This window comes from Poeciliopsis prolifica, unplaced genomic scaffold (genome assembly GCF_027474105.1).
Source record: "Poeciliopsis prolifica strain line A6 unplaced genomic scaffold, Auburn_PproV2 SCAFFOLD002, whole genome shotgun sequence".
Taxonomy (NCBI): Eukaryota; Metazoa; Chordata; class Actinopteri; order Cyprinodontiformes; family Poeciliidae; genus Poeciliopsis; species Poeciliopsis prolifica.
In genome coordinates, this window is record NW_026562377.1 from 3,416,486 (window position 1) to 3,476,397 (window position 59,912).

The 59,912-nt window shown below is 37.7% G+C and overlaps 4 protein-coding genes across 9 annotated transcripts; 3 read left to right on the top strand and 1 right to left on the bottom strand.

Annotated features, from left to right (window-relative positions):
• Positions 1–6,747: 6,747 nt before the first annotated feature.
• si:ch211-262h13.5 (uncharacterized protein LOC571127 homolog) lies at positions 6,748–12,212 on the top strand. Its single transcript, XM_055050769.1, has 7 exons — positions 6,748–7,047; positions 7,626–7,736; positions 8,315–8,402; positions 8,947–9,113; positions 9,602–9,709; positions 10,763–10,849; positions 11,451–12,212. Exons 1-7 carry the CDS (start codon positions 6,820–6,822, stop codon positions 11,934–11,936), a joined length of 1,275 nt encoding a protein of 424 aa, XP_054906744.1. The 5' UTR covers positions 6,748–6,819; the 3' UTR covers positions 11,937–12,212.
• A 73-nt stretch (positions 12,213–12,285) lies between these two features.
• Positions 12,286–29,453, top strand: LOC129373034 (G-protein-signaling modulator 2-like). Of its 3 annotated transcripts, XM_055050740.1 has the most exons (16): positions 12,286–13,127; positions 13,217–13,258; positions 20,855–21,076; positions 21,210–21,345; positions 21,591–21,730; positions 22,632–22,755; positions 23,200–23,315; positions 24,929–25,084; positions 25,547–25,655; positions 25,796–25,958; positions 26,097–26,188; positions 26,268–26,444; positions 26,864–27,023; positions 27,478–27,663; positions 27,754–27,869; positions 28,618–29,453. In XM_055050740.1, exons 1-16 carry the CDS (start codon positions 13,120–13,122, stop codon positions 28,783–28,785), a joined length of 2,115 nt encoding a protein of 704 aa, XP_054906715.1. In that variant the 5' UTR covers positions 12,286–13,119; the 3' UTR covers positions 28,786–29,453. The 3 variants fall into 3 exon arrangements, 2 of the variants coding, with proteins under 2 accessions (XP_054906715.1, XP_054906706.1); XR_008607308.1 differs by lacking the exons at positions 12,286–13,127; positions 13,217–13,258 and adding an exon at positions 17,921–18,253 and having other exon boundaries at positions 26,864–26,946; positions 28,618–28,732; XM_055050731.1 differs by lacking the exons at positions 12,286–13,127; positions 13,217–13,258 and adding an exon at positions 17,924–18,253.
• mcoln3b (mucolipin TRP cation channel 3b) lies at positions 29,376–37,003 on the bottom strand. The gene is made up of 14 exons (XM_055050758.1): positions 36,895–37,003; positions 35,439–35,707; positions 35,202–35,369; positions 34,743–34,896; positions 33,560–33,635; positions 33,368–33,464; positions 33,087–33,186; positions 32,885–32,997; positions 32,317–32,466; positions 32,115–32,216; positions 30,580–30,702; positions 30,275–30,481; positions 30,023–30,153; positions 29,376–29,721 (listed from the first exon to the last, which is right to left on the bottom strand). The coding sequence occupies exons 2-14, from the start codon at positions 35,652–35,654 to the stop codon at positions 29,682–29,684; spliced, it is 1,677 nt and encodes a 558-aa protein (XP_054906733.1). The 5' UTR covers positions 35,655–35,707; positions 36,895–37,003; the 3' UTR covers positions 29,376–29,681.
• A 140-nt stretch (positions 37,004–37,143) lies between these two features.
• On the top strand, positions 37,144–53,423 carry dnai3 (dynein axonemal intermediate chain 3). 4 transcript variants are annotated; one of them, XM_055045102.1, is made up of 23 exons: positions 37,144–37,200; positions 37,926–38,030; positions 38,198–38,233; positions 40,664–40,848; positions 41,114–41,218; positions 41,466–41,573; positions 41,672–41,868; positions 42,011–42,127; positions 42,261–42,457; positions 42,572–42,678; positions 43,855–43,944; positions 44,140–44,229; positions 45,124–45,240; positions 45,907–45,980; positions 46,152–46,305; positions 46,444–46,522; positions 48,370–48,491; positions 48,598–48,658; positions 49,001–49,131; positions 49,870–50,077; positions 50,616–50,707; positions 51,617–51,739; positions 52,832–53,423. In XM_055045102.1, the coding sequence occupies exons 2-23, from the start codon at positions 37,970–37,972 to the stop codon at positions 52,976–52,978; spliced, it is 2,601 nt and encodes an 866-aa protein (XP_054901077.1). In that variant the 5' UTR covers positions 37,144–37,200; positions 37,926–37,969; the 3' UTR covers positions 52,979–53,423. The 4 variants fall into 4 exon arrangements, with proteins under 4 accessions (XP_054901077.1, XP_054901068.1, XP_054901083.1 ...); XM_055045093.1 differs by having other exon boundaries at positions 37,159–37,293; XM_055045108.1 differs by having other exon boundaries at positions 37,159–37,293; positions 37,944–38,030.
• Positions 53,424–59,912: the final 6,489 nt, after the last annotated feature.

The window sequence follows — 59,912 nt, forward strand, 5'->3', positions numbered from 1 at the left end:
AGCATGCATGTGGTGACAGTGGACAAAAATATCCAGTACAATCTGCTGTGACCAACATGGGGCTTGAAAAGCTGACACTCAATAAACAAATAAACACTAATCCAGGAATACTTCCTGGAGAACATTGAGAATTATTGGCAGCAGTGATTTTTTTCCATATTTGTTGATGCAAACACAGATGTATCTCAGTAAATCCAAAAAGTAATTAAAATGTTTGTGTATTTCAGTCATCAATACAAAAAGTTAAACTAAGGAATAGATTCATTACAGACACAGAGTTAAATGTCCATTCTCTACTTCAGTGGTCGTGGAAATCTGCATAAGTCGGGTAGAATCAAGCAAAGAAAACATTAAATATTAGGAGATTTCAGAAGAACTCCTAAAATTGTGATGAGAACTGTCCAATGCATCTTTAAAAAGTGGAATGGTGGTGGGAACCATTTTGTGGTCGGGAAAAAAAGCCCCATGAATAACTATGATCAAAACTGATGCACCACTGGATGGAAACACATTATGTGACTTTGCAGAAACGAATAAATTAACACAATGCCACAGCAAATAAAGTTAAAGGTGGTTTAAAAAATATTAGAGTGTATAATCTATTTCTTAAGTGGCTTTTTTGACCAGGTGGTGTATAAAGCGAGTTTCTCACTCAATAGTCACATTTAAAGAAGTATAAAACTCACTTTCACTCTAATCAGAATTGACTTTTGGATCACTGTGGTGACAAATGCAGCTGTCAGATTTGCATTACAAGAGCTTATTCTTTGACCAGTTCCAGTGAAATGTCTTCGGATGGACACAAAGTCCAGATCTTCAAACACAGAATGAGTCAGAAGCAGCTTCCAGAGGGAAAATCTAAACTAATTAGCAGGAACCACGTCCCTGTTCTTCGTTCTTTCTTTTCAAATGTCATCACGTCTTAAAGCAGAATGTAATTATTAAGATTAAAAACACATGAAAGAAAAGCAGAGACAGCGACTGGAAGTCATCTGAAACGCAAGAGGAAAGACAAATTGTTAATGAAAGCATACAAGATAAAGATGAAGAAAATGATTCAGCTCAGATAAAAGCTTGAAGAGCTTCTGTGATTTTGCTCTAATTACCTGTTTAAATCTCTTTGAAATGGACAAGGCAATGATAATGTCACATTCTGACCAAAATAGTGTGTTTTTTATTGTAAATGTGCTGTTAAATTTTTTTTTTTAATCTGTCACCTGAATAAATATTAAGAGGTGCTCCTTAAAAACAGAAGCAATCTATGAGTGTGTCAGCTAAAATCATCTAACAGTGAAAACACTGATTTAACATAAAAGAAAGTTTTTGGTGTCTGTATATTTTCATTCTTGGGAGCCAGACCTTTTTTTTTTAATCAAAACTTTGTATTTTATGATAGTCCAACTACGTCCTGTCATCTTCTTCCTCTTGGTTTGTACCAGTGGCAACATCTGGTTATTGATCATGTGACTCATGTGATATGAAAAAGTGCTTCTATTGCAGTTTTACAAAATAAACCAATTTTGATGTCACCAAAAAAAAAAAAAACACCTCATCCTTGTGCCGAAACCTTTTTATTAAAATAAAAGAGCTATTTTTTTTTTCAAAACTGGTGTTTCAATTGAGCAAAGTTATTTTCAAAATGTAAAACAATTATTTGGTCAATGGAAACACAGTTGTTATTGCAGTTTTTTTTTTTTTTTTGCGCTCCATTTCCCTGGTTGACTTTTTTTTTTAACTGTGAAAGAATCCATGTGTTAACATAACACTTCAATGCAACTTCCTTTAGCAGTATGTTTGACTCCATCAGAATGGAAGTCACCCCCTCATCACTTCTGTTCTATTTTCTTCTTGTTGTCTCCCCTCCCAACCCGGGCGCGTCGCAGTACAAAGTGAAAGGCGGCGGCGGCCCCCTCATATCTGAGCCTGGGCATCGCTGCAGCGTGGCATCTCAGCTCAGCGAGCAGAAGGGGGGAGATTATTCTGTGCTCACATCAAAGGAGGTTTGTCTAACTTGGGTCTGGCGTTGTGCTGGTAGAGCAGGCCCTCGGTGCAGCCTCTCTGTTCTTATCTCTCCCCCACAGACTCTCCCCGCTTTCTGCTGCAGAACAGCTGGCTCCCGGTAACACTGACGCATGAATTTGTGGTTCTGTAGAGTCAGGCGCGCACACAAACACCAGTTCCCGTTCCCCTTGTATGAAAACGCACAAAGACACACAACACTGAGGCAGCTCTTTTTTCTTCTCCTTCTTCTCTTCTTCTGGTATTAGTAGAATTTGTTCTGCTGAGCCAGTATCTCGGCTTCCCTTCTCCAGCCTCTACAGAGAGGTGAACCTGGTTCAGTGAATATGTGAAATGGATTAAGGAAAACGGATTATCACGGGACAGATGCATGGAAAGAGAACTTGCTACATGTGAATATGATGTTCAGTGTGTATTGTGTGCATTAAAAGCCTAATTTATTGGGGTCAAGTAAACAACAGTTAACTCTCACTCAATCCAATTTATTTTATTTTTAGTAACTAATTTTATCATTTGAAGTAGGAGAGATGGTTCTCTAGTATTTATTCATCTCATAGCAGCATATTTCTCCCTTACAAACTTCATCGTGTTCACACTCTACACAGAACACAGCCACCGTGAAAACACACCCTCACAATATAGGGCAATTTAAAAGGTCAATTTAGACTGTGAAAACCCACACATCACCTCACTGATCCCAAGCAAGACTAAAATGAGAAATCCTGTTTGCTTTGAGAAAATACAGCTAGTTTTTGTTCTTGTTGCTTATTGTTAAATCATGCAAATATGATAGCAAAAGAGTGAAAGCAGTAGAGTTTCATGTAAAACTGGCATTCAGTCAACAGTAATTGTTTTTGATATTTCCATCTTGACTATAAGAATCTCAGTGAAAATATTTAAAAGAAACATTTTTGAGTTTGCTATAAATAATCGAGAAATGTGGTGGGAATGTGGAATTGACATTAAGTGTTAATGTCGATGTTTATTTATTTCTAAACAAAGCTAACAGATGTAACAGTATAGATGAAACCACATAAAATATTTTAGCTGAAAAAGGCATTCAGGGCTTTTCTTTGGGGTAACCTCTTTCCCATCACCCTAATGTTTAGCTCCCTCTGCAGATTCTTTCATGTTTAACTCAGGACTCATCCTGGACCTGTGCAAAACGCTGCTGCGACTTCCAGTCCAAAGAAACATCTTGATCAAATTAAAACCAGTGGATCTCCTCTTAATTCAGTATTTTTCTGTGAAACGTAAAACACAGATTAGGAAGCTGAAATATCAAGACTCGATGCTATTTAACATGCATATGGCTGGGTTTGAAAAGCAGCCAATCCGGGAGAGCCATTCATTCTCTTTAGTGCTGATTGGCTGTACCACTAAGCAGAGCAGAAACAAGGAAGACTGTGGATGTTAGCTTCTTTGGTAATGTTGAAACAGTTTCCACTGTGTGCATTGATGCATGTTAAGGTATACTTTGTGATTGAATTATTAAATGTGCTGTTCGTTGAGTTATTAAATATGGTAGTAATAATAATGACCCAAAAGATGTTTTACTTTGTAAGAAAAAAATGTAAAATGTAAAGAAGCGAAACAAAAATAAGACTTGCTCACACCCTTTGTAAAAGACACGCAGCTTAATACTAATATGCAAGAACACAATTTACTATTTATTTTAGACAACGGCTCAAAAGAAGGACTTCACATCTGGATCATCCTCACACAGTTCACCTTAATCCTTAATCATCATATTCTAATGTTGCTCTGATTCTCTTTATATTCCCCCTTCAAACCCAGATTACCCCGCGCTTCACAGTATTATAAATGCAACCTGTGTCGATCTACTGACTCGTTAAAAACACAGCACACGCTTAAGATGTCGGTGCTGCTGCAAAGGGTTCTTGTTTTGTAGAGATTGCACACACAGCAAAATTTCTGACACCTATGTGAAGATGTGCATTTTGCAACAATGCACCACAGAAGAGTCAGGAAAGCATTTTTTTCAAAGCTTAAAGTTTATGGAGTCAAACAGAAAGTTACATGTGAACGGGTTAAGCATCCTTCTCATAGCTAATAGATTTTCAGTCAAATTTCTGCACTTCCTCTCATCTCGTCTCAAAACTGTGATGAATTAAACGTGTGTGTGGGAGAGGATGACGAAGAGAGAGACTGTGTTTGTGTTTGCCAGTCTGCTCTGAGTCTGAGCTGCTGTTACAGACATTATCCGATCTGTCAAAAATGGTGGAAATAAAATCTGACTGGTTCCAAAGTGTGAACCCCACCCACAACAGCCTGCTTCCCATTTTATGTTGAATTTCTGAAAAACAACGAACATGTCTGATGATAAAACAGAATTTACATTTTGAATTATTTCAAAATTGTTTTTTATAAATAGATTTTTCTTTTCAAATAAATACTTGCTTAGAACAATAAATACAATAAATGTTTATCACAGAGCAGTAAGTTCAATTGAAATATATATTTTTTTGTGTTTATTTCTGTTTTAAGACACTTAAGTTAATTTAGAGTGACAAGATATAAGAAAGACTCAAACAGGGATTCATTTAGTGTCAGGATGTTGGTCAATGTTTAACTCGGTTCTGCAGGTTGGAACAGAACTCAGAATATCATAGCAAGTGCACAGTGACTCCTACTGGTGCACTGATGACATTACAGCCTCTAAAACTGGAGCACAGTTCAAATCGTCTTGGTTCCTGGACAAACTACCAGCCTGAGTGAATCATTTTTATTGTCTGTAACCAAAATATCTTATCAATGAAATGAATTTCATTTGAAGTTAAATTCCTAATCTTCCAAGTAACTTTTGATGTGTTAAAAAAACAAAAACAAATTGCCTGTTAAGGATTACAGAAAGAAATGTCTCTTAATTCAAATCTGTCTACTTACTGTTAAAGTATTAGATGATCACTAATGTAAATAAACAAGCAAATGCAATTAACTGAGCAAGCTTATTACTGTAATTCTAAGCAGGACAATTAATTTATACGACATACAATTTTGATGACAGAGAAATTGTTTAGTGCTAATCGCTAATCGAAAACTAAGCTGATTAAAAAGTATCTGTTTATTTCTCAGGTGTAAAAGGGAATATTGCTTTTGATATTCAGGTTTGGAGTTTTATGACTTAATTTTAATTTTGAGAAAGATAAAGATGGGAGTGAGAGACTGGCAGGCTGCCAGGGAATTAACCCACATAGAAAATGATGAAAACACAAAAAGGGTTTCAAGGGTTTGCTCAAACTGCATTATTTTAAGATACAAATAATGGAATGTATTTAGCTGATAAATGAAAACATAAATACATAAATACTCATCTAGATTTCCAAAGATGGTCACATCCTGCAGTTTGCCAGGATCTGAAGCATATATTTAATAAATTTCCTGTTTTCCTCACTTTTTACATGTTTTAGATAATAAATAAACAAATGTCATAAAATTAATATTGCTAAATGTTAAAATATTGATTTTAAATGGAAAATAGCATTCAAACTAAAATTCTATTTTTTTAGATGATGAATTATTTGCTATTAGCCAGATTTTCGTCAAGATGATTGATTTTAGCAGCCGCATTGAATCTTGTTGCCAGATCTGTACATTCAATAAGTCCTTTCAACCTGTCTGACAACATGAAGAAAATCTGAAAATCTAAAAGTAACACAGAAATTCAAGAAAGGAATTCATGATTGTATTTGAGATCAAACAAGAAACAACTTCACTCACATCCTTCAGTCTGAAAAGAGTTACAACAGCAGCTTTAAAGATTTGGGTTCTTGTGAATCAGAGCGAGAGACATTATCCACAGATGGAGAAAAATAAACAGTGGTGAAATTTCCCAGGTGGGGCGTGTCTACTAAGAGCAATCCAAAAATGCACCAACTACTAATCCAGGACATTACAAAACAACTGCAGGTTTACCTTTTCACAGCAAGAGAGAGTGAGAAACCTAGTTTCCAAAAAAAAAAAAACTTTTGATAATCAAATGATTTTTGGAGAAATATCCAGTGCATGTAAAGAAAATGCAGATTTTCAGAGAAAAGTGATCATCCCAGCAGTGCTGTGGTGGTCTGAGGCTGAAGTGCTGCTTGGGCAATTCGCTGTAATTGACGGAAAGCCCTAAAAGACATTTTCTTGTCATCAATTAATTTCCTTTAGCTCAAACAAAACTTAAACGACTTTGTTTTGGTCAAAATAAAGTCAGCACTCTAATGTAATTAAAATGCTGTGGAATGATCTGAGATAAGAAATTCAGGGTGGAAACCCTCTCATTGGCTAAATTGCCATATTTTTTTTTTTTATAAAGAGCAGAGATCCAACAAACCAGACTCATTGCAGTTATTACAAATTCTTTTTATAAGTTGTTTCCACCTGGGCTAGAACAGGAACAAACTTCAAGGCACAATCATGTCTTTGCATGGAGACACAATTGTCTGGAAAGTTAAAAAAAACAAAACATCAAATATTGTATAATATCAAAACTTGATGATCTGAGCTCAGTGAAACAAAATAAGAGATCAAAAGCATTTTCACTGTCCTTTAATTGCAAATTGAGCTATCAGTGACAGTATTGACCTTTCCTCCATCCGTGCACCAGAGGTTAAGAGCACCACTTAGATATTCATTCACATATATCAGCCCCTCTGTTCTCAAACAAACATTGTCCTTGGCTTCCTTTCAGCGTTCTGTTTTTAATTCCAAAAGTCACTTTCTGGCTGGAAGACAAACACAGAAGAACAAACTTCAGTTCAGAACCGTTAGCTTTCCGTCCGTTCGTCTGCGGCCATGGACATCTGCAAATTTTTGCTGCTAATATCGCTCGTGTCTCTTCACTCTTTCCATGTGAACGGGGAGGGCTTTCTGCTGATGCCCATCGAGCTCGCTCCAGTTCCCTGTAACGACAAAGCTGTGGAGAAGCTTTCTCGCCTGGCTGTCACTTACATCAACGAGGATCGCACCGAAGGCTACAAGTTTGCCCTCAACCGCATCGCCAATGTCTACCTGCACGCTCAGGTCAGGCCAGCAAAAGCTTCAACAATTAGTGAGAAATTCTTCAGCTACTCACAAAAACTATTATAGTATAAATATGTCCAATTTGCTTTTGCAGCAGTTTTGCTGCTATGAGCTGAATGAAAGAAGCAGTAATGGGAAATCTGTAGCCAAAAACAACAAGAAATATTTGCTGTTTATGCTTTGCTGTAATTGGTTTCCTCTGACGAATCTCACTTTTAATATTTGTTCAAATAAAATCCCTTTGAAGCCTAATAAAAGATGGTCAGTAGGACTGGAGTAACCATTAATAAAGTCCAGGTCATTTCAGTTCACACCTCCCTCTGCAAAGCGGTTTTATGAACTTTATGCTCTGCTGCTAAAGTCTAAGACCTAACTGTGAAATCGATCAGGTTTTAACAGATATTATTTAACCTTCTAACCTAAAAGTAATCATTTATTTTCAGGGCTATGGCCAAAATCAATATCATATATGAGAGTTTCCATCTATGTGAACTATACTCTCAGCGTTTGCCAGCTGTTACAGTGATCAGAAAAAGACAGTGGCTCATGTAATCTGTGACTTGTGTTGTGAATAACAGGGTCCAGGAGGGAATGTGTATTACCTGGACCTGGATGTCCTGGAGACCAAATGTCACATCGGCAGTCCAAAACCGTGGAAGCGTTGTGACGTCAGACCCTTCATGGAAACAGTAGGACACACAAACACATGGACACTTTGTTCAAATACAAATGTTTGCATTTGTGCGATACATCTCATGTTTTTGGACTCCTGCTTGAAATATCTTGTGTCTGCTTGTTCTGCTAAGCAGCTCATAGCTTGATTTTACTCAAGCTAAAAGCTCATGTTTAGGAGGCTTGATGCTCCCTTTGTGTTCCTTTTTCTTTTGGGTTATTTTGAGCTGCTTTAGATGTGTTCCTGCATTTTGTCATTCAATTTGCACTTAGCATCCTTTAGTTTATTTTAGTGCTATTCCTCACAAATTATATTGTGTTTTGGTTTTGTGAAACCATCTTTTTGCGTAATAAATCCTTTTTAAATTTCACTTGTTTCTCTGGACACTTTATGTTACCTTCCCCTGTCCCCTTAGACCTTTGGCTCATAACAACCACGAGTGACAAGGGAACTTTAAACTTAATTGGCTTGAGTCATGAAGACATTTGTTCTGCTTTGAGGCCACTCGAAGTTAATTTTTGGAGATATTAAACATTCAAAGCATTTATGACTGAGTGATTAAACCAGAGAGCTTGTCTTTCTGATTTCTTTCAGCAAATCTCGGGTAACTGCAACACCACCATTCTGCACACACCAGAGGGCTACTCCTACCTCTACAGCTATGACTGCACTCTTGTGCCAGGTAAAGATTTTTATCATTAAATACAATGAGCATAATACAGTAACATATCAACATATTTAAAAAATTAAATACATAGCTTTGTTGTGCGAAGGACGGCTGCTCTTTGTACCATATAAACTGAGTTGCTAAAGCTTCAGCTAGTGTTAAAATATATATATATAAAATTGTAATTACTCAGTACAAACCCGATAGAAATTGGAGCTACAGTTAATATACTGGTGTAAATATTGCTTTTTCTTATTTTCCTTACATATTTATTCTGACATTTAAAGATATAACCATTAAGAAAAATATCAACTTGCAGACAAAAGAAGATTGTGCCAAATGTTTGTCTTTCTATATCAACTGTGGTCAAAACATAATCTGATAATTTAATCAATTTCAATTATTGTCCTTATTTATTTATTTTTTTATTTTAATTTCACAATTTTTTTCTGTAAGCTCTAGCTTGTGTTTTAACCCACATCTGCATAGATCAATAAACTGTATTGTTAGATCTACTAGTTGTGCACAAAATCACTCAGGCCAGCTCTTATCGCTGCAGATCCGCCAGAGAAGCTACAGCAGACTTGTCCAACTTGTCCCGTCCTGCTCTCCGTAGACAGCCCAGTGGCCATGGACACTGCAGGGATCACTCTGGAGGCCTATAAGAGGCAGTCCACTCTGGGCGCTGGGCTGGGTGTGAAACGGGTCACCAGAGCTGCGGTTCAGGTACCGCAGTGGTTAATGCTGGCAGGAAACGAGTCTCTGCTCCTCAATTCATTGCTCAACAATGTATTGGATGTTAGTTTTATGGGGAAACTACACTGAAGATTAATCTTTGGGTGTGTTTGGGCAGACATTATTGGGCAGGTTTTAGCTTCTTTGGGCCAGTTGGAAACCATTACCACTCAGCAATAACTATAATGCAATGGAAGCACAAGGCTTCAAAGTATCAATGAAGATTTTTTTATGCCTTCATGGCTTGTCCAGTTTATGTTTGGGGAACAAATACAGAACAAAATAGTTTATTTGAAAACTAAATCTTTGTATATTGCCTCTCCTGGTAAATGGTGGTGCAGCTGTGGGATGAAAACTAAAGGGTTATTATGGCCAATGATGGCCATTACTGGACATTTCACATAAAAATAAAAGGGCTCTACGGCTGCCAGAACTTGTGAATGTATTTGTGCAGTTTGTCACATCATTTTATTACACAGAATGTGCCAAAGAAAGCAGTGTTTGTGGAGTACACAGTCCAGCAGTGTCCAGAGGGATTTACAGAGAGAGGGACCTGCCAGCGACTGACTCTCAAATCAGACACACAGGTACTTCAGCAGGCTTTAACCCGCTCAAACGTCAAAGGGTCCAACCATTAGTAATGTCTGTGACTACTGTATATTATTTTTATGCTTTATTGGCTGTCGCACTTTCTTTTTTTTTTTCTTTTTTTTTACAATCCTCAGAGATGATCCTGGTGGAAAATATTAACTATATTACAGTAAGATTGTTCTTCAACTTAGAAATGTACTATTGTGTATGTCTGAGTGCACAAACAAAGTCAAATAAATTAGTATGTAAACTTGCACTGTGAATGTGGAACAGTCTAAACTTTAATTTGGGTACATGTAGTAATAACTCCCCCATTAAAAATAACTTTAAAAAAAACACTTAAACTGGAAATTATTATTAAATAAAAACAACTGAATCATTTTTACTTGATAGTTTAGTTTAGATTTTTTTTAAATAAAATATTTGTTATGCAATGCTTCCTAGTACATATTTGTCATGACTCTGATTCCCAACAGTCTCCAAAAATAGAAAAACAACACAACATGCTTTTCAACTCATGCAGATACAATAAAATATATTTTTCTTGTTTCTGAATGAGTTAGATCCTTTTTAGAAAACTGTCATTTTTCTCAGTGTGAAATTATTAGGTGAGCAAAACAAGGTGCTGTTACTCCTAGCAAAAACTTCTACAACCTCAGTCTAAAATTAAAAATAATAATAAATAAGAGAACTAACACACAACAAGGAGACACCCAACAAAGAATGAATTTGCTGTGTTCTATGAATAGATTAAAGAAAGTTCTTCCAGAGAGTAAATAATGCCATCAACCCTCCTAACATTTTGAAGGTAATTAATGTTGCCAAAGCTTCAGTTTGCATCTCATTTGTTGTCACCTGAGCAGTTCCTGTTCTCTTTTAACATGACAAGTTATTCTCTATTTTTAAGCTTTGCGTCATTAAAAGGCTTCAGTGTAGGATTTTTTTTCTTACTTCAAAACTTTGACAGGATTTAGAATTATGCTGAAACTCTATATACATATTTGAACAACTACTAAAACCATGCGTTGTCTTTTTTCCCCTTTCCTCAGACGGCAGGTTTCTGTACAGGATCCGTGTACGGAGATGTGAGCAAACACCCGGATGTCCAGGTGTCCTGTGAGATGTATAAGATACAGGTACAGTAGCAAAAACCTCAATGTTCTATTGTTTTGTTGTATTTTACACCACATTACAGAAGTCATTTCCATTGGAAACAACATCAAACAAAATCAGTAATCGGCATGATTAACATGAAGAGAAAGCATAAATAGAAAAATCTATTGACATTTTTCAACAAAATGTATTCGTTTGAAATTAAATTTATATTGAATAGTTATTTTACAAACAAAATGGCAATAGAAATATTTAAAAAACCATGTGATATGAAATTATGTAGAAATTTAACGCATCAAAACTTCAACATTCAGATTACAAATGACCAAAATGGCCACAAAGATGTATGAATAACTTGTTCAAAAATCCATAAAGTATGGTGAATTTTAAACAAAACTGGGAAATATCAAACATTATGTTTCTCAGGGGACTTATAAATGACGATTGTTCAAGGGTCATGTAAGCCTGATTCAAATGATTTATTTAACAGATTTTTTTCTGTTAAAAAAAAAAATCTGTTTTTTAACAGCAGTTTGTGTGACTATTCAGTGAACCTTATTACCTGCATGTCTGAACAAGCTGGTAATAAGGTAATTGAGTGGAATGTTATCTGTTTCTCTGCAGAACGTGGACATGGTCCAACCGGTAAAACCTCAGGTTCACGACCTCCCCACAGACACCATGATCCCAACCTTTCCACCTCTGCCTGATGACACTTTCATCGACCTGCAGCCCATTCCCTCTGAACCTCCGACTCCGGATGTCGCTCAGCCAGCTCTGATTGACCCCACAGCTATGCCCTCTCTTCCTACAGATCCCCCAGTTGTGGTTAACCCCTCCGTCCTTCTCTCTTCTTCCAGTGAGTCTTCTGAGAGAATAGTAAGCCAACAGCAGCACAGAGGGACTCTGGATTCATCCTCTGAGGAAATTGGAGTCCCGGTGGCCCGGCGTCCAGCGTTTAACTTCCGCTACCCGAGGCGTAAGCGTGACAAGCGGCAGAGCTTGACGGAGACCTCTCCCTCACACAGTCCGGTGTTCCTGTCTGATTTCCCCAGCGGGTCATCTCCTTTCCGATCCTGTCCTGGTCCAGCTCGATATGCCACAGCGTAACCAGTCCTTCGTTGCTCAGAAATCCATTTACTCATGTATGATTTACCCACTGAGAGTCTGAACCGATAAACTGCTCCAATCCCCGTCACTGGAGGCATGTAATAATTTGTGCTAATGAGAGGAAAGCATTTTTTTCTCTGCGGCCTTCAAGTGACCTCTTTTCTGTACTGTTGCTCCCAAAGCAGCTCAAACATGAATTAAAAATGGCTACTCACATTTTAAGAAATTGTAATAAATAGTAAACTACTTGAAGATAATACAGAAGTTTGGATTTATTCTCTCTTTGTTTTCAGTTATTTTGTTCATCTAAAAATTGTTTTAGACCTTAATATTTCAAATATTTAGCTTGATTTCTGCAAACCTATGCAAATATTTACTTTATTATTAATAAAGTAAGAATCCCATTTTGAAAACATTTATGTTCAGTAATGCAATTGATGTAAATATAAGAATATTTGTTGGATTTAATGTCACTTATTCTTTCCCTGTGACATAATTACAACATATGCCTATATGTTTTACAGGTGACCGTGACAACCTTCACAAGTCAAAATAGCATTTTGTGTAGCAATAACATTGAATAATAATAAAAAAAAAACATTTTAAGTACCTCACAAAGCATCGTATGAAAACTGCAATAAAGAAGATGGCAGAGGGACTAAAGGACTAAACCCATCCATAACCAAAGTTGGAAACGGTCTAGAAAACTTAAAATTAACATGATAGATCGTTAATGTCTCAGAAATGAAATAAAATACTTAACAAGATAAAGTACAACATTTATAGCATGTTTTGTTTCAGAAATGGAACCACGAAATGGAAACGCCTGGGTATTTAAGGCGGGCTGGGAATTTGCAAACAGACCAGAAATAATGAAAGCAATAGTGACTTTGAACAGCAGATGGCGGAAGTGAGCATTAAAATGTATCTAGGAACAGAACGTGTAGTTTCCAGCTAATCACTTCTGCAATGAAGGACGTCTTAGTGGAAATGTTCTCATCTCACTCCTCCCCGTCAGCGTCACTCCTAAATCATAAACGTGTGGTCGCTGGATGAGCAATAACAGAACTTCCCACAGCTCTTGAAGGCAGCAGCCGTCGTGTCCTAATTAAAGTCAGATTGTAAGAGCGAGGAGGGGCCTCTGCTTCTGCTTCCAGGGACCCTGCAGCAGTCTGCCTCCCAGATGGACGAGTGAGTAGTTGGACCACTGTAAACAGCCTTTAGAAAATCCAAAATAACTTCCTCAGAACGTTTCTGACTCGAGTTATCTGTTTTTTAAGCTGGAGACATTCCTGTGGGATCTTCGCGGATCTCCCTTTTAAGTAGGTGAAACTTTTTCAGTGTCTTGTTCCTCGGTTGTCGTTGTTTGTTTATTTTGTTCCCTGTGAAAGGTTTGGCTGTTCTTAAGACATTTCTCTTCACGTCTCAGGGAGCAGCTGCATGTCGCGGCATGTATGGAAAAGAAAGAAAAAAAAAATCTCCCACTAATTCCGAGTTTTCTAGGACATTATTTCCCAAACAGTCACCGCCACAAAGTCTGTGATTCATAACTCTGAACAGGGGGAAACAGCTTTACAAGTTTCTCCTTATTGTCGTTTTTTTTTAAACCCCTTAAACATCACAATGTCATTAAGGTTAAGTTATTTTGATTTAATTACAGTTTCGACTTCCTTCTCTTTTACTCCCATCCTCTCCAAACTAGGACTGGTTTAAAGTCTCTAATGATGGTTTCTCATCAGTGTTTTTTTTCTAAAAGTCAAAATAGTTAGCACCCTAAACAGCACCATCTAATTGAAGAGAGCCCTGTTGGGCGTATTCACACTGAAATAGTTATGGTGTGGAGAATGCCACATTAGGCCTTTTATTAAGTATCAAAACTATGTAACTGAATGAAGTTTGGATGCCTAAGAAAGGACTTCACTTGGGCAGATCTTTACATTTTGCTCTTTTTAGTTGTTAGATAATTAAAGGGCTCTTAAAATAGAGTTACAATAACAGCAATCTGACAGTTTTTGAAGAACTACAATAATGCTATGTGATGAAACTGTCAATTGTTTGGTATTTTCATTAACTTTAATGTATTTTATTGGGCTAGGCCCACACAAAGCAGCCCATATTTGTCAAGTGGAAGGAAAACAATGGTTTTCAATTAGGCATTTATTTTTATAGACAAATTTGTTAAGTTTTCCACTGTAGTTGTACATGTAAGTGTTTTAGATTGTGATAGAGTGTGATATTTTTGCAACGTGAGGCGGGAGTTGATTTTTAAGCCAGATAATGACAACATACAACTGTTTAAGTCAAAGAATATTTATGTTTTAGAATGGCCCAGTTTTAATCCAGACTTCAATGAAATTCAGAAAATTCATATTCTCCATCAAATCCAATTGAGCGTAATGTTGTGCTTCAGAAATTTTGCTTTGTGTTTTCCATCTACGTAGCTCCATCCACATTATGTTTGACATCTATCCCTGTCCAAGTTGCAGAAAAGCATCCCTGCCTCATGATGCTGCCACCACCATGTTTCACCATGGATAGCTTATGTGATTGTTGATTACCCCAACATAACGTTGCATGACATATATTGTCAGTTGTGTTTGTAGCATGACATAAATGTGAAACAGTTGTAGGGACATTTTGACTTGTATTTAAAGCATGAGGAAGAAGCTAAAAGAGATATAAAGCAGGTAGCAGTTTGTTGTTGGATGCTTACATTTCTGCGTGCCAGTTGTATCTTGAATTAATTTTTCTCAGGGTAGATTTAAATTGCCGTCTTATCCTTATTTCTTCTTTTGAACCATGTTTATTGAAAATAGGTCATCCTATTGCTTAAACTTGGCTTCATCATTAGGCATTTGAATGACTCCAGCAGAAACTGCTCTGTAGTTTAAACCCCTTCAGAGTGATGCTAACAAAGAAGGAAAAGCATGCAGTCAGCTCTTTGAGTGAAAAGGCTTCAGCTGGTAAGTGAGGTCAGAGGATAAGCAGAGTCATTGAACAGGGAGGTGTAGCAGTGCAAACAGTATATCTCAGTGCAGTGGTATGTGCACTGTTTTGATATGGTCTGTGGAATTTTGCAGACATTGCAATAATCCTTCCTCTGACGTCTCAACGGTATTGAGAGGAGTAGTAGGTGGGATGGTTTTCCTGTAACATCAGTCCTTAGTCTTGCAGGTGAGCGTTATTTTAATTTGCAGTGAAGAGAAGCAAAACCTGAATCCAGCAAAAAAAAAAAAAAAAAACCCTGTTTAATTTCTTGGTATTAATAAAGCTTTTTAATACCAAGTACATGCATTGATTTAAGTGCATTTTCAGTTTTTATCTTGAGCTTGTGGATTGATTTCGGGTTAATTATTCTCAATAATGTGAGCTTTTCAACCGCAGACATTTGACTTAAGTGTCAGGCAGTGTGTGTGTGTGTAGGTGTGTGTGTGTGTTTTTCTTCTTCCTCTTTCTCAGAAGCTCTGGTTTCAAGATCTATGTGACAGAGATAGTGTGACGTAGAATCCACAGATAGCAGTGTTCAGTGTTTCCTGGTGGATGTCACCAGTGTGTGCTGATTCGGGTTGCTTAAAAAAAGGCTTGTATTCCTTCAGTGTTAGTGGTTGACAGGAATTCCTGAAGTGGAATTCCTGTGTTTACGTTGGTTCCCATCAGGACTGCTGGCTGGTCATGTCTTGCTTCATTTCTCTGCAACATGTAAAGGACAGGGAATTTTTACATCATCTCCGTCAGAGGTAGGATTTATGTTTTTTCGTCTAAATAATGGAATGACCCTCTGCTTTCTGATCATGGGAAAAAAATATAATTTTCTTCACATTGAAAATCTTCATAAATTCAAGGAAAACGTAACTTGAAATAAGTTCTTGTTAAAAGAAATTAAATATGTGAAGAATTATTTATATTTATTATTTTTTTTATTAATCAAAAGTCAAAATTACAGAATTAACTCAGGTAAAAAATAACATGAAGATGTTTAATCTTATATTAATGCAGAGTCTTGGGGATATCATAATATGTTTCTATAATATATAGATTCTAATGAACTTTGTTCTATTCACATCCTTGAAGCTTTGGGTTCCTCAATATTAGAAGTTTGTTTTTCAATTAAACCCGTCTGTGTGTGTAAGATGACTCCTTACTGGCTGCCTGATTAAATATTTTGAGTGGACTACAGGAGGTCTTTACTGGCTTCCTTGTAAATATTTCATGAGATGCAGCACCTGATTGCAGTATATGTTACTCTAAAATCTCTTTGGGACTGATATTCAAAATTATGTGATCTCTTAGCAGCAGGGAATTTTACTTTTTAAATTGTAAAATATCCAAAGACTGGTAATAATTTGTGTCTTACCTAAACAAAATTAATCTTGGTAATGTAATTCAGACTTTGATATTGATTCATTACATAGAAATACACATTTCAAGTGTTAATTTGTGTTAATTTTGATTATTTAGTCTAACAAAAATCAGTAACATTATATAATTCCCTGAATGTTGTAATAGAAACGGAAATGTTATGGTTTCGCCATAATGTTGGCACACAGTCATGGGGAAGACTGCTGATTTAAGCAGACAGTTACTTGTATCACAAGGAGCGATAAACACAGAAGATCATTTCTAAAGAAGCAGCTTTAGTGTGCTGCAAGCATTTAGTGGAAGGGAAAAGTGGTACAAAAAGGTGCATAAGCAAGAAAAATAGCTCTGTCCATTGTGTTTTGGTCTTAAAAAATTCAAGCATCTCATGCTTCTATGTGCTGTCAAGCTTTATGAAGACTGATTTTGCTTTCAGCAGGACTTGGCACATTTCCACATTAACAAAACTACCAATATCTGTTTTGACTGGTATTGCTGAGTCAGACCACTTGATTAGCCTACCAACTCAACAGACCTACATTCCACAGACTGTGGGATATTACTAATAGGAAGAGGAGAAACATCACATAGTTAATAATAGTTTTTGCAGATATGTGAAGGTACTCTCTGTGCATAGAAAGATACATTGCGTCATCTTGTAGTCATTGAAACCAATGCCTACAAGTCCTGTCAAGTCTGTGAACCATCACCTTCTTTATCCTCTGAATGAATTCCTTTCTCTGTGTCTGGTTGTAAGTACCTGAATGTTCCTCCAGTGATGCAACGTCATAACTGGACGCTGATCCACTTACAACTGCGGAGTTTCTGTGCAGCTTGCATAAAGCATAACAGTCATACATTTTTCATACATTGTCAAGGCTGGAAATGCAATCAGCATTTGAACAGTTGTACTAAAAGCAGCACTTTGGTCTCCAACCTTAATTTTATAAGTCTAAATTAATTCCATCTTATCTAATTTTGTGTTATTTGGAATTCTGTCCTGATTTGCAGAATGATTTGCCTGGCTTAAGGTCAACTGGAGTGGTGCTTTAGCGTCACATGGCTTGGGACAGATCTTATGGGAGAACTACTGGTGAGGCAACATATTGTTGCTCGCCCCAGAGGGCGCATCAGTCCAGACTTCTTAATTAGTTCAGACAAGTGGATTTCATTGGATTGTCAGCAGTTGAGTTGCTGTTTGTGTCAGATGGGCATTTATCTTAACTTGCATTTAGTTGTTTTACTTTTGTGTCCCTTATACTGGCCTAAGAAGTTGCTGCTAAACCATGGAGGCAAAAGCAAATTATGATGCTGGAAAAAAGGTTAAGTTTAACAGTGAAATATCATTTATTTCAGCTAAATCTGCTTCAGATTTTATCAAGCCAACAGCATTTGGTTTCTATAGAGCAAGTCCACATGGCAAAAATTACTACTCAAATCTGGACTAGTTGGAAGTGACGTATATGATCAGGTGACCTATAGAATCCAGTTTTTTCTTTTTCTTTCTTTTTTAAGGCTTCAGAAACTTCCACTAAATCAAGCATGGCAGCAGAGCCTGTTGCTCTCACTTTAAATCATTTCAGCCCGGTAACGACATAAGGTTAATCTATGTTCACCCAAGCCAGAGGTCTGCGACTCTGGCACTGGGCTGTTAAGGTCGATGCGAAGCCTGAGCGGATTAAGTCCTTTGTTTTGCTGTGACAACCACTTGGCAGTGTGCACACAGAGAGACCAGCAGATCCAAGGAGGATTTATTTATTTATTTTTTGCTATTCACTTAGTAAAATTAGCACCCAGCGGTGCTACACTTTGTCTGTATGCGTTATGTGTATGTGCAAAAAGGAAAAAGGGAAGGTTGTTATGAAGAAAGGGCGACATTTGCTCCACAAGGTTGTCAAGAAGCTTGAAATGTCCGTCGTGTCAACCTGCCTGGAGTGCATCAGCATGGGGAGAGGAAAAGGGTATGTGGACCTGGGTGTTGCTCATGAATGAATATGAATTTTTCTGTTAGTCTGTCTGGATTCGGTCATTTTGTAAAATCATTGCAGATTCATTTTGCTCTTGCGTTTTTATTTTTTGTATAGCGCAAAGCAAAATTTGAGTCGTTGAGGAAGAACTCTGTAAAATTTGATTATTTTAATCTAGAAATTGAATTTTTTTTTGTCAAATTCAACTGTCTAACTTCTTTTCTAAGAATTTATCTTAAATTTACTTTTACATTTTTTAAGCATTCCAATAATTTTAGAGTCCAGATTTAAAGTAGAAGGAAATGTAATCAATGTTAAACATAATCTTGTAAAGTCAAATGTCATTGTCTTTAGTGAAATATTTGTTAATCCAACATGTATTTTAAATAGCAAAAATTCAAATGGTTCCTTCTTTACACAGTACTATTATTGTAATTCAAATTGTGCTGTTTATCTTTTCCTGACTCTGACTCATCTGCTTTTGCTCTGCAGAGGACTGAATCCTCTGCAGGCATTCATGACTGGATCTGCTTGACGATGTTATGAAGTAATCTTTGGGACTTACTCATCTTTTCAGTTTTGCACCACGGTGTCATTGATAACATGTTTACGTCTTCTGAGTAGTTTGTGTTGGCTTCTGTGTGTGTGTCATCTTGGTGAAATAGGATCTTCCTGTTGGTCAGAGTAAAACAAACAGGTTAAAGCATCCTGGCGATGTTTACATGTCTGTGTGAAGCTTGTCAGAGGGTTGCAACAATGCCAGATGTGATCAGAAAGGTTTGTAGGTTAGTAGTTGAGAGTGAATGCAAAGTTTCAGGTTAACTAAGTATACTTCTAATCTTGTACAGCAGATTGGATTTCATGAAGGCTTGTGTGGAATCAGTTTATATCCAAAGTGGAGAAGGTAAAAACAGGGAGATCGTTAGCAAAGCCCCTTTCATTCTGAAGACCCACGTCAGATACTTTGTTTTTTAATCTGTTGGTTTTTAAAATGAATTAAAGCTTACTTTGGATTGGTGTTTGGTTTCCTCTGCTGTTCGAAGACCTGCGGTGATTAAGCCAATTAATCCGAATCAAAGCTCCGTATGTCAGCTGGGCAAGTCGAAACTCGACAGGAGAAAGGGAAGCAATGCAGCGGATACTTTGGCTGAATTCACACACAAACTGAGCGGACAGGGTTTCTTTCAGGATTGTGAAAGTTTGTGTTTTCTGTCACCATAAAATCATTATCTGCTTTGATACTTCTGTTTGGACAACTTGATTTTTGCTCCTTCCCAAAGGTAGTGTGAGTAGGGTTGGGAAACTTTCATATGACATCAGGCCAATTAGGGTTAAGGTTAACAAACGGTAGATGTATCATATGATCAGAGGAATGCACTCATTAGAAAAATATTGTGGTTCCAACTGCACTACTTATGTAAACCAAAACTTATTCATGCCCCAGGCTGATTTACAGTAGGAAAGAGAAGTATTTAATACACCACCAGTTCAGGTTTTCCTTTTTACTAAGAAAGGTCTGTAATTTTCTCAGACAGAATATTAAAAATTATTTTTTTTAAATAATTATTTAGCATCTGATTGCATAAAATAAAAAATTGATACAGATTAAAATTTGGTACCAAAACATTTGTTCATCATTGAAGAGATCAGATGTTTCCTGTGGTTCTTGGCCAGGATTTTCACCCAATCCTCCACACAGATCTTCACCAGATCTTTCTGGTTTTGGAGCTGCTGCTGGGGAACGCGGAGTTTCAGTTCCCTCTAAAGATTTCCTGTTGGGCTAAGCCACGCCGCAACCGAGGAAGCAACTTCATAGTAGCAAGGTTCACTTGTAATGTTGCTCTGTATTAAAAAAAAAAGAAGTAGTAACCAGAATGCACTCACTTACCAACTCATTCATCTTATTCACAGCTCTATTCAAACGAGGAATCAATCACAAACTGAGAATACTTTTACTTTATTGCCAGGTTTAATCTAAATAAATCTTTTTTTATTAAAAACAAAACATCCAGATGTTTTTTGATGATGTGAAAATATTGATTAAAGCTACATTATTGTCAGGATCATGGAGTTCTTTTTCAAAAACTCTATTTTTTCAATCTTTTTAAAATTCCCTTTTGTTTTTTTTGTTTTTTGTTCATTGGGTTGTATAGTTTCTGGTCCTCGGTCCTCCAGTTGTATATCCGGTTGACGCCTACAAAAAGAGCAAAAGCAGGTTCAAAAATAGCCCTCTGCTTCCCAGACACATCTGAATTTACTTTGTGTTTATGGTTAAAATATAAGGTACACATTTTCATTCTGGGTAACTCAGACATTTTTACAGCTTTGTGGTCATGACAGACAGAAAATGTTTTATCTTATTTTGGATTTACAGCTTGTGTGTTTCTGTAGTTAAATGTTCAAACTGTGAGGTTTTCCTTTGGGAGAAATCATTCAAAAGGCCAAAATATTTCTGTTTCAGTCATTGAACATAACATAGTTTTGTCACAAATTTAGTCTGTGATACATTAGGTTGCTAAATCTGGACTGCTCTTGAACAGTTTGATCAGTTTTCAGATTATTATTTTTATTTGTTGTGTTTTTTTGTTTTTGCAGGATGGAGTCCTCTTGCCTGGATCTGGCTCTCGAAGGCGAGCGACTCTGTAAGGCGGGTAACTATCGTGCAGGTGTCTCCTTTTTCGAATCTGCCATCCAAATTGGAACAGAGGATCTACAAATTCTCAGCGCCATCTATAGCCAACTGGGGAATGCTTACTTTCACCTCCAAGAATACAATAAAGCCCTGGAGTATCATCGACATGACCTCACTCTAACCAGGTAAAACCTTTGTATGATTTGACGTTTTTTTTTAAATATGATGTTTGGCACTTTTAAGCATCTAGTTTTGATTGCATTTTCTGTGATATTCCCTAACTAATTTTCCTGTTTTCCTTTTTATTTGTCATCCCAGAACAATTGGGGATGAACTTGGAGAAGCTAAAGCCAGTGGAAATCTTGGAAACACTTTAAAGGTTTTACGACGTTATAATGAAGCTCTGGTTTGTTGCCAAAGACATTTGGATATCACAAGAGCTGTGTTTGATAAGGTGTGTTGTATTTTTGAAGTTTTAAAAAGTAATGCGTGCTTATAGGCATAAAGTAGAAAGAAAGAAGGAAGAGTTATGAGAAAGCATTGTTTTCTTGTTGATCTGCCAGTGCAGAAATCTCTGGACCAACTTTCACAGAGTCTGGACACAAACAAGAAAATCTGATGTCTGTGTATTTTAAGTATATAATTACAGCTATAGTCTGTGTGGTTTCTGACTGTTAAAATCTGCTGTTGGTGGTGTAGGTTGGGCAAGCCCGAGCTCTGTATAATTTCGGAAACATTTACCATGCCAAGGGCAAGAGCATCTGCTGGAGTGGGTCGGAGCCAGGAGAGTTTCCAGAGGAGGCGAGAATCGCCTTTAGGAAAGCTGCACAGTTCTATGAGTGAGTTGCTATTCATATGTGTTGTTGCACAAGACTCTGATGAGGTGGTTGTCATAAACTCTACAGTTTGGAATTTGTTTTGCTTAAATTGTTTGAGTGTTAGCCTTTAGTTTTGAATTTTATACAATAACTAAGATGCTTCTTTGTTGTATTGTTTTAAATGAGGTTATAAATGTCGAAAATCACATGATTAAGGTTGTGAAATTCTTCCATATCCTAGTTACATTTTGTTCAGACAGGGAGTGTTGTTCAGACACTGTGCTTTTTTTATGTACTGATGATGATCCAGTTAAAATAGACTGCCATACCACCTTGCATAAAAACTACGTTATCTAATGAGTCCATACGGCTGAGAACCACAGCATCCATGTTTAATTGCATGAGGAGGGAAAACATGCTTTGTTGTTACTTATTGCCATTGTGTGGTTCCAGTTAAAAGCAGCACATTTCCAGATAAAATAGTCGATTAATTTTCCTACCAAGAATTTGTCTGTTCTAATCATATAAAAACAAAAACCTTGCTTTCCACTGTTTTCCGGATTAATTATCCACTACTTTTGGATAAATAGTCCAATTATTCAAAACAAATGGATATTTGGACTATGGGAAAATTGAAAGCTGTGCTGTTGATTTAGGATTTATCTTCATGTGCAAAAAAATATGTTTGAATTTTCCCCAGTGTGTTTGGTTAAGGAAGAGTTGACCTGCAAGTTGTTCTTGCAGCTTTAAAATCTTATCTGGTATGTTTATTTCTTCAGACAGTGATCTTGTTTTGTAATTTCCCCTATTACTGGTATTAAAGACACAACCAACGTTAAATTCCACATGAAAGATGTGCTGTAAAACAACCTTTTTTGTGCATGTAAAATTTTTGTTGGTGACTTTTTTTCTTTAAATATAGAGCCAATTTGTCGCTGGTGAATGAGTTGGGTGATCGTGCAGCTCAAGGTCGTACCTATGGAAATCTGGGGAACACCTACTATCTCCTGGGTGACTTTGAAAGAGCTGTCACTGCTCATGAAAAGGTTGGCTTTTGCTCATTGTTCAGATTAATATTACACTCCTATGGAGCTAAATGTGGGTCATAAAGTTGATTAGAAAGAAAATAAGTGCAACTAATAAAATGAAGATGAAAAATCATTTTGAAACTAAATAGTTGGAAACTGGAAAAACAACAAAACAGGTAAAACAAGATAAAAAAACAAAACAAAAAAAAAACTCAAACTGAAAATGAATATCTGAAACTGAAAGAAATATTTTCAAACAAGAAAAAAAGATGTGAAACTAAAATATGATTGAAGGTTTTTTTTCTTATTTATTTTTATCTTTACAGCCTCAATTTAGCTCCATACTTTCCTCAATTTGGTTATATTTTATTGACAAAGAAAGCATCCTAACACACATCAGGATCTGGTTAAACCTGACTTCGGAACAGTAATTTGCACCCTAATGTTTGTTCTGCTTTCCAGCGGCTTCTTATTGCCAAAGAGTTTGGCGATAAATCTGCAGAGCGGAGGGCTCACTGCAACCTCGGGAACGCATACATATTCCTGGGCCAGTTTGAAATGGCTGCTAATCACTACAAGTGAGTAAAACTTGGCTTTAGGGTCATTTTCACCTCATAGCAGGAAGAGGAAGTTTGTGTGTTTCTGTACAGGCAGAGTATCACAAAAATGAACCTTTTTTGCAGAAATTCAGAAAGGGAATTCGATTGATTTCTAAATAGTGATGTATTTCAACCTCACTATCAATATTTCAATTCTATCAATTTACCGATGGCTAATGAAAAATCTAAATGAAATGTCTCAGAAAATGCAAATATTGCCCAAAAAGATTATTTAAAACAAAAATAAAAACAAAAAGATTTTTACTTTTTTTTTTCTGTTTACATTTTGGCTTTCTGAAAAGTATAACAATATACTGTACGGTATATGTACTTGATAGTTTTGCCAGAGCTTCTTTTGCATATGTTTGGACATCAGTGTGACATGGCATGAATGTGATCAGAGTGTTGCACTGCAGAAGTGCTGAGGAAGCCCAGGTTGCTTTAATGGCTACAACTTTGCTGCATCGTTGATTCTAGTGTCATTCATTTTCCTCTTCGCAATACTCGTTAGATTTTCTGTGGGGTTCAGGTCAAACAGTTTCTGTCTAATCAAGCACAGCGTCATTAAAACCGGGTAGAGATATTTCTGACTGTGTGGGAAGATACCACACCGTCTGATTTCCTTCCGAGAAAGGAAATCACCTTTTCCATAAAGCTGTCAGCAGAGGCAAGAGGAGGAAACGTCACAACGAACCTGTAGCATCTTGAATTCTTATGACTCCTCTCTCGCTACTGACTCTGGAACTTACATCATCCATCCATTATCTATTACGCACAAAATCTCTTTGGACTTAGGGAGGAAGCCAGAGCGCACGGAAAGAACCTTCTAACAGGAAATTTAAATTTCTAAACTTAGCTTTAATAAGCCACAAGAATATGAAGAAAATGGAAAACAAGACAATTGTGAAAATTTTACCAAACTGAAAAGTAAGCCAATAGAAGCAGCAACAACACAGAGCAAAGAGAACCAGGATTAATGCATCATAATAATCCCCTGGACATTCAAACAGGAGGGGCAGGTTGAGGGGCAGGATGAGCATCATTGGCAGGAGGTTTTGCTTCTGCTACGCAGGTATGGAAATGATCGGCTCAGTTCTGCAAATCAAACTACTGACCCATTGCATGCGACACCCTCTCCAGAACTCCGCCATGACGGACGTCAAAACAACCGATGCAATCCTTTAATACCAGGCTAAAAGCAAACATCTTTAACATAATATCACTTTTATTTTATTTTCACAATAAAATGTTGATTTAAATTTATTCCGGACAGAAGGATGGATCACTGAGCAATACTCTAGTGCTTTTTCTTTGAGTTAGCAGTGGTTTAAGATGAATCCTGTAACTGTTTTATCTCGTTATGTGTGTATGGAGGTGCTTGAGAAATTGTCTCTGCCTCCAATCCTAGTTTTTTTTACATTTCTGCAAATCTCTTTCATGTGAATTTTTTGACAATCTTCTCAAGGCTGTTATTGTAGGGAAGTGCTTGGAAACAGTTAACAGAGAGAATGAAAATGCTGTCACCGATCCCTCTCCTGCGCCCACTCTTGTCCTCCTTTGACCTTGTTTCTCCGTGTCTCTCTGGCCCTCAGGAAGACTCTGCAGCTGGCCCGACTGTTTAAGGACAAAGCAGTGGAGGCTCAGGCATGCTACAGCCTGGGCAACACCTACACACTGCTGCAAGACTATGAGAGAGCCATAGACTTTCACCTCAAACATCTGGTCATCGCTCAGGATCTTAATGACCGGTACGACTTGCTTACTGCTCACTTTCCTTTGACTTTTTTAATGGTGATTAAGGTGGTTCTTAAACTGGGAGCATTTTTGTAGCATTGCAATGAGCACCTGCAAGACTAAAGTGGAAACAGGCTGATGTGAAATTGACTTTTAAAGGTTTTAATGGTGTGCATGTATCACAATGTACACAAACGTACTCTATGTATTTTAAATATTTCTTAAAGTACAAGTTTCTGTAGGAAACCAGTCCTCAATTTGTAATGTTAGAATAAAGATGTAAAGGATATAAATGTGCTTTTAAAGGTTCTGGAAAAAGATCCCTGCAATGTGACTACATTCAGGCAAAATCTGTGAATTTAGTTTGCGCTGCAAAACCTGTACACAAGTTTTAGATTGTTTTTTATGATTAGGAGTACTTGTTTTCGCACAGTCGGTTGTACTTGCTAAGCCGGTTTTCCTCTGTGTCCCTGCAGAGTGGGAGAAGGAAGAGCGTACTGGAGCTTAGGAAATGCCCACACCGCCCTGGGGAATCATGAGCGCGCTATGTTCTTTGCTGAAAAACATCTGGAAATTGCCAAAGAGGTGTGTGTGTGCTTATACTTCACCTCCCATTTCATAGTTGCATGCCTGTATTGATGTGGCATCATCTCCATCTAGTGGTTGTAAAGTAAACTGCAGGAAATGTTTTTATCAGCAGCAGTTTATTGGAACTTGTTTTGCAGACTGGAGATAAGGGCAGCGAGATGACCGCCAGGATGAACTTATCCGACTTGCGGATCGTTGTCAACCTGAAGGCAAACTCCGGCCTGACTCACATGTTCAGCAACAGCAACACCAACAGCTCTGGTGTGGCAGACAACATTCAGGGTTACATCAACCTGCCAGGTAGCATTGAGCTTTTTATCATTTTTAAACATCCAAATGCTTTCAGCTGCATTTTCTAGCAGGGAATTTGCCAGGAATGTTGTTGATGCTGTGAAAATTAAAATTTACTAGGAGTTTACGCTTTCTTTCTCGCTTTAGGATGCAAGTCATCTTTGAGGAGAAAAGAGAGTTCAGAAAACGTGGACCGCAGTCAGAGTCCTGTTAAAACTGAAAAAGTCGAGCCACATCAGGTATGAAAAAGACAGATGATTAACTTAAGCAATTTGTATTGATAAATATGTTTTTAAAACGTCATCTTTGTGTATCCAGGACTGGGATGAGCATCTGTTCTCCAGCCCCTCAAAAAACAACACAATCATGGCATCTACCAAGCATTTTTTCTTCCACCGCCTGAGAAGCAAGAAGTATAAGGACAGCAAAACTAAAGAGCATTTGGAAAACTTCAGCGAGCACCCGGCCTCCGAGGAGGACTCGCCTCTGTCTAAGGTATTTCTCAGATGAAGAAATACATCATGACTCAAATTTCTAGAACCCTTCACTTGGTTTCAGTAATTTAGACCAAATTCTGTGACAAAGCTTCACATTTCTGAGATCATCTGCTTCTTTTAGGGTTAATAAAAGGAAGTAATGTGACAGTGTGGGATGATCCTTTCTGACTCACATCCAGTATGTCTTACAGAACTTTTAACTGCCTTGTTGTTGAAATATGTCATACAAATAAAGTTGAATTTGATTTAATACAAAAATTAAAATGAATTGACCCAGATTTCACTAACACACACTAGTCAAAAGAAATCTATTTTCAGATTCAGCGCTTAGTAGACCATCTGATTATTTTTTTTCTTCTAAATGTATTTATTCTTTTCCCAATAGTTACTAAATCTCTTTTTGTCCCAACACCATAGTCAACGCCACACGATACCATCGGGGAGGACACCTTTTTCGACCTCCTCTCCCGTTTCCAGGGAAATCGAATGGATGACCAAAGGTGTACACTGGATGGCTTGAACAGTTCCTCTGCCCAACCCTCCCCTACCTCTTCCTTACCTGTAGCTGAGGAGAAATGTGAGTGTGTCCTGTGTTTTCTGAAGTCTTCACACCATATGTGAGAACATTTATATCCTGATTGATCTCATGCACAACAAAGAAAACTGAGAGTAATTTTTCCTGTTGCATTTTCTCACTAAATGTAAGAGATGTGTTTTATGCAAAGCTTTCCAGAGAAAGCATTGCAACTTCAGCTCATATGGTATGAATGCAACGTGTCAATAGTTCAGTGTTGTGCTTGTTGATTCCTGTGTTTCATGCTCCACCCAAAGTCTTTTTGCTTTAATCATAAACTGAGGACAGTGGCACACTTTATATTGTTTGACTCTGTAAGTTAATCAGTATTTTGGGTGAAATATTATTAATTGAGATATTTGTTGTAGATTAAGTCATCCTGCTTTTCCGCCTCAGTCGCACAGTGTCATCCAGGCAGTTAGTGTTTACTTACCTGCCACAGTTTTTATGTTTTTAGGTATTTCAAAACACGAAACTCCATCACAGGATCCTGGTCATTTCCTGGAGCTGCTGGCCAGCTCCCAGGCCCATCGTCTGGACGACCAGCGAGTCAGCCTCAACCAGTTGCCTGGCTTGCGACTCAGCACCTGCAACCCGCCTCATACGCCCTCCACTTCCAGCAAAGACCAAGCCCAGTCTCAAGGTGATGGAAATGAGAGACTAGGTGCGTTTTTAGTGAAGCTTTCTGGTGACATTTTTCACTTTATGATCACGGTTTTTGTTGTCCCTGCAGTCCTAATCTCCAGTGCAGACACGCCTCGCGCACCCTCCCTGTACAACCATCTTGAGGACAGCGCTGACGGGCCAGAGGGAGATGAGGTCTTCTTCGACATGCTTGTGAAGTGCCAGGTAAAGAGAGACATGGGAGGTGGTGGATAGATTCAGTGTTATGTCACTCATCTCTTGCAAATGGAATATCTCCTTATTTTTTATGCCAAATGAGGCAAATGATTAATAATTATATAGATGCGAGTCACTGATTGGTAAATTTAAAACTTTTAATGTGAAGGAATATATGTTCAGATGCAACTTCAATGAATTTCTAGCTTTGCAGTAAGCTATTGTTTTTATATAAGCATCCCACAAATGTAATATAAAATTGAAATAAATGCTTATATTAATAAAATAAGGAATTACTTGTCAGGCTTTTTAAATGCCTCCTGCTAGTTTGATCCACTTCCTGAGGTGGTTTATCCTCTTAAATGGAGACTGGTTGAAATAAAAATGTTTGTTACCTCAGTTTTTTTATATGTAACACTCAGAGAACTAACTAGCACTCACTGCATTCCCATTTACACGACATCTAATGGTAACAATATGTTTTTGTTACCTCTAGTTTGTGCTTGAAAGCCGGTTTCTCAATATATTATTCATTTTAAGTTTTAAATATTTGAAAGAAGCTTAACCCCTGATGTTTTCAAAGTGCTTTGAATCAGTTGAGGAGAAACTTTTCTATTTTGTGGTCATCAAAATAATCTCCAGTTTTACAAAGATTTGAATCATGTTCAAGTCATTTTGAACCTGATTTAGGTTCCGTCACTTTTTTTTTTCAACCCAGCTGTTGTCTTTTAGTAAACCGCTGATGTTGACTCTTTAGGGCTCCAGGCTGAACGATCAGCGGTGCCCTGCTCCAACTTCGAAAGCTAAGGGCCCAACTGTCCCAAACGAGGACTTCTTCAGTCTCATCCTGCGCTCCCAGTCCAACCGGATGGAAGAGCAGCGGGTCGCCGCTCCACCCACAGTCTCTCAGAGCAAACCGGGCTGACGACGGGCAGAGATCCCATGAAGTGGCTCAACTCATGCCTCTTGTCATGACAACATTCCTGGAAGTTGGTTTGCACGACATCAATCTCATGAAGGAATCAAGATTTCAGAAATGGCTGAAAGGAAACGGATTGTTTTTTTTGTTTTTTTTTTAAGTATTTGTTTTTAGGTGGCCTTTATTTTGAGTCAAACTGGCTGCTTTAATCAGCTGAACCTCCTGGTGATTCTGGAGGATTTACACCAAAACAATTCATTGAGACGCCACAGACTAAATGAAAATATAATCTATTTTATATTTACAGACAGAATATTTTGTGAGCCTTCAGTTTTTGACAGCATACTTGAAAGGAGCATGGCCCATCTCACACATTCTCCAGTTTGATTTGAGGCGGCTGCCCTCGGATCGGACCAGTGGCTCAAACTGGAGGAAAATGGGAGGCCAGAATGCTGTGACGCTGCTGGCCAGTGGAGCCATTTACAGCACATCACTTTATGATTTTCAGTTTCACTGTCAAAGATTGCATGAGTTGTCGTATTACTACAAAATGAATGAATTTTATATATTGTAACAAACTTACAGGTTAACCAGTGTAACGATGGGGAAAAAAATGGATTTAATACAGATTCTTTCTCCTCACAACGGAGAAATAAAATCTTATTCAATTTACATTTCAGCATCACTGATTCATTTTTCTGGGATTTCTCCAGTTACATAGTTACTGTACAAGCATTACATTATTTATATCTACAATATCACTATATTTTCTATTTACAAGATGTTTTCAGGTTTGTGTACATTTTGACCTCAGATAAGGGTTTATCTTTCTCCAGTTTTTTTTAATAAGTTTATTTAACTTGATTCCAGGAATCCCTAAAGTACAAAATACTCAGAAACTGCTATGCCTCTGATGTCTGCCTCTCTTGGTGAGTGTTGCATCTGGAATGAAAAAAAAAAAAATCTTATAAAAGTTGTTTCTGATGAGTGATTTAAAGAAGTGCTTTTATCTGGAAGTTGACTCCTATTTATATTTGTCAAAAATTATATCAACCTTACAGAGAATATATAAATCTACAATCAAACATCCATCTCCCATTCCTTTATATATATATTATATATTATATATATATATATATATATTATATATATATATATATATATATATATATATAATGATATGTGGGGGTTGGATATTTCTGAAATCCATATTAAAAGAACAGATGTAGATATGTGATCTTACCTGTTGATGCAGCAGTTAAAGATGCAACTCCTGTTGTTTTCAAGTCTATAAACTCCAGAATTTGGCAGATCTTTACATACGAAGAGAAATTTCTGCAGCTCTGATATTGGGACTCCATTCTCCTGCTGCTGCTAAACGAAGGAAACCAAAACAAGGGGGCAGACTTCAGTGTCAGAATGGCTTTTATGGTTTAAAGATACTAACGGCATTAATTATTAACACTGCAAACGGTGCGCTTGTTGCTCCCTGTACCTTGACTGTGTCGTATGTGTCGGTGATTATTGTGATGAAAAGACTGAGGATCATGTAGATGAAGAGCGACACAAAGGTATAGAGGTAAACTCTGCTGAAAACCCACACCAGGCCGCTCTTCTGCTCCATCTCTTTGAATGTGGGGAACATGTCGTCTCCGTTGATCAACGAGAACAAACACTCCGACACAGTGTTTAATGTCCGGAACTAAACAACAGTCACAGTTTTCCAGGGCAGAATGAAAAGCTGTCAAATACATTAGATTCTGTTTAAAGTAATCCAAATGCACGACAGTGTGTGCTTACCTTTTCGTGATATGGGCCGATCACGATCCAGCCACAAAAGCAGTAGCTTATGTATATTATTCCAGCACAACAGATGAAACGGATAACATTCGGGAAAGCTGCCCGGAGCGTCACGATGAGAATCTAAAAGGAGGCAAAAAAAATTATTTTAAACCTAAAATAACTGAATTTTCTAAATTTATTCTTTTTCAAAACAGAGTTGCAGCAAATCTTGCCGAGTACATGTTCATGTAAGAATGACAAATACTCTTGGCTGCTTTTGGTTATATTTTGAATATAAAAGTCTTAATATTCCTCTTCAAGAAGACGTATTTACATGAACTGGCAGAAGCAGAAGTCTTTCACACTCCAGTGAAAGTGTCAAATGAAATCATAAAAAGCTCATTTCAATCAGAACCAATAGATTTTAAATAGATTCAGTACATAATGATGTGACACAGCAGATTTTCTTTTTCCTGGGATACAAATCTTCACTGTAACCTCTTTAAATACATCTGGTCTGAATCTCATTCATGGTACCGAAAATATAAACGTTGACACAAGTTTATTAATGTGTTTCACTGTACGTAATAATTAATAGATCTTTTCTTTGAGAACTGAACTGTTTCATAATGCAGTGACTGTAAACCTTTTAACTTTTTGAATATTTTTGCAGATAATGCTAACATATCTTCATTCTGCTGCTCTTTTAATCAAAAACTATGTTTAAACAGATGTCAAAGTATTTCTTGCAGTTAAAAAAATCCTCTAAGTATGAATCAGTAAAAGTATAAATGAGGCGTAATTAATGTGGGACATATATAAATGAACTGGATCCATCAGCTGCTGATGTATTTATTGTATTCAAAAGAATGCATTCATTTTTTTTCTATCAAACAATCAAATCAGAGCAAAACCTTCAGTCACTTCTATATCGGTCACTTCTGAAAGGTTTGCAATGTAATAAACTAGAGTTGTCTGTCAACACAGACTTGGTTGCTGAATGCCAGCAGTATAAATTCTTAATTCCAGATGACAAATTAGCACACACATCTATTGAACACACACTTACCGTACAAACAGACCACTCCTCACACACCCACACACACAAATTCACACATAAATGCACATAATCCAGACGGCCAACACCCGTCATTTCATTATGCAGCGTGCAACTTTGATGTCTGAGACAACCCTGATTTAATAAAGTCAATGATGTAATCAGGACACCACATGTAGGCAACCAGCCTCTTCAGACACGGCCTGGACTACAGAAACAGGAAAAATAAAGACTGACTGCATAATGTAAGGCTTTTGACCTTATTATTAAACAGGAGAAGTAAATATTCAACAATGCTGCTGCAAAATAGCCTCACAATTAAACCATGCACTTGATAAGCTATTTATCAAAAACTAATATTTTTATTATTAATAACATTTTAAGAAGTGATCAGTGCAGAAGTGACTATAATTTTGGCCCAATTTCACTGTAATTGTTGTTTTATTGATATACTTCCTTAAAGTAGACAATGGATAGATTAGACTTGGATACGTACGTTATACTTCTTGAAGTAGCCCATGTAACGGATGACACCGATCCAAACAAACATGGTGCCGGTGCCCAGGAAGATGCTGCACACATCGTAGCTTGTGAAGACCTGGAAGAAAAGTAGAATAGTTAAGCTTAACTAAAATTCTGGTTGGTCTGATGATAATGCAGAAACCTAATCATGAAGTTTCTAAAGAAGTCTTCATTACCTTCGACTCGATCGCTATCTTAAGAATGGAGCCTATGATAGTCAGCGTGTCGCTGACGATGATCAGGATGTACCAGCCGTTCACAAACTCCAGTTTGTCCGACCACGGCACGTCTCTACCAGAGTGTGTTGTGCAATGACGGCTGTACTCCTGTTTACAAAAAAAAAAAGGTTTTTTTTGTTATATACTAAGCTCTATGAGAAAACCAGCAATAACGTTCATTGACAGGCTATTTGTAAATGCATTGAAACTAAAACATGAAACACAAAGAAGTCTGTAAAGCTGAGAAATAATAGATCAATCCCAGCTGGTTACATTAGAACCAGGCAGCTCCAAAGGAATAAAGTTATCTTTCATTCCTTTGGAAGTTTTAAGTGAAACAAGTATGAACACAAAGTCGCATTCCTGTTTATGCTGACAGAACCAGAACCATAAATCCCAAATCAATAAAACTATCAGAGGTGATCTCTCAGCACAGTTTTACTTTAGTATTTTAAGTAAACTTTCACAAAACAAAATAATCGTCGACGTACATTTGAATTTATTGAGAAAAATGTATTTTACTCACAAACATGAGCAGAATCCCTTTGATCACTGAGCGCGTGCAGAGCACAAAGGAGGTGATGCAGGTTATGACGATGAGGCAGTCAAACATCACAGTCTGGTATATCTTTCTTGCAGCTAAAGGAATGAAATGAAAATAAAAAGTCTTTTAGTCTCAGATTAAAGAAAACCCACAGACTAGTGTGCGCTCAGCCTGGTGACCTTACAGGCTCCAATGACTTTCCAGTCTTTGCATTCGTTGATTTCCACATCCATTTCCAGGTTGACTTTCATTCTGCCACTGTGAGCTTGATTGTCAAACGTAATCTGTCAGCAGATGTTTCACAGTGAGAAGAAGCATTTTTTCTAAAATCACAATTTTTAATTAAATCCAGGAAGGAAGCAACATTATTAAACTCTTTCTTGGTATTATTAAAGATATAGTTAAGTATTTTTTGTAGTATTTCCAATGCCAACTATTTCTATTTAAAAAAAACAAAAAACATACAATGACAGTGAAGTCGTAGCAGTCAGGCAGCTCTCGATATCTCACAGTTTGCAGATTAATGGCCTTGACATCAAACGTGATCTTCACCAGGAGCAGCCTGGGAGAGAGAGGAAGATGAAAAATAACCTGCATAATTCAAGGGAACCAAAGTATGTTTTATTTATTTAAGAGACACAAACATTTATCACCAACCTTTTAAAATGCAGTTCAAAGTTTTGATGCATGTCACGTAGCGGTACAGGAATGACTGGATAGATTTTAAAGCATTCTGATACAGAGGGAGAACAAACATCATCAGGGTTCTTTATGAAAGCGATTCTCTACATTATAGAACAATTCTACTCGGATGCATTCATCATGTTAGCTTTGTTTTTCTTTCTGTCTGCCAAGCCGTCTTGACCTGGGTGTAGCTTTAAAGCTTAAGCAGATCAGGTTGTACTGGATTCTTTTCTCGTTTGCTTCCTCAATCTCATGTGGTTCCAGTTGATAAGCTTTCTGTTTGACAGTTTCATGTTGTCTGGATTTACAAAGCAACCACTCAGATTGTTGAATTAGACGTATTCTTTTGAAAAAAATTCCTCCCAGTGTAAAGAAGATCTTTTTCAGAACTTCTTTACACTGTTTAATAAGAAACCTCCTGTTACACATTCCTCAGGGTAATTCCTCAGTTTTATGTTCTGAGATGTTTGATGTCTGCTGTTTAGGATTTTTGGATCAGCTTAATTAATATAGTTAAGTGAGAGAAACTTGCATCACAAGTTACTTCTGCAACCAAATAAGGCTGCTTACTGTGCATAACCAGAGCTGACATTCTCAAAAAAGGCAAGGCTACTTATTAAATGCTTTGAGATTAAATAGAGCTTCTCTGAAATGACGAGCCAAGTATCTATTCCTCTTTTAGGAAGTGCACTTTATTCTGGCCTGCGAAACAAAAAGCTTCTGACGAGGCAAAATTGTGTAGCAGGAACTGTCTGCATTTCCAGAAACCACAAAAAGTTGTGCAAAACATCTTCCGTTTTGTGCTTGGATTAGTTGTTAGTAGAGACACTGTCTCTGCAGAACAGCATCTTGTTTAAGATGAGTCATGGAGAAATGCTTTCATATTTTACATGGAAGGAAAACCATAATGTTGTTTTGTTTTAGAAAGCAGCTGCATCAATATTTTCATAAAGCTTGTCAGAATGTATCTAAAACTCCCTCAATGTGTTCAAGTGTGGTGGCTGTTGATGCACTGATATCCGCCAGAGGTGATAATCTCTAGAAAGTGCTTTGCTGTACAATTCTCGCAGCACAGTAGTTATCCTTCTTTCTTTTTGAGCCAGTTCCTCACCAGTCATGAAGTTTAGTGTACGTCATAAACAATAACAACGTTTACCCGTGTCCACGTGAGCATCAATTTCAATGGTTTCACTTCCAGGGTAGATGCTGCCATTCCTGTAGAAGTCTTGACAGAGATGCAGTGGGTTGTAGGAAGAGCCATTTTTCTCATATTCATGATTCCCAACAGTGTTGTTGTGCAGAAGTCCGTACTGTGAATGGGCAATTGTAAAGCATTCATATTAGTGTGATGACGGTTGGGAGGATAACAAAGTATGGTGGAGAAGAAACTCAGTATCTTTCATAAACCAAGTTATTTGGCAAAACAGCACAATCATGATCAATGAAAAACTAAAGGGAGGTGAACAAAGTCCAGTCCTGTGGTGACATACAATCTGCAGGCTTTCATGTTATATAAGACTCTAGAGTGGTAAAAGTCCATCAATAATTAACAACAGCACAAAAGCAAAAATACTGGTGATGTCACATGAATTTTCATTCAAGTAATATCTTTCACCTGAGTAATAATGTAGTTGATGTGATCATAAACATCAGCTTGTCTGTAAACGGCGTAGGTCTCCATTCCTCCGTCAACATAATCTTTGAGGAAAAGGTGCTTGAAGGTCAGCAGATTTTCTTCCTTGAAAGTAACGACCATCTGATTGCTCAGGCCAAATAAGACCAGCTGCAAAGACCAAAAATCATTTCAGATGAAGTGTCATTCTTCTGATTGCATCTGATTGCATCTACAAACCTGCAAGGTAATTATGGCAATTTTGACGATCTGCAGCGTGAGTTTCCAAGGTTTCCGTCCCCGCGCGTGGTATTTCTCACACGGATTCATGAAGTAGTACTTGATCTTCCTTCGGAGGCATTCAGTTCTCTCCTCCACGCTCTGACACTGGTGGTCTTCCCACGAAATGGGACAGTTCGTCTCATAGACATCATAAGTCTCCCTGGACTCTTCCATGTCTGAATTTACTCTGATTTTTTCCCCCCTGGAAGGGCAGTAGACTGCAGCGCCTAAAAATGGTGATCAAATAAGCAAGACGCAATAAGCCTATGTAGAGCAGACAATAACAAAAATGTGAAGCAAAATGTCAGCTCAGGTAATAAACAAAGTGAAACAGAAAACAGTTTTAGAGCTGCACAATATGCTGAATCAGAAGCATCATCAAAATGTTTATAAGTTAAACTCCCAAACAACTCCTTGGAATATTTCAGGTTAAATTTCTTGAAACTCTCAAGGCCAATATGTAGACAAATTTGTCCAGGTAGTTGAAGTTTTAATGCATTTTATGCCCATAAGTAAGTTAGACTGAAAAAATAAAAATAGAGTGCTAAAAATGTGGGTTAATAACAACCAATATCATTACATTACTACCATATGCATCAATAATATCAGAATTTCATTGTTCTAATATTGTGTAGCCCGAACTGCAAGAAAGACTTGTAATCAGACTCCAGACATAAAGAGTTTTACTTTTGGATGAGTGACATCAACAATGTTCTTGATCAAACAAATCCAAAAGAAGCCACTTTTGCTATTTCTAACAGGAATGCATGGTAGTGGCAGTGTCATGCAGGATATGTGATTCAAATCAAAATGAGATTTATTGCAAGCCTTAAATCCACAAAATTTGCAAACTCTAATCATGTCACTTCTGAATGAAAACATTTGGAGGAATTGAATGTGTTTAGGCGTATGACGTCAGATATGCCTACTTTTTCTAATGTTAACAATGTTTCTTTCACCTCTTCAATGTGCGAAATCATAATGGAGTACAGTGAAGCTCGCTGTTGTGGTGGCACAAAATGAGAAGAGGTTAAAGTAAAGGATCTGAATACTTTCGCAAGGCGCTTTACCCTGGAAATAACCAGGAAATAAGTTCGCTTCTGACGAGAAGAGTAAAGAATTGATTTGACAAAACTTGGCGTATTATCACCCCGTTGTTCTAAGTATCTGTGATTCTCCCATAAGGGATGAACGAGGGACGTGAGATCAGGTGCGTCTGAACATGAATGATTCATGAATGATTCATGAATGATTCATGAATCATTCATGAATCATTCATTCCAGTTTCCAGATATCTGGGCCGATTCTGCCGCTAATGCGCCGTTTTCTCGTTTAGAAATAAGCGTCCAAGAAAAAGAAAAAAAAAAGGATACGTGTAATATTCCCAAACATAAGTAATAAACCTTTTACTTACTAATGTTTCCTGAAGCACCGATTGCAGTTCACACGAACTTCATTAAGCTTCGTTCAAACAGAAACAATCATCTTACAGGGAAACCCGGTTTGGTGTCGGACTCATGACTACAGATGATTTATCTCCAGTGATTATAAATTCAAGCTTGCCCAGGTAAATCTATAACAGTGCCTTGACGTCACTGTAAAGCCGGGACTTGATTGGCTCGTGCAGCACTCGGTCAACGCGTTTCTCCGCCCTCTTTTGTAACCCTTGGCAACCAAACAGTCCACAACTGACGAGCAGGAGTTCAATACAAAACCAGCGGTGAGAGTTATTTATTCTGAATCTCTGTTTTCATCACCAGCATCAGCAGCTGAAGGAAGTTTATTCTCGGTAATTTGCTGCAGTCGCATCCTGGTGAGCACAGCGGTTCAATACTTTGTCTCAAGCTGCAGGTGCTTTTGTTAGGTTGCAAATGTTTGTGAGCAAAGAGCAGTTATAAATCCGTATCTATTAAAAGTAGCTCATCGGAGTTGATTTTAAACACGATAAAGAGTTGAACACTACACACAGAATCCCGACAGAAGAATTAAGATTTTTATAAATCGCTTCATAAAAGCTTTTTCCTGGTTTTAGGATACAAATTTTTAATACCTCGCTTTCCAAGAACCGCCTCTGACTCCTTATTTAAGTTTTATTTCTTAGAAAGAGCATGTATTCATTTATTGACTGTTTATTATTCAAGGCCAAAAGCAACTAATAAAAATATATTAACGTACTATTGAGCATAATATTGTTTTGTCAACCCTCTGAAAATATTTATTTTACAGTTTATTCTACAGTTTTCTAACCAATAAGGAACCTTGATGTACTTTATTCCTGCATTGATTTAATTGAAACTTAAACTCATTGCAATTCATGTATTCTCCACAAGATGTCAGCGTATACACTGATTTTGTTCATAATCCTGCTGACTGAAGTCAAGTTCCAGTCATAAATAGACAGTGATTTTCAAAATGGTTGATTGAATCTCTGCCTCTTTTGGATAGATGTCATTTTATCCTCAGTGAACCTGTTGATCCAAAGAAGGAGAATGGCTCCTAAGGCAAAGAAAAGATCACAAAGTAAAGGAAAAGGAAAAGGGAAAGGGAAAGGTGAGAGTTTAATTTGATGATGATGATATTGAATATCTGCTTAAAGATTGCTATTATTCATGTTATAAGGCACTAAATCAGAAGATATTATGTAATATTATTGAATATGACAATATGTATATTTACTCTTTTAAAATTTCTAATGGGAGGAATTATTTTTATTTAAGGCAAGTCCAGTCGGCCTTCTACACGTGCAAGTTCAGGTAAGATAACTTTGGTACGCTTGTAATTTTTGCAGCAAAATAAAAAACCAGATGTAATTTTATTACTTCTGTATTGAAGTTTGGAAAACGCATTTGCTATTAAGCTCACAAAACATTTGTTGTCTTTTATATTTATAAAACAATTGATCTCTTGACACATCTGATAGTTTAGTCTTGCATTCATCCTTTTTAATTCCCTAAATAAATCATCAACTGTTTTCTTTATTATATTTCGATTTTCTGCTTTTCCTTGAAATCAGTTTTTAGCAAATTCCATTTCTTTCTCAGAAACAGATCTATACTGATTTGCTTTTTAAAACTTTCACACATTTGCAAGAGTAAAGTTAGCCAAGCCTTAACTTTACTCTTGTACTTAACCTAAACCCGAGTCAATTCAGTGGTTAATCTTACATGTGCTAACTTTTAAAGATCTGATCAGCTACAATAAAGGCCTTCCCACACAGTTATGTTTTGTTTACTCCAAGCAATGTCCCTTGTAAAAGCAACCAAAGCCCTTGAACTTTATCTGTTGCTATTATCATCCTTTTTTTCAGCCGCAACAGAGAAGATTGGAAGGATGGATGGAAAAATTCTCGAAAAAAAATATAAAGCTACAAATCAATTAACAAAAGGGCTGGTCAATAAAGATAGAAAGAAGCCACAGTTTAATATTTTTCTGTTCCTGCCATTGTCACAATTATGAACTTCGATTTTCAAGTTGTGCCCCATAAAATCCCAATAATACAGTTAAAGATTGTAATGTGACAAAGTTTAAGAAAATGTCATTAATAAGAATACATTTCCAACAACACACCCTTGGTCACTTAAACACAATAGAAATGCTTAGATTCAGGTTCTAATTCCCGAGAAACATAGAGATTGATGTAAATGCAGTGTGTGCTGGCAAGCCTTTTGTGAATTAAGCAAGAAAAGAAAGGCCTAATTTAGAATCATTTTCAGCAGCAGACAACAAATGCAATTTAATTGTATGTATTCTTGGGGTGAAAGGAACATTGTACATCATACATTTTTTTTTCTCATAAACAAACATTCTCTGTGAACACAAATACCATGGCTGTCACATATCTTTCTGAAATTAGGGGTGTGAGTTTCCACTACAATGATTTGGCATGAAGCCTGAGTGGTGTGAGTGGAAGAGGCCGACACACCCAGCTGGGAAGTGGTTACTCTAGCTTTACTTCAGCATTCCCCCATCCTCTCAGCAACCTTGTGGAAAGACTTTGAAGAGAGAGGGACCGCAAGGAGGAGGAAAACTGTTATTATGCAGAGTCCTGTTTACTTTTGTGCTCCCTTGACTGAGACACAGCTGAGATATGGAGGAGTATACTGAGACATCTAAAGTGTGAAATAAAAACAATCACAACAGCTAAAAAAGACTTCCAGTAGTCATTCAACAGTATTTTAACATAAGGTAACAGTGTTATTACAGGTGACAGTGTTTCGCAGTAATAGCTGGATAAGTCAGCTAATTACAATGGTTGCTTGCTGGCCTGTGATGTTTGGGGAAGGGCAAGTGCACAATATGTGGATTTGATATGAAACATGAGAGAAAATTGTTCCTTTGTGTATTTTACACAATGAGAACAAATGCTCTATTTGCTTTTAATCTCCATATTTTACTGTCATTTTCTTTCACTTCTTATTTATAATTTCTGACTTATCTGTCATGTTGCTGTGACTTAGTAAGGACCCATAAGACATTTGAACTAACATGCTCCAAAGTTTGTTCTTCTTTACCACTGCAGGCTTTCAGGGTTTCGGAGCTGAATCTTGTTTGTATGAAATTTTAAAGTTGACCATCATCACCACTTAATAAATAAAACCAGAGCCCTTGTGTTTTTTAGGTCTAACTCTCCATGTGGGTGGTTCTGATTTCTGTGGAGGAAAGACTTCCTCAACACATAAAACCTGTGAAAACAAAGAAACACAGCTCATTCATTTGGGTTTTGTTTAGCACTCTTTTAGAATAAGCAGGTCAGGGAATCGTTCTTACTTTCTCCAGACAATGGCTCATTTTGGAGAAGTGTGTAGACTAGGCTCACACCATTCTGTACGTTGTTTCCACAGAACACAAATTTTGGTAAATGCTCAAGAAAAGGATAAAGGAAACTCAAGCCCTCAACATTGTAATTCCAATTTAACCCATTACATGTAATCTGAACCAAGAGATCATATGAGTGTTTGTTTTCAATATCAAGTTCACAATGCAAAAAATAAGGCACAGAAATTACATTTTTGAAATATATATATTTGTGAAAATGTATCTGAATATTAGATGTGCTCAGTTTATATGCTTTATATCCTCTCACTTGGATTGTTTTCAATTGTTTTATTACAGGTTTGTGAACAACAACAAACTTTCAAGAGAATGAGATTTAAAAAAGACGATTCTGTAATTTTCTCCTCCAGATTACCCAGAGGATATCTTCCCCCTGGTCCTGACGTCTGCCACCCAGGAGCTCTTCAGCTGCCGTATTGATGAAGACGTCACAGAGAAGAACCCTTACAAACTGCTCAAGAAAGACGACATCATAAGCGACATGAAGAAAAGAGCTGCAATTTCTGATTTCAGCCCAGCAAAACAAAAAGTTCTTGTAAGATTCTTCCAGATAAAGCTGCTATGACAATACATGGATCATAAAACAAGGGTTGTGTGGGCAAAGGAGCTGGTTGGAGCTCGCTCATATTTTGCCAGAATCCCTTTTAGCACATTTCTCTTATTAGTTGCTAGCGCCTCCTCAGGGGCTGATGCCAACTCAACAGGCGTGATTATCTTTTTCATGTTTAGAATCTAACTCCTGCACTTCATTGATGTCTTTGCACGTCTTAGTGTGAACTTGGTCTCATTGTTCTGAACAGGAATACCCAGAGGAAGAGATGTTGTTGGTTTTTGATTCAAACCTCACTTACGGCCAGTGCTTCTACTTGGTTCTGTTACCAGAAAGCAAGGAACGAATACTGAAGGTGAGCATGCAGGGTTTTTTTTATTATTATTATTTTCATTACATGTTCAAAAATTTCAATGTTTGGCTTTCTATAACAAAAATATTTCATATACGATATATTTTTGGCGCATTATGTAATTTAGCATAAAACTCTTAAGAACTTCAACTTTAATTTCCAAAACCTTGTCACTCAAAATCTACTACTACAGAACGAGTTAATAAATTTTATAAAACATTTGTTTTCTCATTCTGTCTCTGTCATCCAGACCCCAGAGGTTGAAGAGCAGCTTGAGGCTGACAAAAGACCAAGAGTTTGGATTTCTCTTGGTAGCGATAAGGAAATAGAAGAACCTATCAAGGAGACGAGAGAAAAGGCATACCACAATAATAAAAAACACATATGCAGAGTAAAGTTAAATGAAATACATTTGCTGCTGCTATTCTATTTATTTTGTCTTCTTGTCCTCATCAGCTGAGGCTCAAATTAAGAGTGGACCGGGCAGCTCAATCGAAGGTCTGCTTTTCAGACCGCGACTATGCAGAGTCAAAGGATAGCCACTTGGAGTGTACTTCTTATGAAGACAGTAAATTCAAGATCAAGAAACTGCTGACTGATTGTGCAGTGCAGGCTATCCCCATGCTACACACCAGCAGTTGCCAGACAATGAGGTACAGTGTGATGAACCTTGGTGCTTAAAACAGATTTAATCAGCACAAAAAGACTGATGGGTTCTGGCCTTTGAGTCGGAAACAAATTGAAAGAAGTCTACCTGGAACAACAACATATTTCTTATCAACTTATGCTTTGCAGGATGGTTCCAAAGGACACCTTCACACAGTATGAACCAAGAGAGTTCAGCACTGAGGAAAAGGAAATAATTCTAAAAAAACACGACCTGATAGATTTTTGTAACATACAGATTCCCAGGTAAAAAAAAAATGGTTTTGATTGGTTGTTTTCCCGTCCAATCAGACTCAACCAACTAGACTCCCACCCATTACAGTGACATTGCATACAATTGCCTATCAGCACAGTCAGTTGTATTGCTTTTTGTTTTTAGGATGTTGTTTGCCCTGCAGCAGGAAGAGATCATAAACGTGTTTGTGGATGACTGGAAGGCTCTGATGACGGGGCTTGAAACCTGTGACTGGTCAGGCCAGGTGTCTGACACTCTGGTGCTCCATCAGGTCTTCACAGATCAGAAGTCCGCCAAAAACAAAACAATTAGTTGCCTCAACTGGCACCCTACAATAAACGGTAAAGTGCAACACATTTGTTTTCCCATCTAGAACAGAAAAATAATGCAAAGATGAGCTTCAATTATGTTGATGGTTGACAACATAATTATTTTTGTGTGTCTGTGTGCTACAGGTGTAATCGCTGTGGCCTTGACAAAAAGACCTGGGGAGCTTGCAGAGTCAGCCTCCGGTCCTCCTCTCATTGTCTTCTACAGCTTCTCCAACCCCTCTAATGCCCAGGTGTGACAAGCAAACAAGAAAACCCTCCAACACACAAGTAAAGAAATCTCTTGCACATGTCTTGGAGAAAAGCTTTTAGGACAAACAGCTGGAATTAATTGCACTTTTGCAGTTCATTCCAGTAAAAGGAAGGAATTTGTCATTTAGGACTATTGTTTGCTGTAGGAAAATTTGAGAGCGCCTATTGATTTGCGTATAGGCTCCCAGTCAATAAATGTGAGCAGTTAAAGTAATGTAATATCACTTCTACGTGATGTAAATCTTCTCTGGAGCTTGAGTCACCCATTGCTTCATTGGCTAAAGTGGGGGTGTGTGGAACTTTATACGCATATCTGATGAAATGCAGTTGATGCTAATGGATTGTTGTATTGTAAGATGAACCTTGCATTAACAGACAAGATGGAAAACTGCAGTGAATAGAAACTCACATGATATCTGAATCTGCCTTGTAAAAGTATTCATAATCCTCTATCCTCTATTTTACATTAGGAGCCTAGAACCGTTGCATATTCTTCTCTGGAAAACTGCTCAAGCTCAAAAAGACTGAAAGGGCACCTGTGGAAAGGTTGGAGAATAACTCCAACCTTTCCACAGGTGCCCAATTAGATTCTGGACTTTGACTAGGACATTCAAATACATACATTTGCTATTATTTAAGCTGTTCAGTTGTAGCTCTGGTGGTAAATCTTAAGACTTTTACAGCCTCTCTGCAGGATTGCCCTCGTTTAGCTTCATCAATCCTCCCGTAGACTCTGACCACATTCCCTGTCCCTGATGAAGAAAAATATTCCAAAAAATATCATTTTTATCTCATCTGACCAGACAAACCGAAGGTTTGCTACGTTGTGTACTTGGAATGTGGCAAATTGCTTACAGGACTTCTATTGTCTGGCTATTTTCAGGCTCCTCTTCCATAAAGGCCATTCTTGTGGTTTCCTGTTAACACATTTTCTCTTCTTGAGATTTTGGATCTCTGCAGCTCCTACATCGTTACCATGGCCATATAATGAAGTACATTAACCTTTTAAACTGTAAAGTGACAGAATGTGGAGAAATTCAAAGTATATGAATACTTTTGCAATGTACTGTACATAGGTTTCTGTGGAATGCGGTGTTTATGTTTTGTATGTAGTACATTTTATTTCTGTCTTTCTCTTTTTATTATCTTTTTTACAGTTTCTCCTTGAATGCCCAGACGACATTCTTGCATTCCAGTTCTCTCCCTCTAATCCAAATATTATTGTTGGGGGCTGTTTCAATGGCCAGGTGATTTATTTTATTTTATTTATTTATTTTTTTTACTGTACCACCTTTCCTGCCTCTCATACTCTGAAAAGTTTCTTTCTTCACACAGGTCTGCTCTTTAGCCCACTGTGAAATACTACTTTCATTTCAGTGTTATATTCCATGCTCAGGTTTTGCCCTCTTCTGACTGATTTTGTTCGTTAACTCGTGTTTCAGATTTTGTTGTGGGACATCTCTGCTCATGTCGCCTACATACAGCCAACGCAGCCCGGCAGTAGAAAGGAATCAATGGATCAGGACAAGTTTGTAAGTACAAATACGTATGGAATTTGCCAAATGCCGGAATATTGAGATAAAAATTTAAACTTTTTTTTATTTCCACTTTTCTAAGGCTAAATCCATTAACATACATTTTCTTAGCAATTAATAGCAGTGCTTTTGTGGCTTGGAGCAGATTTTTACCATCCATAAATGTTTCACTGTAGCTGGAAATGAGTCCAACTTAGTCAGTTTTGGCTAACTGCACTGATGCTGCTGTATTTAAACAGACACATATACCTGGTCCCCACATTTACTTTGTGTGTTTTTAGGGTCTCTACAGTGGAACAGCTGTCTCCATCCCTCTCTTCTCTGCTTTATTCTCCTTTACTCCTCCCCTATCATCCTTCTCCCTTTCTCTATCTTTGTTTGCCCTTAATTCTCTTGAGTCAACACAGAATAGTGCCAGCTGTTACACCACTCCCCATCTACCACTGTGGTTTGTCCCCTTATGCAAGATAACGTTCTAGTAAATCAGATCACTTTTCTCTCTGCTGTTTGCAGAGTAAACAATAGCAGTTGTGCCAGTTAAAAGGACTTAATTTGAATGTTGGGATCTATGGAACATGTACATATATCTGTTAACGGCCTTCCAGATAAATCACTTTGGTTTAACTTGTTTCTTTATTATGAAGGCTGCATGTGGAATGATTGTTTTCCTTTGCATACTACACATATTGGTATCATAGCAAAAAAAAAAAAAAAAAGAAAAGCAACATTCATCATGTATGTGGATTAAATTTGAATTCTTTGGACTTTTGTGTATTTTGATATCCCGCTGAACAATTTTGAACGGCTTTTGTGCTGAATACAATCTGCCTGATTTGATTGATTGGTCTGATTTTACTGTACAGTGTCTTTTTGTGTTTGCCGTCTCTCCAGGACCTCAACGCCAGCAAAGAAAATATTCCTGTTGTGCGATTCTGTGCGGTGTCAGCCTTAGAGAGCAGCCACAAAGCCCCAGTTACTGATGTGCAGTGGCTGCCGTCAACATTCGAGGTACAGAGAAGTTAAACGTTGAAGAATTAGAGGCAACTTTGAAATAACGACATGTTATAAACTAGAGTAATGTTAGTAAGTAGAAAATGTCCTCTTGATGAAAAGGGTGTTCTTTTTGTGCGAATATAGGACTATATTTAATGTAAATAATAGACCAAATGTAACTTCTAAAGAGTCATTGTTTATGTAAGTGCACATAGAGATTTATGGAGAAAATAAAGACTGTTCCTCAAAGTCAGTTCTGGATATACTGCTTACTAGCAAGATGACAAAAAAGAGCATTTATTAAAGTGTTGGCATGCGCCTTGCAGTTTCTTTTTTCCTGTTGGCGCCTTCTCCTCCCCTCTGTAGAGGATCGTCATAAATCATTTTCACGTCCTGTATTCATCAAGATGGATAGAAAATGTAAACATCAATGTTCCCACAGGGGAAGGTTAACATCCTACTTTGCAGTCCAAAATAGTAACTTTTTCACATTGTCAAACATCTGTTTCCTTTTTGATGAATTACTATTTTAGACAAACAGAAAGCATCATTGTGAAACAGGAGGAAAAGAATGCATGATCTTTCACATTTTCTTACAAATGAAATTCTGATAGTTACTATTTGCATTTTATTTAGTTTGTATTAAGCGTGCAGTGATTTTGTAACTTTTTCTCTGATAAGGTTACTATGTTTGGCTTACCAGTGGAGAACAAGCAGAAGGTCTCGGTTCAGATTATCACCTGCTCCCCTGACTGGTAGGCATTGTCCATCTTTTGAAAAACACAAAAAGTTTGAAAGATAGATTTAAAGGAACTCAAGGCACCGACTCAGTGTGTGTGTGTGTGTGTGTGTTTGAATTTGAACGTCTGATTTGAAGTTTTCGTTCGTTTCCAGGTTTGACCTTTTCACCTCATTTTGCTCCATAGCTCTCTTCGTTTTTGGGACGTGAGACTTCCAGCTGTGTTTACGAACACACCTTCAGAAAGTACGTCGACTGTCGACCAGAAGACGCCGATGACGACCTGTAGCGTTCCTGAAACTTTCAAACACCTTGACAGGATATGGAAACCAATGTTCAAAGTAATTTAGCTTTGGGAATTTGTGATTTGTAGAACCTAAGACAACTTTAATATACATTCTATTCCATAAGGAATTGAAATATGAAAGGTAATAGAATGAAGCAGAATCATGGATCTTTAATCTTGTGTCATTTGTCAGATTTCACTGTCGAAGATTGATACCAAAGGAGAATATGTTCCTATGAAGTTCAGCTTTGAAAATTTCATCGCTCCTACAGGTAGGACCAAAGGAGAGACATTTCATTTTTATATTAACTTTAATACTTTTGCAATAGAAATTTAGAAATGTTACAAATTTCACATTTATTTGAAGGGGTACTATTGTATAAAATGAACTTTTTTTAACTTTATGATGTGTTATAATGCTTTTCCCTAATGAAAAACATAACTGGAGTGTTGCTTTGATTTTTTTCATGCATTTTTGAGAAATCCTTTCATCTCCTATGGCAACCATTTAGTTATTCAAAATTCCTGATTGGACTTAGCGACGCCTTCGAGGTGCAGCTCCTCCACGGTCCTACAATTTTCAAACTCCAGCAAATTCAGCAAATTTTCTCACTTAGCTCCTTCAGACTAGCCATCCGAAATTAGCAAACACCTGCTGTTTACGTGCTGTGCATCCGCTGAGCTCATTGGATGAGCTAGTTCTCAGAGCAACGCTGGTCAAAACATCATTTAAGGATTAATAGAGGAGCCACGTTGTGATGACTTCCTGAAGGCTGAGCTTTGGAAAAAGCAGCAGTTTTTAAAGAGACAGAGATCCAATTTCCAGGCTTTAAATTATGAAGTGAAACTTCTTGTAGGTCATATTTGTTATGTATAGAATTTTAAAACAGCCAAACATGATTTCTTGATTGTGCTATAAAACACATAATACCCTTTTACAAAAATTTTGTTTAGTTTTGGTTTGAAAAGCTGATTTTATTGATGTGCACAGTGAGGCTGTCTTCCTAGAGTTTCCCACCACTCTAATAAGAGTATATTTTTTTTTCCAAAACAAACTAATTTCTGGAAGCAAAGCACTGACCTTGCTCACTGTCAGCTCTTTGTAATATCTTGCTCAGAAAGCTTGAGGAAGGTTGAATGTGTCCATGCTGGTCAAGAAGAGACCGGCCTTTGTCTGGCCGAAGGTCCGGCTCCATAAACACCACTTTGGTAACTGGCTGGTTGGGGAGTTAATTTGCTGCAAGCCCATCTTTTTTTTACTTAACCCAAGCACTCACCAATTAAGATTTTAATGAATATAATGAATATTTTGGTTCAGCTTAAGGAGTTTGCCTATCTCACTGACAAGACTTTGTGTTGACTCCAGTGTTCATCGTTTTGCTACCACTGCTATTTCTAAAAGTGGAGCCATTTAACTGTCATTTGTAGCACAACACATAGACTTTGCATGATTTTACACGCCACGTTATTATCAGCAGGCTTCACGGTCACTGTGTAACAATTAAACAGCCATGTCCTTGGACAGCACTGAATCAATTTCTGCAACATAGTCTTACTGTTTTCTTCACACATTTTTAAATGGAGAAATGAATTCAGAAAATGTGCAACAGAAATGCACCAAGAAATCAGCTGCTGAGCAAAAGAAGCTGATTTTCTGGCTTGAACAATTTTCTGACCAGTAAGGTCATCAAAAATCTCAGTCCTTTGGCCAGATAGTGGTTTAAAGAAGTTTCTAAAAGTTAGTTATTTTTACTCTTATTATGATGATTAAAATGAATGAGGGAAAGGCTGCTTTGGATAACTTTTTTCCTTAACAAAAAACATTTGGTTGTATTCTCCCCTAGCTAGTCCCTTTTTTTCCCCCCCAGCTTTTTTCCTCATTCCTCTTACTCTTTTCTCACCCCACTCAGCAGATGCACCTCTCCTTATCTTCCCCCCTTTTGTCCTCTCATCATGTCGTTAATGGTGAGAGTATAATGCAGACGGCATCAATCCGATCTTTGTTATCTCCTTACATTAAGAATAAACCACTGACTCAAACTGTTCCTCTTCTTTCTGTGTTGTTTCTGTGTTGTTGGTAGAATAGTGTTTCACTCCTTAACCTTGTTTTCCCACTCAGAAAAGGATAAAGAAATTAAGGGGACAGAGGACCTTCCTGACTACAGCCAACTCATGTTACCTGCATCTGAAAAACTGAGGGAGATGGACAGCATCAATACCAAGTTTTTTGTTGGGACAGAGGTGAAACTTCAAAAACCATTGGCTTTGAACGGTTAAAAAGCCGTCAGGAATGTGTAGGTTTATTCTGTGATGAATCTTATATAACCCGTCACGTTTTCACTGCCAGAATGGAGAGATCGTTTACTCCGACTGGAAAATGGAAAGCGACGACTCTGGGCGCCCGCACAGTGAGTGCTGCCATATTTCTAGGTTGTTTAAAAGGGGCCTAAACAATAGATTCTTTACCATGTGTAAGCACTTTCTTATCAAACCAAGACATTCATCACAATAAACTGAACTATTAAACTTTTGTTTTTCAGTTTCATAACAATAAATCTGACACCTATATCCCTCTTAAATCACTCTTATCTTTTGGCAGCCATGCTAAATTTAATTACCCTCAGGAAATGTATAGGATTGCAGAAGTTTGACTTGTCTTCATCATTTGTTGTGACGGAGACTGGAAATCACAATCAGTATTCTGCCAAGGAAAACATGCCTTTTCTCATAATGTGCTGCTGCGCTCCCAGGTTCCAAACCCTTCGCGTGTTTCAACAGCCATCATTGGCTGGTGAACACACTGGAGCGATCTCCATTCTTCAAAGACATTCTTTTGACAACAGGAGGCTGGAACTTTGCCATTTGGAAAGAGGGAGTCATGGTAACTACACTAAAAACAAGACCACTGAGCATAAATTTTGTGCCCAGAGTACAGACATGCACCATACGAGGTTATATTTAACAGGAGGGGAAATCTTGATTTAATGAATAATCACTTACAGAAGGATTCACACCTCTTGAAATTTTGTCAAGTTAGAAGAACAATTCTTTGTGTGTTTTATTGAGATTATAATCTGCAGAATGTGGTGAGCATGTGCCATTTCTGCTCTGATACCCCCAAATAAAAACTGGGGGTATCAGCTAGAATCGACTCGTGTGTAATTCATTCTTAAAATACCTCCAGAATAATGGCAACAAAAACAGCACGGGAAAGGGTGCAAAAGACAGAAGGTTAAAGCACAGTTAAGCTATAAAACAATATTTCGCTTCGATATTTATAATGGGCTTTTCCGATGATAAACAATTTCAGTCCACATCCACTTTACAGATTGACTCTGGAGGGAAAGTTAATGTTTCTTTCAGTGGCAGCACCTTGAAAAGTAACATATTCTAAAATGTTTTGTGTAACATAAATATTGGCTACTTAACTTCATTTAACTTATTGTATGTTACATATCTACAGTAATTTGTTTCCCCAATTTACTCTAAACCACTAAACATCATTTAGGCATTTGACAGAGGGATTTTGGAGCATACAGGTGACCAAAAACTACCTTTAGATCTGCTGTTAAAATCTATAAAGTTGGATTCACTTTTTCCCTGAAACTGCTGCATGCAGGACGGCCCACTGGTTTCATCGCAATACTTTGAGCAGGAGTGCACAGCGGGATGCTGGTCGCTGTCCCGACCGGCTGTTTTCTTCATTGGAAAAACAGATGGCAGTGTTGAAATATGGGACCTCCTAAAAAACAGCAGCGAACCACTACAGCTCCACCCTCATATCAGCAAAAGCAAGATTACCTGCATGAAAGCCTGCAATTTCACGGGTGAGAAAACACATGCGTTTCCGGTTATATTAAAACTTGTACATGTAACTTTTCTTAAAAAGATATTTGTTTTTTTACATACTTGTTGAAACTGACATGATGTTGTGACAGTATAATATGAGATAGTTAATCTCAGAAACAGTAAAGCTCGTCCACCTCATAGCTGGAGGAGGACCTCATAACTGTCAATCATGCTTGTGTGCATGCTTGGACATTCATAACAGACTCTGCTGATGGGGAGAAGCTGTAGTATCACAGAGAGAAAGGGGAAGGCTGTAAGCAGAGGGTCCCATGGCATGAATGACAGAAATGATCAAATGAAAGCTAATTTGTGCGTTTCTCAACTACTATTTACATCCTACCTGTGTTGACATGCACTTTTTCAAAGTGACTATTTAAAGATATTTTTCACCGCTGAAAACTATTTCTACTGCTGTTGTCACATTACACCTCTAAATGTTTTGCTTATTTTCTCAAAGTGTATCTCTGAGGTCAGTAAGTCAGCAGGCTGCTTATTTAAATTGTTCTCTGCCTCCAGCCAAGCAGCACTTCCTGGCTGTTGCAGATGATCTTGGGGTTCTTCGTATTTTTGAAATACCAAAGATCCTCTATCTTCCTTCCAGGCATGAGGTGAGGCGGCACAGCTAGACTGGTTTGTTTGTTCAAAAAATTTGTAATACTAAGTTTGAGAAACCTTTCTCATGACATGTTCTAATTTCAGCTTTTAATTGTTTACCTAACCCTAACCATAGCCATGTAAAAGTATTCATTTCCATTTGACATTTTTTTTTACAGTTTGCACTTTTACAAACACAAAACCTCATGTGTTTCATTGTCTTTTTTGACTGGATCCTGTGAACAATAGCACATGATTTTGAAATTGAAGGAAAATGTGTGAAGAATAAAATTCTCATGTACTCAGCCCCTTCTACTCTGATATCAATAATTAAACTCAAGTGCAATCAATTGCTTCCGCAGTCCTCTAATTAGGAAACAGAGCCCACCTGTGAGTAGTTTAATCTCCTAAATACAGCTGCTCTGTGAAGATCTGAGATGTGTCAGAGAACATTAGTGACCAAACAGCATCATAAAGGATCAAGGAACACAGCAGATGGATAGGAATAAAGTTCTGAAGAAGTTTAGGATATAAACCTAAGCTTGGAACAATCTACTGTACAATTCAATTCTCCACAAGAGGATGACACAATTCTAACTAAACTTCCCAAAACCTAAGCTAACATGAATGTTTGACACAAGTTATGTTGGGAACACAGCAGAAATGTCAAATTAGAACCTGTGGTTGGAAACCTGACTTAAAAAAAAAAAAACCTGTGGAAGAAAAGTAGCATGAAACATTAGCATAAAACACGGATGTGACAGGATTATTTTGTCCTTTTTCTTTAGCATCACAATTGTGCTATAATTTGTGTTGGTCCATCACATACAATCCCAATAAAATGCACAGCAGTTATTGGTCACAACTTAAAAGAATGTAAAACTATTGAAGTAAATCTGATTTTTTGGGGGGGTTATTTGCAGAGTTTAAGCATGAAGAAATACTTTGATCTTGAAGTAGAGAGTTTGAAGGACTATTTGAAGAGGGAAGAGTTCTGGACTAAACATATAAAGGAGGAGGAAGAACTCCAGATGAAACTGAAAATGGTAAGACATGTTTTTTTTTTCCTGAGCAGTTTTTGTCATTTGTGCAGAAATCTGAACAAAGAAGGCTGCTAACAAGATTAGATTTTTAGCTGTTTGAAAAAGCATATTATCCAAGATTCCAAGCTGCTCTCCAACAACATTGTTGAGCAACATTTAAATGTATTTAAGTCAAATAAAACATTTGTCAGTTTATGTACACTCGGGAAAAAAGAGGCTGCAGCCTGGCCCTCTTTGTGTGTCTGCATTTTTATCAGTGTCTCTTCTTTTTTCCTAGCCTCATGTTTAATTCATCCTTCATGTTATTTGACACTGACCACAGAGTATAGTGTACGTATTACCAGGCAGCGTCTGGCAAGCTCTTTGCCAACTATGTAGGCTAAATCTATTAGGGGCTAAGTGTTTCCATCTCAGGCTGGAAAGCAGCTGCAGTATGAAGGCAGGTAATGTTTGTTTCTCTACCAAAGGAGAGCTGGTAGTTAACTTCCATATTTATTGCTTCTTGAGGTTTTTTTTAATATGTGCATATTTGGAGAGAAAGGGAGGAAACATAGTAGTTGAATAGTTTGGTTTTCTGCCAGCAGAACAATAACTAAGTACCCGAATGATATTTGATAATTAGCATAAAGGTTTTGCAGAAAATGTATATGTAAGTGTGCATTCACACCCAACCACACTTGGTATGCTTTAAACAAACTGCAGTTTGTCTGACTGGAATCTCTGGTCTGTTTGGGGAGATATGAATCAATCAATCAGATTTTATTCTTGAGGTGATGGAAGGCCAACGTTGTAACTGTCTTTATGTGTCTCTGACTGTTCAGGTCAGAGTGCATCACTACCGAAGCCGTGCGTTGATTCTAGGTCGTAACTCTTTAGGTCCAGTAACTTCAGTTTTGTTTGTGTTCAGTTGGAGGAAGTTGTGGCACATCCACACATTTATCTTTTCTAAGCATTTATTCAGTGACCGGATGGGTTCAGAGTCACCCGGTAACATCTTAATGTAGATCTGTGTATGTAAGGCCACTGCCTCGTTGCTGAAATGTGCTATAGAAATGAACTTGATTGACTGTATTTCAAATCTTCTTGTGTCTCCAGGAACCTGAAAAACCAGAGACGCCCCCAAAGGAAATTCAGCGTCTGGACTTAACGGAGTATAGCGACGACCTGATACTAGAGGAACAACTCTTACAGGACATGGGCTTGTGGCCCATTGCTGTAGAGTCAGAGAGGCAGAATATCTAACATCACCCACATTCATGAATATTTACACAAATATTTTTTATCTACAAAGCAGATGCTTGTTTGTTTGTCTGATTTTTGTCCAGTTATGATATTTTGTATAGAGATTTTGTCTCTTACCCCTAAATGTCAAAGTTTGCATTTTATTGTTTTTTCTGTAAATAACCATAACTTTTTTTTTACATCTATATTTTATTTAGATGTAAAACTGTTTCCTCTGGTTAGCTTTATGTCTCATATTTATTTACAAATTGTGATGCCTTTGTTTCATATGAGCTTTGAAAAACCTCTGTTTATCGGTTGGGAAGCTAACTTCAAGGACTATTTTTAATTGGAGATTCTTTTGCAATGTTAAAGTTTTTTCCAATTAAACATTAAAGTGTAGTTTTTCTGTTCTTCAATAAATTACGGTACATGTTTTTAATAAACTTTCTAAGCCATTTCTTCACCTCCCGAATATTCTGATTTCATTCTTGTGTGAGGTTATTCTCATAAATAGTATTTTATTTTTTAATTTTCTTAAATAATACTCTGTTTTATGTTTATCTATGTATAAAAACAGACATTATTTCTCTCAAGGTGCCTCTCTTCAGGGGGATGATTGTCATTTTCTATCATAAATATATATGAGTAACTTTGAGCCTATTTGTATCAAGTGCATCATCTACAGAGAGGCAGATGATTTATCACAGCAGCCATGACTTTTCTCAAGGTGAATTGAATCTTCTCTGCTTCTGTGATGTTGGACATTACTGAGTCTGTTTTCTGTTTCCTTCAGTTTTTCTTCTTCTTCTTCATGTTGATAAAAAAAAAAAAAAAGCTGAGCAGCAAACCTTTAGTCTCAAAATGACAGCCGGTGTCCTGTCAGAAAAGAAACTCCAGAGAAGGCGAGGGGGTTGCAGGTCAAATTCTGCATAATGTAGGGGCAGCTGTCTATTGGCAAGTTTTCACACTGTGTTCACGATCGCTCAAAAGAAGAAGGAGAGCACAAGGGTTGACAGAATCAATGAACGACACAAGCACAGACTCTGGGGACGCGGGGGTGGCAGAGAGGGAAACGGCTCTGCGGTGAGCCAGGCCCTGCTTCACTCTGCCCATGACTCATTCACGTGGACGGCCCTGTCACGGAGCGCTCAGAGAGAGGAGGAGGGTGAAGAATGGCCTGATGTGAGGGTGCACAGAGACAGGCGTCCATATGGCCCCTGAGGCTCCAACAAGGTCCCCGTGACAAAAGGGGCCTCTGCTCTCCAGTCGTCTCTTCTTCAAACCTCTCTGGGAAATCTGTTTCAGAGTGCCTCTCACTTTCTCTGTGGGCCAGCTCAGGAATGCGCCGCCTGCAATCCAACACTCACTGGCTAGTTATTGTTTTTATGGCTGATGCGCTGAATCTTATGTAACAGCCTGCGCCGTTTTATTCTTTCCAGCTAAAACATTTGTGCAGAGATGTGTAGAAAAGCTGCTTGGCTGGCCGCCTCTTTAATGTTCGGGACAATGGTCGGCAATAAACCCAACGGCTCCCACTGGCATGAGAGGGGCATTCATGATGTCAGATTTTCCTCAGTTGACTTCTTCATCTAAGTCCAAGAGATTTCCCAAACATAAAAAAGAGATCTGTAACTAAAGGGGCTGTCAATACAGAATGGATTGCCTGGGGTTCAATTTTTATCGCCGGTTCTTCAAAGTTTCCAAGCGAGATCCTGGGAAACAAAGCAAGCAGGTGCTGTGTAGGAGGAGCTGTAAATCTGGCTTGGCGAATTAAGCCATTGCCTTGGTATTGTCCTGGCTGGCCTCTTAGCAGCTCCTGCTGGGACGGGTGTTAGGTGGGGTGTTTTTTTTTCTTCTTCTTTTTTTTTTTTTTTTTTTTTTGTGGAGGTCCACTTCCACAAATCTCCCAACATGGGGGCACCCTGCACATTCAACACATGCTCATCCAAGCTGGAGCCCAGCTGCAGAGACAGGCCAGTACAAGGGAGTTGATGCATTACAAAAAAAAACAAAAACATAATCTTACAAATTGATTGCAGGACTGCTTGGTTGTGTTTCTCGCACTGAGAGACATTCCTCTGAGCAAAACTTAGTTGCTACAACCATCTATACTTATTTCATCAGTTTTTTGACATATTGCTGTAAAGCACCAAGCTGTTTCTCCTTGGAGCCTCTGTGAGGTAGGTGGTAGGTTTCATTATTTGACCCTTGACCTCATGAGAGATCAGGTGGCCAGGACACTGCTGTGGAATGTTACCCCCTTGACTCCTTTTCATTTTCTAAATTAAAGCTCTCAGCGGTTTGTAGTCTTCTCTTTGGTAACATGTAACACTTCTGAACAGCAACAGTTCATTGTTTTTATACATCTCAGGATGCGCTCTTCATCTGGTCTTGATAAGCTGTTCTTCACTCTTTGTCAAGGTCTTGCAAAGTTGTTCTTTTGGCTTTTCATTTCCTGTCAAGGTCTTCTGAAAGTTACAGCATCCTGAGACTATTGTGGGGGGAAAAAATAATATAAACCAGAAGAATGGAGTCTCACAAAACTAAAGCAGAGGAACAGTGTTTATTAGGAAATAGAGGAAACAATCTGAACAAACAGAAGCAGAAAGAGATGAATTATTGTTCAGAAGTCTGCATACCCCTTTAAAACTCCCATGTTTTTGTGCTGTAAACATTAGATTATAATCAACTATTTCAAAACCCTTTCCATAGCAATGCCATATTTATCTTGAGGAAATGTTTTCTAAATTTAGGGGATTGCATATTTACTTTGCAGTTCTCACAGCTAGAGTGAACATGTGCAAAGCAAGACTTTATGTCAGTGTTTCGAATGTTATTCAGATATTTGGATCACAACAATACACAAATTTCTCTACTTTTAAAACTAACTTCAAAGCTTTATGACCAAAATTGGGGATGAGAAACTCTCTCTTTTACTAAATATCTTGTTAAATGTGGACAGGGCCAGAGCCCTGCATTAAGGTGTTTTTGAAAGAATGTTATTGGTTTTTGTTTCTAAATGATATAAATGTCTCAGTAAACTGTGAATCATTCACATTCTACATTTTCAACTATTAACATTTTTCTTTTCAAAATATCTACCTGCTCCAACAAAGGACAAAGAAGCTGGCGGCTCCACAGCCGAAGTTTCTCTGTTAACAGTCAGAAAGTTCTCTGCTGACAGCAATGTCATAAACAAAAATACCAGCTGGATCACTGCATTTCCTCCACGCAACTTTCCATCCTCTCTGCGCTTCATATCAGCTCTGCGTTGGAGCCCAGAGGAAGAACTTTGACTAACAGCGCGCCACCTGCAAGTTTATCAAACCAGTCAGGCCCGAATTCTCTCATTAAATCTGAGCACAGCTGCTGTCAAGGCCTCTTTTCTGTCTCACCTTTCACATTCTTCTTTCCTATCAAGCAGAGCAAACCCTCCTGTCCTCGAGCTCAAAGGGAGAATGCTCTTTTCTGGAGGGGCGGGAGGATGAGAGGTGATGAGCAGCTTACCTTTAGGAGGGATTAGCCTTATTAAAATGAAATGGTCTAGTCCTGAGTGACAGAGCAATGGAGGTGAAGCGGGGAAGAGGCTGATAGGACAGAGGAGAGGGCCTACATTATGTGAGGCCTTTGGCCCCTGAAGATCTGAGGCACCGCTCCGGTGTTCTCCCTCCCTCCATCCTCCACTTTCATTTTTCTTTTTTTTCTCACTCCCTCTTCATCTCTTTTTCAATTTTTCATCTGTTCTGTACTCTCATCATCGCTGCGGTTCAGAACAGCCGGATCTGTCAGCGCTGCATCAAGAGATCTGCCCCCAGGGCCTCAGATGAGCTGCCAAATACTGGGGCAGGACCGCAGGGGGAACAAAAGGGCCCCAAAAAACACACCAGAAATCCTGGGACTTTGGTACAGCTCTACTACTGATGTAAGGAATGTATACCCTGGGTCACAACGTCTTAGCATCTCAGGGAATAAGAAATGGATGTTGGGGTGAACAGGCAAAAACTGGTTTGTCTCTGTGAACCAAACCAAACCAGTTGTGTTTTAACTCTTTTAGATTCTGATGTGTTTGAAACACATAAAGGCAAATGAAAAAAAGATAATTTATATGTTTTTTCCTGTGTCAGATAGCATCAGTAGCTTTGTTTCCATGACAAATGTATGCAAAAATGTGTTGATATTCTGCCAATGTAGAAAAATACAATTTGGTTATTGCAGTGATTCCATTAAATAAACACAGGTAAAATGACAGGAGAATACATTTGCTCAGAACTTATTAAAATACAAACCACACCATCATCCCCCTATGACTTCCTGACATCTTCTTCATTTTCTCCAAAAGTTGTAACATCCAGTTGTTGATCACTTGACTCATGATGTGGAAAAAGTATTTCCATTGCAGTTTTGTAAACGACAAACATTTTGATACAGCAGAAAAAACCCCTCCTCAACCTGACATTTGTCTCAAAAAATGTGTTTGTTAGTTTTTTTCCAAATTGCCATGTTTCCATGAAGCGCATTTATTTTCGAAACTCAGTTTGCACAGTTTTATGGTCATTGGTGCAGAGGATCAGGAATGATGGAGGCCAGACGCAGGAAGAGGAAGGAATATTTTTTCTGAAAAGCTACTGAGGTTTGATCAGTTTGTTCAATTCAAAACAATGAAACCTTATTGCTCATTCAAGGTCCACTGTAAAATAAACTGTATCTCTTCCACATCCAGTGACTCAGGTGCATGAGTGGCACTCTATTCAAGGTTTACTTCTTCAAAACATAAAAACACTGTTTCTATAGTTAAAGCTCTTATTTTGAATTGACAGTTTTGAAACATTTTATCATAAAATTCATATCACTGCAAAAAATATCTTCCTGCTGAGTTGAACATAGTCAAATTAAGTTGGTTACAGTTCACTTAAAACATAGTGAACAGCCAGTAGCATTGAAAATATGTTACAATAAAATATTTCAAGAAAGCCACACTAATGTATCATATTTGCATTCCTCAGCCAAAGGAAGCCATTGTGTGAGGGATTCTGGGACACGCAGATTGGTCTGTGAGGTATGAGCAAGTTATATAAGCTTTGTATTTTATTTCAAACCACCTTGTTTCCTCTGACCCTATCAAGGTTTTAGATTCCCTTAAGTCCAACCAGGTATTTAATTTCCTATCCTAGGGTGTGCTAAGTTTTCAATACTTAATATTTTGCATACCACCATCTTAGCATGTCACTGCAGGCTGCAGACTTTCTCCTGGTTGTTGGGTTTTATAAAACCACAAATGTTTTGTAGTAGTCATCCTGACCTCTGACCCTATCAGTTGGTAAATCAATCTGATCTCCAAACTTAGAATAGGAAAAAACAAAGTTAACTTGGTTTTGATGTTGTTAAAATGTTTTGAGTTGTGAATTTATCTAAACTAGAAAGTCAACTTTATGGTCTGCCTGCTGCAGTTCACTCACAATTCAGTGGTACAAACAAAATAATACAATTCTAAGACATCAGAGAATGCTGACCTTGTTTTTTTTTTAAAGAAAACAGTGATTTTCTATAATGAAATTAGTTATTTTAAGTTACTTGTTTTAGTTCCATTCCCATTAAAATGGAAGATTTCATTGCCATGGTTAAGAGCAGAGAAAAAGGACAAAAAAAAAAGTCAAAGACTGTTTTGTGCGGCAGGTCGGCTGACATGCAACCACTATCCTGACTCAAAGGTCAGCAGAGATTAGGGAGCGAAAGGGGATGGAGAGAAGAAGAGAGAAGGTCTGTTTCTCATGTGGGTGGCTGTCCGGGATGTTTACCTTGGCCGGCTCATTTCTCTGCTCTCCCAAATTAGAAATGAAGGAAAGTTCAGTTTGCTACGTCAGAGGCTCTGATATCAAGTGGGCGACTCTGACTATCCAAACACTCTGTGATATTAAGTCTGCCTTTATTTTCACTCTTGCTTTCCTGAGGAAACCTTCACAAGTCAAATTTAAACAAAGCATATTCAGAAATGCTAATTGTTTGCAGCCAAATCTCTTTTTTTTTAAAGCCACGGATAAAAATTTCAGTTGGATTGGCTCTGTCTCCAAAGACCCAAAATTAACTTTGAAACTGGCAAAAACATTTTCCTTAGTGTGAAAGATTATACACACTTGGAGACAGTCGGTGGAATTTTTGGCTCTGTCTTCACATAGATTCCAGGCAGGACGTGTTTTTGGAGAATGGACATGTGGGAATTTAAATAGGGCTGTGCAGTGCAGATGGATATGTGTGCATTCGGTGTCCTAAAACTTTCTCATACCTGCTCAGCGCTGTGATAAAAAACATGATAGGAGCTCTCTGAAGTCACATCAAACACGGCTGAAAAACATTTAGTGCTGAAAAGCCTCTGGCCGCTTTGACTTCTCATGCTACTTAGCAGAGATTTGTATCGACTCAACGTGAACCATGACACAAGCCAAGTTCTTTGCATTCATTTCACTTTTATTTTATATTATTTTCTACAAAAATGGAAATAATTGTAAGAAACTAGCTACAATAAATTAACTTAGCTTGCGAGTGAAAAAAAGCAGCTGCATCTTGGGAATGTCCCTGAAGCCAAGAGTCATTCTGGGAGATTCCCACAGGCCAACATGGGCAATTCCCCAAAGAATCTATCCAACTGCACAGCTCTGCAAGGGATCTAAAAAAGAAAATAACATCTTTAAGATGGATGTGTGACATAGAAATAGATGTGCTTGTGTCTTTGTTTAAAATGCTTTTCTAATGAATGATTTCAAGGCTTGAATTAAATGTAGGAAATGGATTACCGCTCTGGTTTTTGTGCTTCTATACTCCGGTTTTACCCAGAACCACCGGAACTACTGAAGCAGTAAAACCTCACCATTCAGTCCTTACAATTGTTTGGTTTTACACAACATTGGAAGTTTTTTTTATCTCTTCCAGTAATTCAATAAAAAATGGAAACATAACA

Coding starts and splice junctions, on each gene's coding strand:
- si:ch211-262h13.5 (XM_055050769.1), top strand. CDS start 6,820: ATGGACATCTGCAAATTTTTGCTGCTAATATCGCTCGTGTCTCTTCAC. Junction 9,114..9,601: donor TCACCAGAGCTGCGGTTCAG/GTACCGCAGTGG, acceptor TTTATTACACAG/AATGTGCCAAAGAAAGCAGT. Junction 9,710..10,762: donor CTCTCAAATCAGACACACAG/GTACTTCAGCAG, acceptor CCCTTTCCTCAG/ACGGCAGGTTTCTGTACAGG.
- LOC129373034 (XM_055050731.1), top strand. CDS start 18,117: ATGTGTATGTGCAAAAAGGAAAAAGGGAAGGTTGTTATGAAGAAAGGG. Junction 25,085..25,546: donor GCTCAGGATCTTAATGACCG/GTACGACTTGCT, acceptor GTGTCCCTGCAG/AGTGGGAGAAGGAAGAGCGT. Junction 26,445..26,863: donor AGGACTCGCCTCTGTCTAAG/GTATTTCTCAGA, acceptor CCAACACCATAG/TCAACGCCACACGATACCAT.
- mcoln3b (XM_055050758.1), bottom strand. CDS start 35,654: ATGGAAGAGTCCAGGGAGACTTATGATGTCTATGAGACGAACTGTCCC. Junction 34,897..35,201: donor TCAACTACATTATTACTCAG/GTGAAAGATATT, acceptor GCCCATTCACAG/TACGGACTTCTGCACAACAA. Junction 30,154..30,274: donor ACACATACGACACAGTCAAG/GTACAGGGAGCA, acceptor TCCTTCGTTTAG/CAGCAGCAGGAGAATGGAGT.
- dnai3 (XM_055045102.1), top strand. CDS start 37,970: ATGGCTCCTAAGGCAAAGAAAAGATCACAAAGTAAAGGAAAAGGAAAA. Junction 42,679..43,854: donor CCAACCCCTCTAATGCCCAG/GTGTGACAAGCA, acceptor TCTTTTTTACAG/TTTCTCCTTGAATGCCCAGA. Junction 43,945..44,139: donor GGGGCTGTTTCAATGGCCAG/GTGATTTATTTT, acceptor CTCGTGTTTCAG/ATTTTGTTGTGGGACATCTC.